The sequence below is a fragment of the Manis pentadactyla genome, chromosome 2 (assembly GCF_030020395.1).
Source record: "Manis pentadactyla isolate mManPen7 chromosome 2, mManPen7.hap1, whole genome shotgun sequence".
In the NCBI taxonomy this organism is placed as follows: domain Eukaryota; kingdom Metazoa; phylum Chordata; class Mammalia; order Pholidota; family Manidae; genus Manis; species Manis pentadactyla.
In genome coordinates, this window is record NC_080020.1 from 24,542,325 (window position 1) to 24,614,413 (window position 72,089).

Here is a 72,089-nt window from a genome sequence, read left to right on the forward strand (position 1 = left end):
CACATCAATACATTACCACAACACACAAAATAGTACACAAATCACGGAACAGATACATCACATAAACACACACAAGCATCACACACAAATTAAACATCACAACTCATAGCGCCCACAAGAACCCTGCATTAACAACCAACGCACAGGCCGACGCAACCGCTACATACCACACATAAAGCCACACACAACACACACTCAAGGAATAACCACAACAAACACAGGGAAACGCCCACAAACACAAAGATATCGAGAACACACACGAACTCAACACGCAAACGGCACAACCTATGAAGCAATGTACACCACAAACATCACAGGACATAAAGGCACCCAATTCTCACAAACCACGTTTAACCACGTACGCAACACACACCACATGAGGCACACTACGCAAGCAAAACCACATACACATAAAACACGTCTCACCTCACACACACACTCAACCACTCAAACACAACCACACGAAAATCACAATCACACACGCAAAACACACACAGCACTCCCAAACCCACAGACAAAGCACACGTAACCAACAAAGAGGACGAATGGCACACATGTCACACACTACATGCTACACACACAACCAGACACACCACACGTACGTCCTCACACAGGAGCACAACGCAGAACACCCACACAACACAGAAACACGCAACCCAATAGTACACACACCACACCCTCCAAGGCACGTAACTGCTCACAATGCAGAAGAGAAACATTGCACAGACTACGTACTGCACACACCAAGAGACATACTAAACAAGCACAACCACACACAGTCAACACATTGCACATCATGTGAATAGCTCAGCCACACGCACACACACACAAGCTCTCTAACACAATAACACACAAATCACGATCACACACGCAAAACTGTCACAACACAGACATATCCACACACAGCTGACGGAAACACATGCAACACACGTATAACGCACTACACGCAGCAACACACAACCACAGGCATACAGTACAGTACAGAGCACACACAGGCGCACACGCAGACAGCACGACCGAAAGCCTCCCACCACACACACCACAAGCACAGGCACACAGCACGTCCGACACAAGGCTAAGTCAACATCACACACAACACTCCAATTACACAGACCACCCAACATCTACCCACTATGGAGCACACAGGAAGCATATAGACAGCACTCCCACAACCCAGAGCACAGTACAGAACACAACAGACCCAAGAAAGACCAGACACATTTCACACTAAACATTAGACTGGAAGCCACACACCAAACACACGACATATACAACCGCCGACAGGTAACTCATCATAGAAGGCAAAATATACATTGCACAAAGAACCACTCAACACGCACAACACAACACACAAATACCGGCATCGCACAGATAACACGCCACACAGTGAAAAATACACAGAACAGTGTACTCAACAAGCAGTAAGGAACCTCACATATTACATTACAGAGAACACACAGCACAGACAACACGCAACACACAGAAAACAAGCGAGACCCGCAGACCGTAGACAACACAACGCAAAACGCACAAGAACACAGCACACAGAGCGGACAGCAGAGAGTACACACCGAATCACAGAAGAACACCACACATCACTCACTACCATATACCAACCACACATACAGCTAGCTCACTGCAAACACAACATACCCACAAAACACAAAAGAGGCCAAGTGTATAGCCTTGTAGCGCAATGTTTACTACGTTTTCTGTGTCACATAGGAGCGAATTGCATGCAAGGGGAAATCAGCGCAGCATTCTCTCAGGGAGGGTGTCCTCGGTGCACGGTGGATTGTTTCCCCAGCAGAGTTTGACAAAAGGCTCTTCCGCAGCACTTTCTGACACTTTACGACAAAGGCATCTTCAGGGCATTGCTTTGACTCCCCAGGACACTCCGGTTCTGTGCGTCCTCTTCTAGCACCCCAGGGAAACAAGGACGTCCCGGATGATTCCAGACCTGTGGGGAAAACAGCCAAGCACGAAAGGCTTTCTTCAGTGTGCTGGAATGCAGAAGTCTTAGGACTGCCCTTAAGCATTTGGCTTTGGAATCAGAGCAAAGGATTCTTTCTCCCAGCAGATCACAAAGGGAGAGCTGTGCTGCACATGGTTAGTTCAGGCTGATGGCGTTCTGGCCCAGAGAAGAGCTTTGTTCTGATGAAAGGATGATCAGCTGAAGGAGTCCCAACAGCATCTTCCCTTAAACCTAGCTGCAAGTCCTATTCACAGCACACGTATCTCTTGGACTTAAGGTGCATTCACAGAGGAGACAGCATGCACACCTACGTTTGGCCACCACTGCACTCTGTATGAGTGAGGAGAAAGTAACTGAAAGTGTTAGATCGTGAAGTTGGAGCTCAGTTACCCCAGAACAATTTCCGTTGCAGGTTTGAATTCAGCTTCACTAGCCATAAAAGAGGAGCTTACATGACACAGGCTCCTGGTGCTGCCTGCTTTTCACCTGTTGAACAGAACGCCCATCCGTCCTGCTTCCAATGCTGTGCAGAAAGCCACTTGCTCTGCCTCTTCCCCCGAGGCTGGGCAGAAGACCTCTTCTGTACAGTATCCTTGTGTCTGGGAGTTCAAGTATATATAAGAAGCTCGCCTTGACACAGCTGTGTTTGGCTGTCAGTCTGGATATGTCTGAGCAGCAAAGCACCTGGACTGAGACAGCCTCAGAGCCTTCTCTGCAGGACAACAGCTCTGAGGCTTTAGGGCCCAGCCGCCACCAGGCTTTGCAGAAGCTTGTGCGCACCTCTTGCTGTCATGATGCTGGGGCACTGAAAGCCAATGTGCGCTTCGCTTTCAGAGCTCAGACTGTGGCACGGGAGTCCGGCTTACGTACCCCACAGACCTACCTGGGCCTCTCTGAAGCAGCCAGGTAGTAGCAGGAAAAAAAGCGACTTTTTAAACTTCCAAGCCAAATTCAATATATGCAGGCATTTTCCTGACAGCCAGGATTCCTCAGCAAGGCCTCACGTCAATGGACACGCAAGTGAGCGTCCGCCGCTCAGCAAAAGAGAGCTCTACACGGCAGACTTCACGCAGGCGCTTAAAGTGCAGGCCCACAGGACGGACACAGAAAGCACACTGCTAGCTCAGTTTCAGCATCCACTGCAGCGACTTCGATGATTCCTTGAATGGGGCATCCTGCACTGCTTTCCTTTCACCCACGTAAGCTGAATCCAAAGCTGACAGGCCTCCACTGCTGTTATATCAAAGCATCTTGTTCTGCAACTTCCCGTGTGGCTAGTGCTAAGGCCTATTCGAAGCCCACTTACGTCTCTGAGATGGGGGGGGCGTACAGAGAAGACTGCCTTCTACCGCAATGTTCACTGTTTTCCATTATCACATAGGAGCAAACTGCATGCAAGGCGAAAGCAGCCTGGTGTTCTCTCAGGGAGGGTCTCCTCAGTGCACGGTGGATACTTTCCCCGGCAAAGCCTGGCATAAGGCTCTCCTGTGGCAGTTTCTGACACTTTGCTACCAAGGCATCCTCAGGGCATTGCTATGAAAGGGACGAGGTGGCTCTTTGCGTCCTCTTGCAGCGCCCTCGGGAAACAAGGCCCTCCCAGAGGACTACAAACCTGTGGAGAAAACGGACGGGCAGGCGAGTCTGTCTTCAGTGCACTTGAACGCAGAAGTCTCTCAACGCACAAACAGCACGTCACACTGAACATCGAACCCCCCACACACAGAACATAACTGCACACTAGACGCATGAAACACGGTTCTCAGAGTAAACACAACACACCCAGTGAGGCTCACTGACCAAGCATGACCACACACAGTACACACGTCACAAATTACACCCGTTACTCCAACAGCCAGCCACACATACAACCTGTCAGACACAACCACACACAAGTCACAGTCACACGTGCAAAACGAACACCACACATACAACACGTACAAAGCCACATGCAACACACACACACACACACACACACAGACCACAACAGAAGGAACACCGAGTTTGTGCAGCACACATTTTCGCACACTACACACATCATTCCAAACACGCATAAAACATACAGCACACAGAGCCTCACAGAATGCGCAGTGCCAGACACACAACATATACACAAAGCATGTCAGTCAGAACACACATTTAATATCTCACACAACTTGCAAAACACACAGACCACACACACAACACACACACAATGTGCAACGCACAGAGAAGAATACACTCAACACAGACACACATCACAGGACAACACATCGCACAACACGCACACGCATCACACACAGAAACTAGCATCACAACTCATAACACACACAACACCCTGCATTAAAAAGGCAACACGCACAGGACAATGCAACCACTACGTACCACACATAAAAGCCACACACAACACACACTGAAGGAACGGCCACAACACACACAAGAGCACACCCACGAACACATACGTACACAACGCACCGAACCTCTCAGCATGCACACAGCAGAACATAGAGAACGACACACACCGCAGACATCACAGGACATAAAAGCACACAATTCACACAAACCACAGTTCAGCGAGTGCACGCAACACCCACAATGAGGCACACGACACAAGCACAAGCACACACAGACAACACATCTCACATCACACACGTAACTCAACCAAACCCACACACAGCCCCTCAAACACAGCCAAACACAAATCACAATCACACACGCCAAACAGGCACGCCACGTACGAACCCACATGCAAAACACACAACCAACAAAAACCCACATTGCGCACATTTCACCCACTACACGCCACGCACACAATCACGCACAGACACCCCACACTCATATCCACGCACGGGCTGCACTACGCAAAACGCACACACCCAAATCCCAAAATGTCACAAGTCGCAAGACACACACCAGACACATCAAAGCACATAATGGCCCACAAAACACATGAACCGCATTTCACAGAGTACACACAGCACACACAATGAGGCACGCTAAACAAGCACAACCACACGCACACGACACATTTCACATCACACTCATAACAAGCAAACACCCACACAACCACTCAAACACAACCACACACAGTTCACGATCACACACACAAAACACACACCGCACACAGCACATGCAAAATGACATGCAAGAAACACACAAGCCACATCATAAAGAACACCGAAATTATGAAACACACGTTTCACACACTACGCACATCACACAAAGCACACATAAAACGTACAGCACACAGAGCCTCACAGAACACCCAATGCAGAGCACACAACATATATACAAAGCATGTCAGACACAACACACAATAATATCCCACACCACCCTTAAAGTACACAGGTGACACCACACACACACAATACGCAAAACCGATAAGAATACACTCAACACACATGCAACTGAGAACACAATACATTGCACATCACGCAACACACGTGCGGTCACATCGCACGTTAAACATGAAACAGAAAACCCTTCGCAGACCACATAACATTCCCAACCGTGAACACAACACGCTACACAAAAGACACCAAACATGCAGCACACGAAGACGCACAACCAAGCACACAACACCCAACACAGAACCACACCGGTCACACAGCACTCCACAGAGAAATACACACAGAGCGCACACTACAAACAACAAACTACCCAAACTGCACAAATCACATACGCAACAGTCACAGCACAGAAAGAACACAACACACAGGACACACACACACACACACACACACACCCGCATAAACACCGCCACACGCACTAAACCAGCAAATCACAGACTTCAAAGCAAAAAGCACACAATAACAGCATGCAAAATGTCACACAACACAGAAAGAATCCACACACAACCACGCACCACCGCAAAACACGCCCTCCCATATACACAAAAGACCAACAACGCACTTCACACATAACACAAAACCCAGCAAACACAAAACTCATCACAAAAAAGACGCACAACACTAACATCGCACACACATTAAAAGAGACACATCAATACATTACCACAACACACAAAATAGTACACAAATCACAGAACAGATACATCACATAAACACACACAAGCATCACACACAAATTAAACATCACAACTCATAGCGCCCACAAGAACCCTGCATTAACAACCAACGCACAGGCCGACGCAACCGCTACATACCACACATAAAGCCACACACAACACACACTCAAGGAATAACCACAACAAACACAGGGAAACGCCCACAAACACAAAGATATCGAGAACACACACGAACTCAACACGCAAACGGCACAACCTATGAAGCAATGTACACCACAAACATCACAGGACATAAAGGCACCCAATTCTCACAAACCACGTTTAACCACGTACGCAACACACACCACATGAGGCACACTACGCAAGCAAAACCACATACACATAAAACACGTCTCACCTCACACACACACTCAACCACTCAAACACAACCACACGAAAATCACAATCACACACGCAAAACACACACAGCACTCCCAAACCCACAGACAAAGCACACGTAACCAACAAAGAGGACGAATGGCACACATGTCACACACTACATGCTACACACACAACCAGACACACCACACGTACGTCCTCACACAGGAGCACAACGCAGAACACCCACACAACACAGAAACACGCAACCCAATAGTACACACACCACACCCTCCAAGGCACGTAACTGCTCACAATGCAGAAGAGAAACATTGCACAGACTACGTACTGCACACACCAAGAGACATACTAAACAAGCACAACCACACACAGTCAACACATTGCACATCATGTGAATAGCTCAGCCACACGCACACACACACAAGCTCTCTAACACAATAACACACAAATCACGATCACACACGCAAAACTGTCACAACACAGACATATCCACACACAGCTGACGGAAACACATGCAACACACGTATAACGCACTACACGCAGCAACACACAACCACAGGCATACAGTACAGTACAGAGCACACACAGGCGCACACGCAGACAGCACGACCGAAAGCCCCCCACCACACACACCACAAGCACAGGCACACAGCACGTCCGACACAAGGCTAAGTCAACATCACACACAACACTCCAATTACACAGACCACCCAACATCTACCCACTATGGAGCACACAGGAAGCATATAGACAGCACTCCCACAACCCAGAGCACAGTACAGAACACAACAGACCCAAGAAAGACCAGACACATTTCACACTAAACATTAGACTGGAAGCCACACACCAAACACACGACATATACAACCGCCGACAGGTAACTCATCATAGAAGGCAAAATATACATTGCACAAAGAACCACTCAACACGCACAACACAACACACAAATACCGGCATCGCACAGATAACACACCACACAGTGAAAAATACACAGAACAGTGTACTCAACAAGCAGTAAGGAACCTCACATATTACATTACAGAGAACACACAGCACAGACAACACGCAACACACAGAAAACAAGCGAGACCCGCAGACCGTAGACAACACAACGCAAAACGCACAAGAACACAGCACACAGAGCGGACAGCAGAGAGTACACACCGAATCACAGAAGAACACCACACATCACTCACTACCATATACCAACCACACATACAGCTAGCTCACTGCAAACACAACATACCCACAAAACACAAAAGAGGCCAAGTGTATAGCCTTGTAGCGCAATGTTTACTACGTTTTCTGTGTCACATAGGAGCGAATTGCATGCAAGGGGAAATCAGCGCAGCATTCTCTCAGGGAGGGTGTCCTCGGTGCACGGTGGATTGTTTCCCCAGCAGAGTTTGACAAAAGGCTCTTCCGCAGCACTTTCTGACACTTTACGACAAAGGCATCTTCAGGGCATTGCTTTGACTCCCCAGGACACTCCGGTTCTGTGCGTCCTCTTCTAGCACCCCAGGGAAACAAGGACGTCCCGGATGATTCCAGACCTGTGGGGAAAACAGCCAAGCACGAAAGGCTTTCTTCAGTGTGCTGGAATGCAGAAGTCTTAGGACTGCCCTTAAGCATTTGGCTTTGGAATCAGAGCAAAGGATTCTTTCTCCCAGCAGATCACAAAGGGAGAGCTGTGCTGCACATGGTTAGTTCAGGCTGATGGCGTTCTGGCCCAGAGAAGAGCTTTGTTCTGATGAAAGGATGATCAGCTGAAGGAGTCCCAACAGCATCTTCCCTTAAACCTAGCTGCAAGTCCTATTCACAGCACACGTATCTCTTGGACTTAAGGTGCATTCACAGAGGAGACAGCATGCACACCTACGTTTGGCCACCACTGCACTCTGTATGAGTGAGGAGAAAGTAACTGAAAGTGTTAGATCGTGAAGTTGGAGCTCAGTTACCCCAGAACAATTTCCGTTGCAGGTTTGAATTCAGCTTCACTAGCCATAAAAGAGGAGCTTACATGACACAGGCTCCTGGTGCTGCCTGCTTTTCACCTGTTGAACAGAACGCCCATCCGTCCTGCTTCCAATGCTGTGCAGAAAGCCACTTGCTCTGCCTCTTCCCCCGAGGCTGGGCAGAAGACCTCTTCTGTACAGTATCCTTGTGTCTGGGAGTTCAAGTATATATAAGAAGCTCGCCTTGACACAGCTGTGTTTGGCTGTCAGTCTGGATATGTCTGAGCAGCAAAGCACCTGGACTGAGACAGCCTCAGAGCCTTCTCTGCAGGACAACAGCTCTGAGGCTTTAGGGCCCAGCCGCCACCAGGCTTTGCAGAAGCTTGTGCGCACCTCTTGCTGTCATGATGCTGGGGCACTGAAAGACAATGTGCGCTTCGCTTTCAGAGCTCAGACTGTGGCACGGGAGTCCGGCTTACGTACCCCACAGACCTACCTGGGCCTCTCTGAAGCAGCCAGGTAGTAGCAGGAAAAAAAGCGACTTTTTAAACTTCCAAGCCAAATTCAATATATGCAGGCATTTTCCTGACAGCCAGGATTCCTCAGCAAGGCCTCACGTCAATGGACACGCAAGTGAGCGTCCGCCGCTCAGCAAAAGAGAGCTCTACACGGCAGACTTCACTCAGGCGCTTAAAGTGCAGGCCCACAGGACGGACACAGAAAGCACACTGCTAGCTCAGTTTCAGCATCCACTGCAGCGACTTCGATGATTCCTTGAATGGGGCATCCTGCACTGCTTTCCTTTCACCCACGTAAGCTGAATCCAAAGCTGACAGGCCTCCACTGCTGTTATATCAAAGCATCTTGTTCTGCAACTTCCCGTGTGGCTAGTGCTAAGGCCTATTCGAAGCCCACTTACGTCTCTGAGATGGGGGGGGGGCGTACAGAGAAGACTGCCTTCTACCGCAATGTTCACTGTTTTCCATTATCACATAGGAGCAAACTGCATACAAGGCGAAAGCAGCCTGGTGTTCTCTCAGGGAGGGTCTCCTCAGTGCACGGTGGATACTTTCCCCGGCAAAGCCTGGCATAAGGCTCTCCTGTGGCAGTTTCTGACACTTTGCTACCAAGGCATCCTCAGGGCATTGCTATGAAAGGGACGAGGTGGCTCTTTGCGTCCTCTTGCAGCGCCCTCGGGAAACAAGGCCCTCCCAGAGGACTACAAACCTGTGGAGAAAACGGACGGGCAGGCGAGTCTGTCTTCAGTGCACTTGAACGCAGAAGTCTCTCAACGCACAAACAGCACGTCACACTGAACATCGAACCCCCCACACACAGAACATAACTGCACACTAGACGCATGAAACACGGTTCTCAGAGTAAACACAACACACCCAGTGAGGCTCACTGACCAAGCATGACCACACACAGTACACACGTCACAAATTACACCCGTTACTCCAACAGCCAGCCACACATACAACCTGTCAGACACAACCACACACAAGTCACAGTCACACGTGCAAAACGAACACCACACATACAACACGTACAAAGCCACATGCAACACACACACACACACACACACACACAGACCACAACAGAAGGAACACCGAGTTTGTGCAGCACACATTTTCGCACACTACACACATCATTCCAAACACGCATAAAACATACAGCACACAGAGCCTCACAGAATGCGCAGTGCCAGACACACAACATATACACAAAGCATGTCAGTCAGAACACACATTTAATATCTCACACAACTTGCAAAACACACAGACCACACACACAACACACACACAATGTGCAACGCACAGAGAAGAATACACTCAACACAGACACACATCACAGGACAACACATCGCACAACACGCACACGCATCACACACAGAAACTAGCATCACAACTCATAACACACACAACACCCTGCATTAAAAAGGCAACACGCACAGGACAATGCAACCACTACGTACCACACATAAAAGCCACACACAACACACACTGAAGGAACGGCCACAACACACACAAGAGCACACCCACGAACACATACGTACACAACGCACCGAACCTCTCAGCATGCACACAGCAGAACATAGAGAACGACACACACCGCAGACATCACAGGACATAAAAGCACACAATTCACACAAACCACAGTTCAGCGAGTGCACGCAACACCCACAATGAGGCACACGACACAAGCACAAGCACACACAGACAACACATCTCACATCACACACGTAACTCAACCAAACCCACACACAGCCCCTCAAACACAGCCAAACACAAATCACAATCACACACGCCAAACAGGCACGCCACGTACGAACCCACATGCAAAACACACAACCAACAAAAACCCACATTGCGCACATTTCACCCACTACACGCCACGCACACAATCACGCACAGACACCCCACACTCATATCCACGCACGGGCTGCACTACGCAAAACGCACACACCCAAATCCCAAAATGTCACAAGTCGCAAGACACACACCAGACACATCAAAGCACATAATGGCCCACAAAACACATGAACCGCATTTCACAGAGTACACACAGCACACACAATGAGGCACGCTAAACAAGCACAACCACACGCACACGACACATTTCACATCACACTCATAACAAGCAAACACCCACACAACCACTCAAACACAACCACACACAGTTCACGATCACACACACAAAACACACACCGCACACAGCACATGCAAAATGACATGCAAGAAACACACAAGCCACATCATAAAGAACACCGAAATTATGAAACACACGTTTCACACACTACGCACATCACACAAAGCACACATAAAACGTACAGCACACAGAGCCTCACAGAACACCCAATGCAGAGCACACAACATATATACAAAGCATGTCAGACACAACACACAATAATATCCCACACCACCCTTAAAGTACACAGGTGACACCACACACACACAATACGCAAAACCGATAAGAATACACTCAACACACATGCAACTGAGAACACAATACATTGCACATCACGCAACACACGTGCGGTCACATCGCACGTTAAACATGAAACAGAAAACCCTTCGCAGACCACATAACATTCCCAACCGTGAACACAACACGCTACACAAAAGACACCAAACATGCAGCACACGAAGACGCACAACCAAGCACACAACACCCAACACAGAACCACACCGGTCACACAGCACTCCACAGAGAAATACACACAGAGCGCACACTACAAACAACAAACTACCCAAACTGCACAAATCACATACGCAACAGTCACAGCACAGAAAGAACACAACACACAGGACACACACACACACACACACACACACCCGCATAAACACCGCCACACGCACTAAACCAGCAAATCACAGACTTCAAAGCAAAAAGCACACAATAACAGCATGCAAAATGTCACACAACACAGAAAGAATCCACACACAACCACGCACCACCGCAAAACACGCCCTCCCATATACACAAAAGACCAACAACGCACTTCACACATAACACAAAACCCAGCAAACACAAAACTCATCACAAAAAAGACGCACAACACTAACATCGCACACACATTAAAAGAGACACATCAATACATTACCACAACACACAAAATAGTACACAAATCACAGAACAGATACATCACATAAACACACACAAGCATCACACACAAATTAAACATCACAACTCATAGCGCCCACAAGAACCCTGCATTAACAACCAACGCACAGGCCGACGCAACCGCTACATACCACACATAAAGCCACACACAACACACACTCAAGGAATAACCACAACAAACACAGGGAAACGCCCACAAACACAAAGATATCGAGAACACACACGAACTCAACACGCAAACGGCACAACCTATGAAGCAATGTACACCACAAACATCACAGGACATAAAGGCACCCAATTCTCACAAACCACGTTTAACCACGTACGCAACACACACCACATGAGGCACACTACGCAAGCAAAACCACATACACATAAAACACGTCTCACCTCACACACACACTCAACCACTCAAACACAACCACACGAAAATCACAATCACACACGCAAAACACACACAGCACTCCCAAACCCACAGACAAAGCACACGTAACCAACAAAGAGGACGAATGGCACACATGTCACACACTACATGCTACACACACAACCAGACACACCACACGTACGTCCTCACACAGGAGCACAACGCAGAACACCCACACAACACAGAAACACGCAACCCAATAGTACACACACCACACCCTCCAAGGCACGTAACTGCTCACAATGCAGAAGAGAAACATTGCACAGACTACGTACTGCACACACCAAGAGACATACTAAACAAGCACAACCACACACAGTCAACACATTGCACATCATGTGAATAGCTCAGCCACACGCACACACACACAAGCTCTCTAACACAATAACACACAAATCACGATCACACACGCAAAACTGTCACAACACAGACATATCCACACACAGCTGACGGAAACACATGCAACACACGTATAACGCACTACACGCAGCAACACACAACCACAGGCATACAGTACAGTACAGAGCACACACAGGCGCACACGCAGACAGCACGACCGAAAGCCCCCCACCACACACACCACAAGCACAGGCACACAGCACGTCCGACACAAGGCTAAGTCAACATCACACACAACACTCCAATTACACAGACCACCCAACATCTACCCACTATGGAGCACACAGGAAGCATATAGACAGCACTCCCACAACCCAGAGCACAGTACATAACACAACAGACCCAAGAAAGACCAGACACATTTCACACTAAACATTAGACTGGAAGCCACACACCAAACACACGACATATACAACCGCCGACAGGTAACTCATCATAGAAGGCAAAATATACATTGCACAAAGAACCACTCAACACGCACAACACAACACACAAATACCGGCATCGCACAGATAACACACCACACAGTGAAAAATACACAGAACAGTGTACTCAACAAGCAGTAAGGAACCTCACATATTACATTACAGAGAACACACAGCACAGACAACACGCAACACACAGAAAACAAGCGAGACCCGCAGACCGTAGACAACACAACGCAAAACGCACAAGAACACAGCACACAGAGCGGACAGCAGAGAGTACACACCGAATCACAGAAGAACACCACACATCACTCACTACCATATACCAACCACACATACAGCTAGCTCACTGCAAACACAACATACCCACAAAACACAAAAGAGGCCAAGTGTATAGCCTTGTAGCGCAATGTTTACTACGTTTTCTGTGTCACATAGGAGCGAATTGCATGCAAGGGGAAATCAGCGCAGCATTCTCTCAGGGAGGGTGTCCTCGGTGCACGGTGGATTGTTTCCCCAGCAGAGTTTGACAAAAGGCTCTTCCGCAGCACTTTCTGACACTTTACGACAAAGGCATCTTCAGGGCATTGCTTTGACTCCCCAGGACACTCCGGTTCTGTGCGTCCTCTTCTAGCACCCCAGGGAAACAAGGACGTCCCGGATGATTCCAGACCTGTGGGGAAAACAGCCAAGCACGAAAGGCTTTCTTCAGTGTGCTGGAATGCAGAAGTCTTAGGACTGCCCTTAAGCATTTGGCTTTGGAATCAGAGCAAAGGATTCTTTCTCCCAGCAGATCACAAAGGGAGAGCTGTGCTGCACATGGTTAGTTCAGGCTGATGGCGTTCTGGCCCAGAGAAGAGCTTTGTTCTGATGAAAGGATGATCAGCTGAAGGAGTCCCAACAGCATCTTCCCTTAAACCTAGCTGCAAGTCCTATTCACAGCACACGTATCTCTTGGACTTAAGGTGCATTCACAGAGGAGACAGCATGCACACCTACGTTTGGCCACCACTGCACTCTGTATGAGTGAGGAGAAAGTAACTGAAAGTGTTAGATCGTGAAGTTGGAGCTCAGTTACCCCAGAACAATTTCCGTTGCAGGTTTGAATTCAGCTTCACTAGCCATAAAAGAGGAGCTTACATGACACAGGCTCCTGGTGCTGCCTGCTTTTCACCTGTTGAACAGAACGCCCATCCGTCCTGCTTCCAATGCTGTGCAGAAAGCCACTTGCTCTGCCTCTTCCCCCGAGGCTGGGCAGAAGACCTCTTCTGTACAGTATCCTTGTGTCTGGGAGTTCAAGTATATATAAGAAGCTCGCCTTGACACAGCTGTGTTTGGCTGTCAGTCTGGATATGTCTGAGCAGCAAAGCACCTGGACTGAGACAGCCTCAGAGCCTTCTCTGCAGGACAACAGCTCTGAGGCTTTAGGGCCCAGCCGCCACCAGGCTTTGCAGAAGCTTGTGCGCACCTCTTGCTGTCATGATGCTGGGGCACTGAAAGCCAATGTGCGCTTCGCTTTCAGAGCTCAGACTGTGGCACGGGAGTCCGGCTTACGTACCCCACAGACCTACCTGGGCCTCTCTGAAGCAGCCAGGTAGTAGCAGGAAAAAAAGCGACTTTTTAAACTTCCAAGCCAAATTCAATATATGCAGGCATTTTCCTGACAGCCAGGATTCCTCAGCAAGGCCTCACGTCAATGGACACGCAAGTGAGCGTCCGCCGCTCAGCAAAAGAGAGCTCTACACGGCAGACTTCACTCAGGCGCTTAAAGTGCAGGCCCACAGGACGGACACAGAAAGCACACTGCTAGCTCAGTTTCAGCATCCACTGCAGCGACTTCGATGATTCCTTGAATGGGGCATCCTGCACTGCTTTCCTTTCACCCACGTAAGCTGAATCCAAAGCTGACAGGCCTCCACTGCTGTTATATCAAAGCATCTTGTTCTGCAACTTCCCGTGTGGCTAGTGCTAAGGCCTATTCGAAGCCCACTTACGTCTCTGAGATGGGGGGGGGCGTACAGAGAAGACTGCCTTCTACCGCAATGTTCACTGTTTTCCATTATCACATAGGAGCAAACTGCATGCAAGGCGAAAGCAGCCTGGTGTTCTCTCAGGGAGGGTCTCCTCAGTGCACGGTGGATACTTTCCCCGGCAAAGCCTGGCATAAGGCTCTCCTGTGGCAGTTTCTGACACTTTGCTACCAAGGCATCCTCAGGGCATTGCTATGAAAGGGACGAGGTGGCTCTTTGCGTCCTCTTGCAGCGCCCTCGGGAAACAAGGCCCTCCCAGAGGACTACAAACCTGTGGAGAAAACGGACGGGCAGGCGAGTCTGTCTTCAGTGCACTTGAACGCAGAAGTCTCTCAACGCACAAACAGCACGTCACACTGAACATCGAACCCCCCCCCCACAGAACATAACTGCACACTAGACGCATGAAACACGGTTCTCAGAGTAAACACAACACACCCAGTGAGGCTCACTGACCAAGCATGACCACACACAGTACACACGTCACAAATTACACCCGTTACTCCAACAGCCAGCCACACATACAACCTGTCAGACACAACCACACACAAGTCACAGTCACACGTGCAAAACGAACACCACACATACAACACGTACAAAGCCACATGCAACACACACACACACACACACACACACAGACCACAACAGAAGGAACACCGAGTTTGTGCAGCACACATTTTCGCACACTACACACATCATTCCAAACACGCATAAAACATACAGCACACAGAGCCTCACAGAATGCGCAGTGCCAGACACACAACATATACACAAAGCATGTCAGTCAGAACACACATTTAATATCTCACACAACTTGCAAAACACACAGACCACACACACAACACACACACAATGTGCAACGCACAGAGAAGAATACACTCAACACAGACACACATCACAGGACAACACATCGCACAACACGCACACGCATCACACACAGAAACTAGCATCACAACTCATAACACACACAACACCCTGCATTAAAAAGGCAACACGCACAGGACAATGCAACCACTACGTACCACACATAAAAGCCACACACAACACACACTGAAGGAACGGCCACAACACACACAAGAGCACACCCACGAACACATACGTACACAACGCACCGAACCTCTCAGCATGCACACAGCAGAACATAGAGAACGACACACACCGCAGACATCACAGGACATAAAAGCACACAATTCACACAAACCACAGTTCAGCGAGTGCACGCAACACCCACAATGAGGCACACGACACAAGCACAAGCACACACAGACAACACATCTCACATCACACACGTAACTCAACCAAACCCACACACAGCCCCTCAAACACAGCCAAACACAAATCACAATCACACACGCCAAACAGGCACGCCACGTACGAACCCACATGCAAAACACACAACCAACAAAAACCCACATTGCGCACATTTCACCCGCTACACGCCACGCACACAATCACGCACAGACACCCCACACTCATATCCACGCACGGGCTGCACTACGCAAAACGCACACACCCAAATCCCAAAATGTCACAAGTCGCAAGACACACACCAGACACATCAAAGCACATAATGGCCCACAAAACACATGAACCGCATTTCACAGAGTACACACAGCACACACAATGAGGCACGCTAAACAAGCACAACCACACGCACACGACACATTTCACATCACACTCATAACAAGCAAACACCCACACAACCACTCAAACACAACCACACACAGTTCACGATCACACACACAAAACACACACCGCACACAGCACATGCAAAATGACATGCAAGAAACACACAAGCCACATCATAAAGAACACCGAAATTATGAAACACACGTTTCACACACTACGCACATCACACAAAGCACACATAAAACGTACAGCACACAGAGCCTCACAGAACACCCAATGCAGAGCACACAACATATATACAAAGCATGTCAGACACAACACACAATAATATCCCACACCACCCTTAAAGTACACAGGTGACACCACACACACACAATACGCAAAACCGATAAGAATACACTCAACACACATGCAACTGAGAACACAATACATTGCACATCACGCAACACACGTGCGGTCACATCGCACGTTAAACATGAAACAGAAAACCCTTCGCAGACCACATAACATTCCCAACCGTGAACACAACACGCTACACAAAAGACACCAAACATGCAGCACACGAAGACGCACAACCAAGCACACAACACCCAACACAGAACCACACCGGTCACACAGCACTCCACAGAGAAATACACACAGAGCGCACACTACAAACAACAAACTACCCAAACTGCACAAATCACATACGCAACAGTCACAGCACAGAAAGAACACAACACACAGGACACACACACACACACACACACACACCCGCATAAACACCGCCACACGCACTAAACCAGCAAATCACAGACTTCAAAGCAAAAAGCACACAATAACAGCATGCAAAATGTCACACAACACAGAAAGAATCCACACACAACCACGCACCACCGCAAAACACGCCCTCCCATATACACAAAAGACCAACAACGCACTTCACACATAACACAAAACCCAGCAAACACAAAACTCATCACAAAAAAGACGCACAACACTAACATCGCACACACATTAAAAGAGACACATCAATACATTACCACAACACACAAAATAGTACACAAATCACAGAACAGATACATCACATAAACACACACAAGCATCACACACAAATTAAACATCACAACTCATAGCGCCCACAAGAACCCTGCATTAACAACCAACGCACAGGCCGACGCAACCGCTACATACCACACATAAAGCCACACACAACACACACTCAAGGAATAACCACAACAAACACAGGGAAACGCCCACAAACACAAAGATATCGAGAACACACACGAACTCAACACGCAAACGGCACAACCTATGAAGCAATGTACACCACAAACATCACAGGACATAAAGGCACCCAATTCTCACAAACCACGTTTAACCACGTACGCAACACACACCACATGAGGCACACTACGCAAGCAAAACCACATACACATAAAACACGTCTCACCTCACACACACACTCAACCACTCAAACACAACCACACGAAAATCACAATCACACACGCAAAACACACACAGCACTCCCAAACCCACAGACAAAGCACACGTAACCAACAAAGAGGACGAATGGCACACATGTCACACACTACATGCTACACACACAACCAGACACACCACACGTACGTCCTCACACAGGAGCACAACGCAGAACACCCACACAACACAGAAACACGCAACCCAATAGTACACACACCACACCCTCCAAGGCACGTAACTGCTCACAATGCAGAAGAGAAACATTGCACAGACTACGTACTGCACACACCAAGAGACATACTAAACAAGCACAACCACACACAGTCAACACATTGCACATCATGTGAATAGCTCAGCCACACGCACACACACACAAGCTCTCTAACACAATAACACACAAATCACGATCACACACGCAAAACTGTCACAACACAGACATATCCACACACAGCTGACGGAAACACATGCAACACACGTATAACGCACTACACGCAGCAACACACAACCACAGGCATACAGTACAGTACAGAGCACACACAGGCGCACACGCAGACAGCACGACCGAAAGCCCCCCACCACACACACCACAAGCACAGGCACACAGCACGTCCGACACAAGGCTAAGTCAACATCACACACAACACTCCAATTACACAGACCACCCAACATCTACCCACTATGGAGCACACAGGAAGCATATAGACAGCACTCCCACAACCCAGAGCACAGTACATAACACAACAGACCCAAGAAAGACCAGACACATTTCACACTAAACATTAGACTGGAAGCCACACACCAAACACACGACATATACAACCGCCGACAGGTAACTCATCATAGAAGGCAAAATATACATTGCACAAAGAACCACTCAACACGCACAACACAACACACAAATACCGGCATCGCACAGATAACACACCACACAGTGAAAAATACACAGAACAGTGTACTCAACAAGCAGTAAGGAACCTCACATATTACATTACAGAGAACACACAGCACAGACAACACGCAACACACAGAAAACAAGCGAGACCCGCAGACCGTAGACAACACAACGCAAAACGCACAAGAACACAGCACACAGAGCGGACAGCAGAGAGTACACACCGAATCACAGAAGAACACCACACATCACTCACTACCATATACCAACCACACATACAGCTAGCTCACTGCAAACACAACATACCCACAAAACACAAAAGAGGCCAAGTGTATAGCCTTGTAGCGCAATGTTTACTACGTTTTCTGTGTCACATAGGAGCGAATTGCATGCAAGGGGAAATCAGCGCAGCATTCTCTCAGGGAGGGTGTCCTCGGTGCACGGTGGATTGTTTCCCCAGCAGAGTTTGACAAAAGGCTCTTCCGCAGCACTTTCTGACACTTTACGACAAAGGCATCTTCAGGGCATTGCTTTGACTCCCCAGGACACTCCGGTTCTGTGCGTCCTCTTCTAGCACCCCAGGGAAACAAGGACGTCCCGGATGATTCCAGACCTGTGGGGAAAACAGCCAAGCACGAAAGGCTTTCTTCAGTGTGCTGGAATGCAGAAGTCTTAGGACTGCCCTTAAGCATTTGGCTTTGGAATCAGAGCAAAGGATTCTTTCTCCCAGCAGATCACAAAGGGAGAGCTGTGCTGCACATGGTTAGTTCAGGCTGATGGCGTTCTGGCCCAGAGAAGAGCTTTGTTCTGATGAAAGGATGATCAGCTGAAGGAGTCCCAACAGCATCTTCCCTTAAACCTAGCTGCAAGTCCTATTCACAGCACACGTATCTCTTGGACTTAAGGTGCATTCACAGAGGAGACAGCATGCACACCTACGTTTGGCCACCACTGCACTCTGTATGAGTGAGGAGAAAGTAACTGAAAGTGTTAGATCGTGAAGTTGGAGCTCAGTTACCCCAGAACAATTTCCGTTGCAGGTTTGAATTCAGCTTCACTAGCCATAAAAGAGGAGCTTACATGACACAGGCTCCTGGTGCTGCCTGCTTTTCACCTGTTGAACAGAACGCCCATCCGTCCTGCTTCCAATGCTGTGCAGAAAGCCACTTGCTCTGCCTCTTCCCCCGAGGCTGGGCAGAAGACCTCTTCTGTACAGTATCCTTGTGTCTGGGAGTTCAAGTATATATAAGAAGCTCGCCTTGACACAGCTGTGTTTGGCTGTCAGTCTGGATATGTCTGAGCAGCAAAGCACCTGGACTGAGACAGCCTCAGAGCCTTCTCTGCAGGACAACAGCTCTGAGGCTTTAGGGCCCAGCCGCCACCAGGCTTTGCAGAAGCTTGTGCGCACCTCTTGCTGTCATGATGCTGGGGCACTGAAAGCCAATGTGCGCTTCGCTTTCAGAGCTCAGACTGTGGCACGGGAGTCCGGCTTACGTACCCCACAGACCTACCTGGGCCTCTCTGAAGCAGCCAGGTAGTAGCAGGAAAAAAAGCGACTTTTTAAACTTCCAAGCCAAATTCAATATATGCAGGCATTTTCCTGACAGCCAGGATTCCTCAGCAAGGCCTCACGTCAATGGACACGCAAGTGAGCGTCCGCCGCTCAGCAAAAGAGAGCTCTACACGGCAGACTTCACTCAGGCGCTTAAAGTGCAGGCCCACAGGACGGACACAGAAAGCACACTGCTAGCTCAGTTTCAGCATCCACTGCAGCGACTTCGATGATTCCTTGAATGGGGCATCCTGCACTGCTTTCCTTTCACCCACGTAAGCTGAATCCAAAGCTGACAGGCCTCCACTGCTGTTATATCAAAGCATCTTGTTCTGCAACTTCCCGTGTGGCTAGTGCTAAGGCCTATTCGAAGCCCACTTACGTCTCTGAGATGGGGGGGGGCGTACAGAGAAGACTGCCTTCTACCGCAATGTTCACTGTTTTCCATTATCACATAGGAGCAAACTGCATGCAAGGCGAAAGCAGCCTGGTGTTCTCTCAGGGAGGGTCTCCTCAGTGCACGGTGGATACTTTCCCCGGCAAAGCCTGGCATAAGGCTCTCCTGTGGCAGTTTCTGACACTTTGCTACCAAGGCATCCTCAGGGCATTGCTATGAAAGGGACGAGGTGGCTCTTTGCGTCCTCTTGCAGCGCCCTCGGGAAACAAGGCCCTCCCAGAGGACTACAAACCTGTGGAGAAAACGGACGGGCAGGCGAGTCTGTCTTCAGTGCACTTGAACGCAGAAGTCTCTCAACGCACAAACAGCACGTCACACTGAACATCGAACCCCCCCCCCACAGAACATAACTGCACACTAGACGCATGAAACACGGTTCTCAGAGTAAACACAACACACCCAGTGAGGCTCACTGACCAAGCATGACCACACACAGTACACACGTCACAAATTACACCCGTTACTCCAACAGCCAGCCACACATACAACCTGTCAGACACAACCACACACAAGTCACAGTCACACGTGCAAAACGAACACCACACATACAACACGTACAAAGCCACATGCAACACACACACACACACACACACACACAGACCACAACAGAAGGAACACCGAGTTTGTGCAGCACACATTTTCGCACACTACACACATCATTCCAAACACGCATAAAACATACAGCACACAGAGCCTCACAGAATGCGCAGTGCCAGACACACAACATATACACAAAGCATGTCAGTCAGAACACACATTTAATATCTCACACAACTTGCAAAACACACAGACCACACACACAACACACACACAATGTGCAACGCACAGAGAAGAATACACTCAACACAGACACACATCACAGGACAACACATCGCACAACACGCACACGCATCACACACAGAAACTAGCATCACAACTCATAACACACACAACACCCTGCATTAAAAAGGCAACACGCACAGGACAATGCAACCACTACGTACCACACATAAAAGCCACACACAACACACACTGAAGGAACGGCCACAACACACACAAGAGCACACCCACGAACACATACGTACACAACGCACCGAACCTCTCAGCATGCACACAGCAGAACATAGAGAACGACACACACCGCAGACATCACAGGACATAAAAGCACACAATTCACACAAACCACAGTTCAGCGAGTGCACGCAACACCCACAATGAGGCACACGACACAAGCACAAGCACACACAGACAACACATCTCACATCACACACGTAACTCAACCAAACCCACACACAGCCCCTCAAACACAGCCAAACACAAATCACAATCACACACGCCAAACAGGCACGCCACGTACGAACCCACATGCAAAACACACAACCAACAAAAACCCACATTGCGCACATTTCACCCGCTACACGCCACGCACACAATCACGCACAGACACCCCACACTCATATCCACGCACGGGCTGCACTACGCAAAACGCACACACCCAAATCCCAAAATGTCACAAGTCGCAAGACACACACCAGACACATCAAAGCACATAATGGCCCACAAAACACATGAACCGCATTTCACAGAGTACACACAGCACACACAATGAGGCACGCTAAACAAGCACAACCACACGCACACGACACATTTCACATCACACTCATAACAAGCAAACACCCACACAACCACTCAAACACAACCACACACAGTTCACGATCACACACACAAAACACACACCGCACACAGCACATGCAAAATGACATGCAAGAAACACACAAGCCACATCATAAAGAACACCGAAATTATGAAACACACGTTTCACACACTACGCACATCACACAAAGCACACATAAAACGTACAGCACACAGAGCCTCACAGAACACCCAATGCAGAGCACACAACATATATACAAAGCATGTCAGACACAACACACAATAATATCCCACACCACCCTTAAAGTACACAGGTGACACCACACACACACAATACGCAAAACCGATAAGAATACACTCAACACACATGCAACTGAGAACACAATACATTGCACATCACGCAACACACGTGCGGTCACATCGCACGTTAAACATGAAACAGAAAACCCTTCGCAGACCACATAACATTCCCAACCGTGAACACAACACGCTACACAAAAGACACCAAACATGCAGCACACGAAGACGCACAACCAAGCACACAACACCCAACACAGAACCACACCGGTCACACAGCACTCCACAGAGAAATACACACAGAGCGCACACTACAAACAACAAACTACCCAAACTGCACAAATCACATACGCAACAGTCACAGCACAGAAAGAACACAACACACAGGACACACACACACACACACACACACCCGCATAAACACCACCACACGCACTAAACCAGCAAATCACAGACTTCAAAGCAAAAAGCACACAATAACAGCATGCAAAATGTCACACAACACAGAAAGAATCCACACACAACCACGCACCACCGCAAAACACGCCCTCCCATATACACAAAAGACCAACAACGCACTTCACACATAACACAAAACCCAGCAAACAGAAAACTCATCACAAAAAAGACGCACAAAACTAACATCGCACACACATTAAAAGAGACACATCAATACATTACCACAACACACAAAATAGTACACAAATCACGGAACAGATACATCACATAAACACACACAAGCATCACACACAAATTAAACATCACAACTCATAGCGCCCACAAGAACCCTGCATTAACAACCAACGCACAGGCCGATGCAACCGCTACATACCACACATAAAGCCACACACAACACACACTCAAGGAATAACCACAACAAACACAGGGAAACGCCCACAAACACAAAGATATCGAGAACACACACGAACTCAACACGCAAACGGCACAACCTATGAAGCAATGTACACCACAAACATCACAGGACATAAAGGCACCCAATTCTCACAAACCACGTTTAACCACGTACGCAACACACACCACATGAGGCACACTACGCAAGCAAAACCACATACACATAAAACACGTCTCACCTCACACACACACTCAACCACTCAAACACAACCACACGAAAATCACAATCACACACGCAAAACACACACAGCACTCCCAAACCCACAGACAAAGCACACGTAACCAACAAAGAGGACGAATGGCACACATGTCACACACTACATGCTACACACACAACCAGACACACCACACGTACGTCCTCACACAGGAGCACAACGCAGAACACCCACACAACACAGAAACACGCAACCCAATAGTACACACACCACACCCTCCAAGGCACGTAACTGCTCACAATGCAGAAGAGAAACATTGCACAGACTACGTACTGCACACACCAAGAGACATACTAAACAAGCACAACCACACACAGTCAACACATTGCACATCATGTGAATAGCTCAGCCACACGCACACACACACAAGCTCTCTAACACAATAACACACAAATCACGATCACACACGCAAAACTGTCACAACACAGACATATCCACACACAGCTGACGGAAACACATGCAACACACGTATAACGCACTACACGCAGCAACACACAACCACAGGCATACAGTACAGTACAGAGCACACACAGGCGCACACGCAGACAGCACGACCGAAAGCCCCCCACCACACACACCACAAGCACAGGCACACAGCACGTCCGACACAAGGCTAAGTCAACATCACACACAACACTCCAATTACACAGACCACCCAACATCTACCCACTATGGAGCACACAGGAAGCATATAGACAGCACTCCCACAACCCAGAGCACAGTACAGAACACAACAGACCCAAGAAAGACCAGACACATTTCACACTAAACATTAGACTGGAAGCCACACACCAAACACACGACATATACAACCGCCGACAGGTAACTCATCATAGAAGGCAAAATATACATTGCACAAAGAACCACTCAACACGCACAACACAACACACAAATACCGGCATCGCACAGATAACACGCCACACAGTGAAAAATACACAGAACAGTGTACTCAACAAGCAGTAAGGAACCTCACATATTACATTACAGAGAACACACAGCACAGACAACACGCAACACACAGAAAACAAGCGAGACCCGCAGACCGTAGACAACACAACGCAAAACGCACAAGAACACAGCACACAGAGCGGACAGCAGAGAGTACACACCGAATCACAGAAGAACACCACACATCACTCACTACCATATACCAACCACACATACAGCTAGCTCACTGCAAACACAACATACCCACAAAACACAAAAGAGGCCAAGTGTATAGCCTTGTAGCGCAATGTTTACTACGTTTTCTGTGTCACATAGGAGCGAATTGCATGCAAGGGGAAATCAGCGCAGCATTCTCTCAGGGAGGGTGTCCTCGGTGCACGGTGGATTGTTTCCCCAGCAGAGTTTGACAAAAGGCTCTTGCGCAGCACTTTCTGACACTTTACGACAAAGGCATCTTCAGGGCATTGCTTTGACTCCCCAGGACACTCCGGTTCTGTGCGTCCTCTTCTAGCACCCCAGGGAAACAAGGACGTCCCGGATGATTCCAGACCTGTGGGGAAAACAGCCAAGCACGAAAGGCTTTCTTCAGTGTGCTGGAATGCAGAAGTCTTAGGACTGCCCTTAAGCATTTGGCTTTGGAATCAGAGCAAAGGATTCTTTCTCCCAGCAGATCACAAAGGGAGAGCTGTGCTGCACATGGTTAGTTCAGGCTGATGGCGTTCTGGCCCAGAGAAGAGCTTTGTTCTGATGAAAGGATGATCAGCTGAAGGAGTCCCAACAGCATCTTCCCTTAAACCTAGCTGCAAGTCCTATTCACAGCACACGTATCTCTTGGACTTAAGGTGCATTCACAGAGGAGACAGCATGCACACCTACGTTTGGCCACCACTGCACTCTGTATGAGTGAGGAGAAAGTAACTGAAAGTGTTAGATCGTGAAGTTGGAGCTCAGTTACCCCAGAACAATTTCCGTTGCAGGTTTGAATTCAGCTTCACTAGCCATAAAAGAGGAGCTTACATGACACAGGCTCCTGGTGCTGCCTGCTTTTCACCTGTTGAACAGAACGCCCATCCGTCCTGCTTCCAATGCTGTGCAGAAAGCCACTTGCTCTGCCTCTTCCCCCGAGGCTGGGCAGAAGACCTCTTCTGTACAGTATCCTTGTGTCTGGGAGTTCAAGTATATATAAGAAGCTCGCCTTGACACAGCTGTGTTTGGCTGTCAGTCTGGATATGTCTGAGCAGCAAAGCACCTGGACTGAGACAGCCTCAGAGCCTTCTCTGCAGGACAACAGCTCTGAGGCTTTAGGGCCCAGCCGCCACCAGGCTTTGCAGAAGCTTGTGCGCACCTCTTGCTGTCATGATGCTGGGGCACTGAAAGCCAATGTGCGCTTCGCTTTCAGAGCTCAGACTGTGGCACGGGAGTCCGGCTTACGTACCCCACAGACCTACCTGGGCCTCTCTGAAGCAGCCAGGTAGTAGCAGGAAAAAAAGCGACTTTTTAAACTTCCAAGCCAAATTCAATATATGCAGGCATTTTCCTGACAGCCAGGATTCCTCAGCAAGGCCTCACGTCAATGGACACGCAAGTGAGCGTCCGCCGCTCAGCAAAAGAGAGCTCTACACGGCAGACTTCACTCAGGCGCTTAAAGTGCAGGCCCACAGGACGGACACAGAAAGCACACTGCTAGCTCAGTTTCAGCATCCACTGCAGCGACTTCGATGATTCCTTGAATGGGGCATCCTGCACTGCTTTCCTTTCACCCACGTAAGCTGAATCCAAAGCTGACAGGCCTCCACTGCTGTTATATCAAAGCATCTTGTTCTGCAACTTCCCGTGTGGCTAGTGCTAAGGCCTATTCGAAGCCCACTTACGTCTCTGAGATGGGGGGGGCGTACAGAGAAGACTGCCTTCTACCGCAATGTTCACTGTTTTCCATTATCACATAGGAGCAAACTGCATGCAAGGCGAAAGCAGCCTGGTGTTCTCTCAGGGAGGGTCTCCTCAGTGCACGGTGGATACTTTCCCCGGCAAAGCCTGGCATAAGGCTCTCCTGTGGCAGTTTCTGACACTTTGCTACCAAGGCATCCTCAGGGCATTGCTATGAAAGGGACGAGGTGGCTCTTTGCGTCCTCTTGCAGCGCCCTCGGGAAACAAGGCCCTCCCAGAGGACTACAAACCTGTGGAGAAAACGGACGGGCAGGCGAGTCTGTCTTCAGTGCACTTGAACGCAGAAGTCTCTCAACGCACAAACAGCACGTCACACTGAACATCGAACCCCCCACACACAGAACATAACTGCACACTAGACGCATGAAACACGGTTCTCAGAGTAAACACAACACACCCAGTGAGGCTCACTGACCAAGCATGACCACACACAGTACACACGTCACAAATTACACCCGTTACTCCAACAGCCAGCCACACATACAACCTGTCAGACACAACCACACACAAGTCACAGTCACACGTGCAAAACGAACACCACACATACAACACGTACAAAGCCACATGCAACACACACACACACACACACACACAGACCACAACAGAAGGAACACCGAGTTTGTGCAGCACACATTTTCGCACACTACACACATCATTCCAAACACGCATAAAACATACAGCACACAGAGCCTCACAGAATGCGCAGTGCCAGACACACAACATATACACAAAGCATGTCAGTCAGAACACACATTTAATATCTCACACAACTTGCAAAACACACAGACCACACACACAACACACACACAATGTGCAACGCACAGAGAAGAATACACTCAACACAGACACACATCACAGGACAACACATCGCACAACACGCACACGCATCACACACAGAAACTAGCATCACAACTCATAACACACACAACACCCTGCATTAAAAAGGCAACACGCACAGGACAATGCAACCACTACGTACCACACATAAAAGCCACACACAACACACACTGAAGGAACGGCCACAACACACACAAGAGCACACCCACGAACACATACGTACACAACGCACCGAACCTCTCAGCATGCACACAGCAGAACATAGAGAACGACACACACCGCAGACATCACAGGACATAAAAGCACACAATTCACACAAACCACAGTTCAGCGAGTGCACGCAACACCCACAATGAGGCACACGACACAAGCACAAGCACACACAGACAACACATCTCACATCACACACGTAACTCAACCAAACCCACACACAGCCCCTCAAACACAGCCAAACACAAATCACAATCACACACGCCAAACAGGCACGCCACGTACGAACCCACATGCAAAACACACAACCAACAAAAACCCACATTGCGCACATTTCACCCACTACACGCCACGCACACAATCACGCACAGACACCCCACACTCATATCCACGCACGGGCTGCACTACGCAAAACGCACACACCCAAATCCCAAAATGTCACAAGTCGCAAGACACACACCAGACACATCAAAGCACATAATGGCCCACAAAACACATGAACCGCATTTCACAGAGTACACACAGCACACACAATGAGGCACGCTAAACAAGCACAACCACACGCACACGACACATTTCACATCACACTCATAACAAGCAAACACCCACACAACCACTCAAACACAACCACACACAGTTCACGATCACACACACCGCACACAGCACATGCAAAATGACATGCAAGAAACACACAAGCCACATCATAAAGAACACCGAAATTATGAAACACACGTTTCACACACTACGCACATCACACAAAGCACACATAAAACGTACAGCACACAGAGCCTCACAGAACACCCAATGCAGAGCACACAACATATATACAAAGCATGTCAGACACAACACACAATAATATCCCACACCACCCTTAAATACACAGGTGACACCACACACACACAATACGCAAAACCGATAAGAATACACTCAACACACATGCAACTGAGAACACAATACATTGCACATCACGCAACACACGTGCGGTCACATCGCACGTTAAACATGAAACAGAAAACCCTTCGCAGACCACATAACATTCCCAACCGTGAACACAACACGCTACACAAAAGACACCAAACATGCAGCACACGAAGACGCACAACCAAGCACACAACACCCAACACAGAACCACACCGGTCACACAGCACTCCACAGAGAAATACACACAGAGCGCACACTACAAACAACAAACTACCCAAACTGCACAAATCACATACGCAACAGTCACAGCACAGAAAGAACACAACACACAGGACACACACACACACACACACACACACCCGCATAAACACCGCCACACGCACTAAACCAGCAAATCACAGACTTCAAAGCAAAAAGCACACAATAACAGCATGCAAAATGTCACACAACACAGAAAGAATCCACACACAACCACGCACCACCGCAAAACACGCCCTCCCATATACACAAAAGACCAACAACGCACTTCACACATAACACAAAACCCAGCAAACAGAAAACTCATCACAAAAAAGACGCACAACACTAACATCGCACACACATTAAAAGAGACACATCAATACATTACCACAACACACAAAATAGTACACAAATCACGGAACAGATACATCACATAAACACACACAAGCATCACACACAAATTAAACATCACAACTCATAGCGCCCACAAGAACCCTGCATTAACAACCAACGCACAGGCCGACGCAACCGCTACATACCACACATAAAGCCACACACAACACACACTCAAGGAATAACCACAACAAACACAGGGAAACGCCCACAAACACAAAGATATCGAGAACACACACGAACTCAACACGCAAACGGCACAACCTATGAAGCAATGTACACCACAAACATCACAGGACATAAAGGCACCCAATTCTCACAAACCACGTTTAACCACGTACGCAACACACACCACATGAGGCACACTACGCAAGCAAAACCACATACACATAAAACACGTCTCACCTCACACACACACTCAACCACTCAAACACAACCACACGAAAATCACAATCACACACGCAAAACACACACAGCACTCCCAAACCCACAGACAAAGCACACGTAACCAACAAAGAGGACGAATGGCACACATGTCACACACTACATGCTACACACACAACCAGACACACCACACGTACGTCCTCACACAGGAGCACAACGCAGAACACCCACACAACACAGAAACACGCAACCCAATAGTACACACACCACACCCTCCAAGGCACGTAACTGCTCACAATGCAGAAGAGAAACATTGCACAGACTACGTACTGCACACACCAAGAGACATACTAAACAAGCACAACCACACACAGTCAACACATTGCACATCATGTGAATAGCTCAGCCACACGCACACACACACAAGCTCTCTAACACAATAACACACAAATCACGATCACACACGCAAAACTGTCACAACACAGACATATCCACACACAGCTGACGGAAACACATGCAACACACGTATAACGCACTACACGCAGCAACACACAACCACAGGCATACAGTACAGTACAGAGCACACACAGGCGCACACGCAGACAGCACGACCGAAAGCCCCCCACCACACACACCACAAGCACAGGCACACAGCACGTCCGACACAAGGCTAAGTCAACATCACACACAACACTCCAATTACACAGACCACCCAACATCTACCCACTATGGAGCACACAGGAAGCATATAGACAGCACTCCCACAACCCAGAGCACAGTACAGAACACAACAGACCCAAGAAAGACCAGACACATTTCACACTAAACATTAGACTGGAAGCCACACACCAAACACACGACATATACAACCGCCGACAGGTAACTCATCATAGAAGGCAAAATATACATTGCACAAAGAACCACTCAACACGCACAACACAACACACAAATACCGGCATCGCACAGATAACACACCACACAGTGAAAAATACACAGAACAGTGTACTCAACAAGCAGTAAGGAACCTCACATATTACATTACAGAGAACACACAGCACAGACAACACGCAACACACAGAAAACAAGCGAGACCCGCAGACCGTAGACAACACAACGCAAAACGCACAAGAACACAGCACACAGAGCGGACAGCAGAGAGTACACACCGAATCACAGAAGAACACCACACATCACTCACTACCATATACCAACCACACATACAGCTAGCTCACTGCAAACACAACATACCCACAAAACACAAAAGAGGCCAAGTGTATAGCCTTGTAGCGCAATGTTTACTACGTTTTCTGTGTCACATAGGAGCGAATTGCATGCAAGGGGAAATCAGCGCAGCATTCTCTCAGGGAGGGTGTCCTCGGTGCACGGTGGATTGTTTCCCCAGCAGAGTTTGACAAAAGGCTCTTGCGCAGCACTTTCTGACACTTTACGACAAAGGCATCTTCAGGGCATTGCTTTGACTCCCCAGGACACTCCGGTTCTGTGCGTCCTCTTCTAGCACCCCAGGGAAACAAGGACGTCCCGGATGATTCCAGACCTGTGGGGAAAACAGCCAAGCACGAAAGGCTTTCTTCAGTGTGCTGGAATGCAGAAGTCTTAGGACTGCCCTTAAGCATTTGGCTTTGGAATCAGAGCAAAGGATTCTTTCTCCCAGCAGATCACAAAGGGAGAGCTGTGCTGCACATGGTTAGTTCAGGCTGATGGCGTTCTGGCCCAGAGAAGAGCTTTGTTCTGATGAAAGGATGATCAGCTGAAGGAGTCCCAACAGCATCTTCCCTTAAACCTAGCTGCAAGTCCTATTCACAGCACACGTATCTCTTGGACTTAAGGTGCATTCACAGAGGAGACAGCATGCACACCTACGTTTGGCCACCACTGCACTCTGTATGAGTGAGGAGAAAGTAACTGAAAGTGTTAGATCGTGAAGTTGGAGCTCAGTTACCCCAGAACAATTTCCGTTGCAGGTTTGAATTCAGCTTCACTAGCCATAAAAGAGGAGCTTACATGACACAGGCTCCTGGTGCTGCCTGCTTTTCACCTGTTGAACAGAACGCCCATCCGTCCTGCTTCCAATGCTGTGCAGAAAGCCACTTGCTCTGCCTCTTCCCCCGAGGCTGGGCAGAAGACCTCTTCTGTACAGTATCCTTGTGTCTGGGAGTTCAAGTATATATAAGAAGCTCGCCTTGACACAGCTGTGTTTGGCTGTCAGTCTGGATATGTCTGAGCAGCAAAGCACCTGGACTGAGACAGCCTCAGAGCCTTCTCTGCAGGACAACAGCTCTGAGGCTTTAGGGCCCAGCCGCCACCAGGCTTTGCAGAAGCTTGTGCGCACCTCTTGCTGTCATGATGCTGGGGCACTGAAAGCCAATGTGCGCTTCGCTTTCAGAGCTCAGACTGTGGCACGGGAGTCCGGCTTACGTACCCCACAGACCTACCTGGGCCTCTCTGAAGCAGCCAGGTAGTAGCAGGAAAAAAAGCGACTTTTTAAACTTCCAAGCCAAATTCAATATATGCAGGCATTTTCCTGACAGCCAGGATTCCTCAGCAAGGCCTCACGTCAATGGACACGCAAGTGAGCGTCCGCCGCTCAGCAAAAGAGAGCTCTACACGGCAGACTTCACTCAGGCGCTTAAAGTGCAGGCCCACAGGACGGACACAGAAAGCACACTGCTAGCTCAGTTTCAGCATCCACTGCAGCGACTTCGATGATTCCTTGAATGGGGCATCCTGCACTGCTTTCCTTTCACCCACGTAAGCTGAATCCAAAGCTGACAGGCCTCCACTGCTGTTATATCAAAGCATCTTGTTCTGCAACTTCCCGTGTGGCTAGTGCTAAGGCCTATTCGAAGCCCACTTACGTCTCTGAGATGGGGGGGGGCGTACAGAGAAGACTGCCTTCTACCGCAATGTTCACTGTTTTCCATTATCACATAGGAGCAAACTGCATGCAAGGCGAAAGCAGCCTGGTGTTCTCTCAGGGAGGGTCTCCTCAGTGCACGGTGGATACTTTCCCCGGCAAAGCCTGGCATAAGGCTCTCCTGTGGCAGTTTCTGACACTTTGCTACCAAGGCATCCTCAGGGCATTGCTATGAAAGGGACGAGGTGGCTCTTTGCGTCCTCTTGCAGCGCCCTCGGGAAACAAGGCCCTCCCAGAGGACTACAAACCTGTGGAGAAAACGGACGGGCAGGCGAGTCTGTCTTCAGTGCACTTGAACGCAGAAGTCTCTCAACGCACAAACAGCACGTCACACTGAACATCGAACCCCCCACACACAGAACATAACTGCACACTAGACGCATGAAACACGGTTCTCAGAGTAAACACAACACACCCAGTGAGGCTCACTGACCAAGCATGACCACACACAGTACACACGTCACAAATTACACCCGTTACTCCAACAGCCAGCCACACATACAACCTGTCAGACACAACCACACACAAGTCACAGTCACACGTGCAAAACGAACACCACACATACAACACGTACAAAGCCACATGCAACACACACACACACACACACACACAGACCACAACAGAAGGAACACCGAGTTTGTGCAGCACACATTTTCGCACACTACACACATCATTCCAAACACGCATAAAACATACAGCACACAGAGCCTCACAGAATGCGCAGTGCCAGACACACAACATATACACAAAGCATGTCAGTCAGAACACACATTTAATATCTCACACAACTTGCAAAACACACAGACCACACACACAACACACACACAATGTGCAACGCACAGAGAAGAATACACTCAACACAGACACACATCACAGGACAACACATCGCACAACACGCACACGCATCACACACAGAAACTAGCATCACAACTCATAACACACACAACACCCTGCATTAAAAAGGCAACACGCACAGGACAATGCAACCACTACGTACCACACATAAAAGCCACACACAACACACACTGAAGGAACGGCCACAACACACACAAGAGCACACCCACGAACACATACGTACACAACGCACCGAACCTCTCAGCATGCACACAGCAGAACATAGAGAACGACACACACCGCAGACATCACAGGACATAAAAGCACACAATTCACACAAACCACAGTTCAGCGAGTGCACGCAACACCCACAATGAGGCACACGACACAAGCACAAGCACACACAGACAACACATCTCACATCACACACGTAACTCAACCAAACCCACACACAGCCCCTCAAACACAGCCAAACACAAATCACAATCACACACGCCAAACAGGCACGCCACGTACGAACCCACATGCAAAACACACAACCAACAAAAACCCACATTGCGCACATTTCACCCGCTACACGCCACGCACACAATCACGCACAGACACCCCACACTCATATCCACGCACGGGCTGCACTACGCAAAACGCACACACCCAAATCCCAAAATGTCACAAGTCGCAAGACACACACCAGACACATCAAAGCACATAATGGCCCACAAAACACATGAACCGCATTTCACAGAGTACACACAGCACACACAATGAGGCACGCTAAACAAGCACAACCACACGCACACGACACATTTCACATCACACTCATAACAAGCAAACACCCACACAACCACTCAAACACAACCACACACAGTTCACGATCACACACACAAAACACACACCGCACACAGCACATGCAAAATGACATGCAAGAAACACACAAGCCACATCATAAAGAACACCGAAATTATGAAACACACGTTTCACACACTACGCACATCACACAAAGCACACATAAAACGTACAGCACACAGAGCCTCACAGAACACCCAATGCAGAGCACACAACATATATACAAAGCATGTCAGACACAACACACAATAATATCCCACACCACCCTTAAAGTACACAGGTGACACCACACACACACAATACGCAAAACCGATAAGAATACACTCAACACACATGCAACTGAGAACACAATACATTGCACATCACGCAACACACGTGCGGTCACATCGCACGTTAAACATGAAACAGAAAACCCTTCGCAGACCACATAACATTCCCAACCGTGAACACAACACGCTACACAAAAGACACCAAACATGCAGCACACGAAGACGCACAACCAAGCACACAACACCCAACACAGAACCACACCGGTCACACAGCACTCCACAGAGAAATACACACAGAGCGCACACTACAAACAACAAACTACCCAAACTGCACAAATCACATACGCAACAGTCACAGCACAGAAAGAACACAACACACAGGACACACACACACACACACACACACCCGCATAAACACCACCACACGCACTAAACCAGCAAATCACAGACTTCAAAGCAAAAAGCACACAATAACAGCATGCAAAATGTCACACAACACAGAAAGAATCCACACACAACCACGCACCACCGCAAAACACGCCCTCCCATATACACAAAAGACCAACAACGCACTTCACACATAACACAAAACCCAGCAAACAGAAAACTCATCACAAAAAAGACGCACAACACTAACATCGCACACACATTAAAAGAGACACATCAATACATTACCACAACACACAAAATAGTACACAAATCACGGAACAGATACATCACATAAACACACACAAGCATCACACACAAATTAAACATCACAACTCATAGCGCCCACAAGAACCCTGCATTAACAACCAACGCACAGGCCGACGCAACCGCTACATACCACACATAAAGCCACACACAACACACACTCAAGGAATAACCACAACAAACACAGGGAAACGCCCACAAACACAAAGATATCGAGAACACACACGAACTCAACACGCAAACGGCACAACCTATGAAGCAATGTACACCACAAACATCACAGGACATAAAGGCACCCAATTCTCACAAACCACGTTTAACCACGTACGCAACACACACCACATGAGGCACACTACGCAAGCAAAACCACATACACATAAAACACGTCTCACCTCACACACACACTCAACCACTCAAACACAACCACACGAAAATCACAATCACACACGCAAAACACACACAGCACTCCCAAACCCACAGACAAAGCACACGTAACCAACAAAGAGGACGAATGGCACACATGTCACACACTACATGCTACACACACAACCAGACACACCACACGTACGTCCTCACACAGGAGCACAACGCAGAACACCCACACAACACAGAAACACGCAACCCAATAGTACACACACCACACCCTCCAAGGCACGTAACTGCTCACAATGCAGAAGAGAAACATTGCACAGACTACGTACTGCACACACCAAGAGACATACTAAACAAGCACAACCACACACAGTCAACACATTGCACATCATGTGAATAGCTCAGCCACACGCACACACACACAAGCTCTCTAACACAATAACACACAAATCACGATCACACACGCAAAACTGTCACAACACAGACATATCCACACACAGCTGACGGAAACACATGCAACACACGTATAACGCACTACACGCAGCAACACACAACCACAGGCATACAGTACAGTACAGAGCACACACAGGCGCACACGCAGACAGCACGACCGAAAGCCCCCCACCACACACACCACAAGCACAGGCACACAGCACGTCCGACACAAGGCTAAGTCAACATCACACACAACACTCCAATTACACAGACCACCCAACATCTACCCACTATGGAGCACACAGGAAGCATATAGACAGCACTCCCACAACCCAGAGCACAGTACAGAACACAACAGACCCAAGAAAGACCAGACACATTTCACACTAAACATTAGACTGGAAGCCACACACCAAACACACGACATATACAACCGCCGACAGGTAACTCATCATAGAAGGCAAAATATACATTGCACAAAGAACCACTCAACACGCACAACACAACACACAAATACCGGCATCGCACAGATAACACGCCACACAGTGAAAAATACACAGAACAGTGTACTCAACAAGCAGTAAGGAACCTCACATATTACATTACAGAGAACACACAGCACAGACAACACGCAACACACAGAAAACAAGCGAGACCCGCAGACCGTAGACAACACAACGCAAAACGCACAAGAACACAGCACACAGAGCGGACAGCAGAGAGTACACACCGAATCACAGAAGAACACCACACATCACTCACTACCATATACCAACCACACATACAGCTAGCTCACTGCAAACACAACATACCCACAAAACACAAAAGAGGCCAAGTGTATAGCCTTGTAGCGCAATGTTTACTACGTTTTCTGTGTCACATAGGAGCGAATTGCATGCAAGGGGAAATCAGCGCAGCATTCTCTCAGGGAGGGTGTCCTCGGTGCACGGTGGATTGTTTCCCCAGCAGAGTTTGACAAAAGGCTCTTCCGCAGCACTTTCTGACACTTTACGACAAAGGCATCTTCAGGGCATTGCTTTGACTCCCCAGGACACTCCGGTTCTGTGCGTCCTCTTCTAGCACCCCAGGGAAACAAGGACGTCCCGGATGATTCCAGACCTGTGGGGAAAACAGCCAAGCACGAAAGGCTTTCTTCAGTGTGCTGGAATGCAGAAGTCTTAGGACTGCCCTTAAGCATTTGGCTTTGGAATCAGAGCAAAGGATTCTTTCTCCCAGCAGATCACAAAGGGAGAGCTGTGCTGCACATGGTTAGTTCAGGCTGATGGCGTTCTGGCCCAGAGAAGAGCTTTGTTCTGATGAAAGGATGATCAGCTGAAGGAGTCCCAACAGCATCTTCCCTTAAACCTAGCTGCAAGTCCTATTCACAGCACACGTATCTCTTGGACTTAAGGTGCATTCACAGAGGAGACAGCATGCACACCTACGTTTGGCCACCACTGCACTCTGTATGAGTGAGGAGAAAGTAACTGAAAGTGTTAGATCGTGAAGTTGGAGCTCAGTTACCCCAGAACAATTTCCGTTGCAGGTTTGAATTCAGCTTCACTAGCCATAAAAGAGGAGCTTACATGACACAGGCTCCTGGTGCTGCCTGCTTTTCACCTGTTGAACAGAACGCCCATCCGTCCTGCTTCCAATGCTGTGCAGAAAGCCACTTGCTCTGCCTCTTCCCCCGAGGCTGGGCAGAAGACCTCTTCTGTACAGTATCCTTGTGTCTGGGAGTTCAAGTATATATAAGAAGCTCGCCTTGACACAGCTGTGTTTGGCTGTCAGTCTGGATATGTCTGAGCAGCAAAGCACCTGGACTGAGACAGCCTCAGAGCCTTCTCTGCAGGACAACAGCTCTGAGGCTTTAGGGCCCAGCCGCCACCAGGCTTTGCAGAAGCTTGTGCGCACCTCTTGCTGTCATGATGCTGGGGCACTGAAAGCCAATGTGCGCTTCGCTTTCAGAGCTCAGACTGTGGCACGGGAGTCCGGCTTACGTACCCCACAGACCTACCTGGGCCTCTCTGAAGCAGGCAGGTAGTAGCAGGAAAAAAAGCGACTTTTTAAACTTCCAAGCCAAATTCAATATATGCAGGCATTTTCCTGACAGCCAGGATTCCTCAGCAAGGCCTCACGTCAATGGACACGCAAGTGAGCGTCCGCCGCTCAGCAAAAGAGAGCTCTACACGGCAGACTTCACTCAGGCGCTTAAAGTGCAGGCCCACAGGACGGACACAGAAAGCACACTGCTAGCTCAGTTTCAGCATCCACTGCAGCGACTTCGATGATTCCTTGAATGGGGCATCCTGCACTGCTTTCCTTTCACCCACGTAAGCTGAATCCAAAGCTGACAGGCCTCCACTGCTGTTATATCAAAGCATCTTGTTCTGCAACTTCCCGTGTGGCTAGTGCTAAGGCCTATTCGAAGCCCACTTACGTCTCTGAGATGGGGGGGGGCGTACAGAGAAGACTGCCTTCTACCGCAATGTTCACTGTTTTCCATTATCACATAGGAGCAAACTGCATGCAAGGCGAAAGCAGCCTGGTGTTCTCTCAGGGAGGGTCTCCTCAGTGCACGGTGGATACTTTCCCCGGCAAAGCCTGGCATAAGGCTCTCCTGTGGCAGTTTCTGACACTTTGCTACCAAGGCATCCTCAGGGCATTGCTATGAAAGGGACGAGGTGGCTCTTTGCGTCCTCTTGCAGCGCCCTCGGGAAACAAGGCCCTCCCAGAGGACTACAAACCTGTGGAGAAAACGGACGGGCAGGCGAGTCTGTCTTCAGTGCACTTGAACGCAGAAGTCTCTCAACGCACAAACAGCACGTCACACTGAACATCGAACCCCCCACACACAGAACATAACTGCACACTAGACGCATGAAACACGGTTCTCAGAGTAAACACAACACACCCAGTGAGGCTCACTGACCAAGCATGACCACACACAGTACACACGTCACAAATTACACCCGTTACTCCAACAGCCAGCCACACATACAACCTGTCAGACACAACCACACACAAGTCACAGTCACACGTGCAAAACGAACACCACACATACAACACGTACAAAGCCACATGCAACACACACACACACACACACACACACAGACCACAACAGAAGGAACACCGAGTTTGTGCAGCACACATTTTCGCACACTACACACATCATTCCAAACACGCATAAAACATACAGCACACAGAGCCTCACAGAATGCGCAGTGCCAGACACACAACATATACACAAAGCATGTCAGTCAGAACACACATTTAATATCTCACACAACTTGCAAAACACACAGACCACACACACAACACACACACAATGTGCAACGCACAGAGAAGAATACACTCAACACAGACACACATCACAGGACAACACATCGCACAACACGCACACGCATCACACACAGAAACTAGCATCACAACTCATAACACACACAACACCCTGCATTAAAAAGGCAACACGCACAGGACAATGCAACCACTACGTACCACACATAAAAGCCACACACAACACACACTGAAGGAACGGCCACAACACACACAAGAGCACACCCACGAACACATACGTACACAACGCACCGAACCTCTCAGCATGCACACAGCAGAACATAGAGAACGACACACACCGCAGACATCACAGGACATAAAAGCACACAATTCACACAAACCACAGTTCAGCGAGTGCACGCAACACCCACAATGAGGCACACGACACAAGCACAAGCACACACAGACAACACATCTCACATCACACACGTAACTCAACCAAACCCACACACAGCCCCTCAAACACAGCCAAACACAAATCACAATCACACACGCCAAACAGGCACGCCACGTACGAACCCACATGCAAAACACACAACCAACAAAAACCCACATTGCGCACATTTCACCCACTACACGCCACGCACACAATCACGCACAGACACCCCACACTCATATCCACGCACGGGCTGCACTACGCAAAACGCACACACCCAAATCCCAAAATGTCACAAGTCGCAAGACACACACCAGACACATCAAAGCACATAATGGCCCACAAAACACATGAACCGCATTTCACAGAGTATACACAGCACACACAATGAGGCACGCTAAACAAGCACAACCACACGCACACGACACATTTCACATCACACTCATAACAAGCAAACACCCACACAACCACTCAAACACAACCACACACAGTTCACGATCACACACACAAAACACACACCGCACACAGCACATGCAAAATGACATGCAAGAAACACACAAGCCACATCATAAAGAACACCGAAATTATGAAACACACGTTTCACACACTACGCACATCACACAAAGCACACATAAAACGTACAGCACACAGAGCCTCACAGAACACCCAATGCAGAGCACACAACATATATACAAAGCATGTCAGACACAACACACAATAATATCCCACACCACCCTTAAAGTACACAGGTGACACCACACACACACAATACGCAAAACCGATAAGAATACACTCAACACACATGCAACTGAGAACACAATACATTGCACATCACGCAACACACGTGCGGTCACATCGCACGTTAAACATGAAACAGAAAACCCTTCGCAGACCACATAACATTCCCAACCGTGAACACAACACGCTACACAAAAGACACCAAACATGCAGCACACGAAGACGCACAACCAAGCACACAACACCCAACACAGAACCACACCGGTCACACAGCACTCCACAGAGAAATACACACAGAGCGCACACTACAAACAACAAACTACCCAAACTGCACAAATCACATACGCAACAGTCACAGCACAGAAAGAACACAACACACAGGACACACACACACACACACACACCCGCATAAACACCGCCACACGCACTAAACCAGCAAATCACAGACTTCAAAGCAAAAAGCACACAATAACAGCATGCAAAATGTCACACAACACAGAAAGAATCCACACACAACCACGCACCACCGCAAAACACGCCCTCCCATATACACAAAAGACCAACAACGCACTTCACACATAACACAAAACCCAGCAAACAGAAAACTCATCACAAAAAAGACGCACAACACTAACATCGCACACACATTAAAAGAGACACATCAATACATTACCACAACACACAAAATAGTACACAAATCACGGAACAGATACATCACATAAACACACACAAGCATCACACACAAATTAAACATCACAACTCATAGCGCCCACAAGAACCCTGCATTAACAACCAACGCACAGGCCGACGCAACCGCTACATACCACACATAAAGCCACACACAACACACACTCAAGGAATAACCACAACAAACACAGGGAAACGCCCACAAACACAAAGATATCGAGAACACACACGAACTCAACACGCAAACGGCACAACCTATGAAGCAATGTACACCACAAACATCACAGGACATAAAGGCACCCAATTCTCACAAACCACGTTTAACCACGTACGCAACACACACCACATGAGGCACACTACGCAAGCAAAACCACATACACATAAAACACGTCTCACCTCACACACACACTCAACCACTCAAACACAACCACACGAAAATCACAATCACACACGCAAAACACACACAGCACTCCCAAACCCACAGACAAAGCACACGTAACCAACAAAGAGGACGAATGGCACACATGTCACACACTACATGCTACACACACAACCAGACACACCACACGTACGTCCTCACACAGGAGCACAACGCAGAACACCCACACAACACAGAAACACGCAACCCAATAGTACACACACCACACCCTCCAAGGCACGTAACTGCTCACAATGCAGAAGAGAAACATTGCACAGACTACGTACTGCACACACCAAGAGACATACTAAACAAGCACAACCACACACAGTCAACACATTGCACATCATGTGAATAGCTCAGCCACACGCACACACACACAAGCTCTCTAACACAATAACACACAAATCACGATCACACACGCAAAACTGTCACAACACAGACATATCCACACACAGCTGACGGAAACACATGCAACACACGTATAATGCACTATACGCAGCAACACACAACCACAGGCATACAGTTCAGTACAGAGCACACACAGGCGCACACGCAGACAGCACGACCGAAAGCCCCCCACCACACACACCACAAGCACAGGCACACAGCACGTCCGACACAAGGCTAAGTCAACATCACACACAACACTCCAATTACACAGACCACCCAACATCTACCCACTATGGAGCACACAGGAAGCATATAGACAGCACTCCCACAACCCAGAGCACAGTACATAACACAACCGACCCAAGAAAGACCAGACACATTTCACACTAAACATTAGACTGGAAGCCACACACCAAACACACGACATATACAACCGCCGACAGGTAACTCATCATAGAAGGCAAAATATACATTGCACAAAGAACCACTCAACACGCACAACACAACACACAAATACCGGCATCGCACAGATAACACGCCACACAGTGAAAAATACACAGAACAGTGTACTCAACAAGCAGTAAGGAACCTCACATATTACATTACAGAGAACACACAGCACAGACAACACGCAACACACAGAAAACAAGCGAGACCCGCAGACCGTAGACAACACAACGCAAAACGCACAAGAACACAGCACACAGAGCGGACAGCAGAGAGTACACACCGAATCACAGAAGAACACCACACATCACTCACTACCATATACCAACCACACATACAGCTAGCTCACTGCAAACACAACATACCCACAAAACACAAAAGAGGCCAAGTGTATAGCCTTGTAGCGCAATGTTTACTACGTTTTCTGTGTCACATAGGAGCGAATTGCATGCAAGGGGAAATCAGCGCAGCATTCTCTCAGGGAGGGTGTCCTCGGTGCACGGTGGATTGTTTCCCCAGCAGAGTTTGACAAAAGGCTCTTCCGCAGCACTTTCTGACACTTTACGACAAAGGCATCTTCAGGGCATTGCTTTGACTCCCCAGGACACTCCGGTTCTGTGCGTCCTCTTCTAGCACCCCAGGGAAACAAGGACGTCCCGGATGATTCCAGACCTGTGGGGAAAACAGCCAAGCACGAAAGGCTTTCTTCAGTGTGCTGGAATGCAGAAGTCTTAGGACTGCCCTTAAGCATTTGGCTTTGGAATCAGAGCAAAGGATTCTTTCTCCCAGCAGATCACAAAGGGAGAGCTGTGCTGCACATGGTTAGTTCAGGCTGATGGCGTTCTGGCCCAGAGAAGAGCTTTGTTCTGATGAAAGGATGATCAGCTGAAGGAGTCCCAACAGCATCTTCCCTTAAACCTAGCTGCAAGTCCTATTCACAGCACACGTATCTCTTGGACTTAAGGTGCATTCACAGAGGAGACAGCATGCACACCTACGTTTGGCCACCACTGCACTCTGTATGAGTGAGGAGAAAGTAACTGAAAGTGTTAGATCGTGAAGTTGGAGCTCAGTTACCCCAGAACAATTTCCGTTGCAGGTTTGAATTCAGCTTCACTAGCCATAAAAGAGGAGCTTACATGACACAGGCTCCTGGTGCTGCCTGCTTTTCACCTGTTGAACAGAACGCCCATCCGTCCTGCTTCCAATGCTGTGCAGAAAGCCACTTGCTCTGCCTCTTCCCCCGAGGCTGGGCAGAAGACCTCTTCTGTACAGTATCCTTGTGTCTGGGAGTTCAAGTATATATAAGAAGCTCGCCTTGACACAGCTGTGTTTGGCTGTCAGTCTGGATATGTCTGAGCAGCAAAGCACCTGGACTGAGACAGCCTCAGAGCCTTCTCTGCAGGACAACAGCTCTGAGGCTTTAGGGCCCAGCCGCCACCAGGCTTTGCAGAAGCTTGTGCGCACCTCTTGCTGTCATGATGCTGGGGCACTGAAAGCTAATGTGCGCTTCGCTTTCAGAGCTCAGACTGTGGCACGGGAGTCCGGCTTACGTACCCCACAGACCTACCTGGGCCTCTCTGAAGCAGCCAGGTAGTAGCAGGAAAAAAAGCGACTTTTTAAACTTCCAAGCCAAATTCAATATATGCAGGCATTTTCCTGACAGCCAGGATTCCTCAGCAAGGCCTCACGTCAATGGACACGCAAGTGAGCGTCCGCCGCTCAGCAAAAGAGAGCTCTACACGGCAGACTTCACTCAGGCGCTTAAAGTGCAGGCCCACAGGACGGACACAGAAAGCACACTGCTAGCTCAGTTTCAGCATCCACTGCAGCGACTTCGATGATTCCTTGAATGGGGCATCCTGCACTGCTTTCCTTTCACCCACGTAAGCTGAATCCAAAGCTGACAGGCCTCCACTGCTGTTATATCAAAGCATCTTGTTCTGCAACTTCCCGTGTGGCTAGTGCTAAGGCCTATTCGAAGCCCACTTACGTCTCTGAGATGGGGGGGGGCGTACAGAGAAGACTGCCTTCTACCGCAATGTTCACTGTTTTCCATTATCACATAGGAGCAAACTGCATGCAAGGCGAAAGCAGCCTGGTGTTCTCTCAGGGAGGGTCTCCTCAGTGCACGGTGGATACTTTCCCCGGCAAAGCCTGGCATAAGGCTCTCCTGTGGCAGTTTCTGACACTTTGCTACCAAGGCATCCTCAGGGCATTGCTATGAAAGGGACGAGGTGGCTCTTTGCGTCCTCTTGCAGCGCCCTCGGGAAACAAGGCCCTCCCAGAGGACTACAAACCTGTGGAGAAAACGGACGGGCAGGCGAGTCTGTCTTCAGTGCACTTGAACGCAGAAGTCTCTCAACGCACAAACAGCACGTCACACTGAACATCGAACCCCCCACACACAGAACATAACTGCACACTAGACGCATGAAACACGGTTCTCAGAGTAAACACAACACACCCAGTGAGGCTCACTGACCAAGCATGACCACACACAGTACACACGTCACAAATTACACCCGTTACTCCAACAGCCAGCCACACATACAACCTGTCAGACACAACCACACACAAGTCACAGTCACACGTGCAAAACGAACACCACACATACAACACGTACAAAGCCACATGCAACACACACACACACACACACACAGACCACAACAGAAGGAACACCGAGTTTGTGCAGCACACATTTTCGCACACTACACACATCATTCCAAACACGCATAAAACATACAGCACACAGAGCCTCACAGAATGCGCAGTGCCAGACACACAACATATACACAAAGCATGTCAGTCAGAACACACATTTAATATCTCACACAACTTGCAAAACACACAGACCACACACACAACACACACACAATGTGCAACGCACAGAGAAGAATACACTCAACACAGACACACATCACAGGACAACACATCGCACAACACGCACACGCATCACACACAGAAACTAGCATCACAACTCATAACACACACAACACCCTGCATTAAAAAGGCAACACGCACAGGACAATGCAACCACTACGTACCACACATAAAAGCCACACACAACACACACTGAAGGAACGGCCACAACACACACAAGAGCACACCCACGAACACATACGTACACAACGCACCGAACCTCTCAGCATGCACACAGCAGAACATAGAGAACGACACACACCGCAGACATCACAGGACATAAAAGCACACAATTCACACAAACCACAGTTCAGCGAGTGCACGCAACACCCACAATGAGGCACACGACACAAGCACAAGCACACACAGACAACACATCTCACATCACACACGTAACTCAACCAAACCCACACACAGCCCCTCAAACACAGCCAAACACAAATCACAATCACACACGCCAAACAGGCACGCCACGTACGAACCCACATGCAAAACACACAACCAACAAAAACCCACATTGCGCACATTTCACCCACTACACGCCACGCACACAATCACGCACAGACACCCCACACTCATATCCACGCACGGGCTGCACTACGCAAAACGCACACACCCAAATCCCAAAATGTCACAAGTCGCAAGACACACACCAGACACATCAAAGCACATAATGGCCCACAAAACACATGAACCGCATTTCACAGAGTACACACAGCACACACAATGAGGCACGCTAAACAAGCACAACCACACGCACACGACACATTTCACATCACACTCATAACAAGCAAACACCCACACAACCACTCAAACACAACCACACACAGTTCACGATCACACACACAAAACACACACCGCACACAGCACATGCAAAATGACATGCAAGAAACACACAAGCCACATCATAAAGAACACCGAAATTATGAAACACACGTTTCACACACTACGCACATCACACAAAGCACACATAAAACGTACAGCACACAGAGCCTCACAGAACACCCAATGCAGAGCACACAACATATATACAAAGCATGTCAGACACAACACACAATAATATCCCACACCACCCTTAAAGTACACAGGTGACACCACACACACACAATACGCAAAACCGATAAGAATACACTCAACACACATGCAACTGAGAACACAATACATTGCACATCACGCAACACACGTGCGGTCACATCGCACGTTAAACATGAAACAGAAAACCCTTCGCAGACCACATAACATTCCCAACCGTGAACACAACACGCTACACAAAAGACACCAAACATGCAGCACACGAAGACGCACAACCAAGCACACAACACCCAACACAGAACCACACCGGTCACACAGCACTCCACAGAGAAATACACACAGAGCGCACACTACAAACAACAAACTACCCAAACTGCACAAATCACATACGCAACAGTCACAGCACAGAAAGAACACAACACACAGGACACACACACACACACACACCCGCATAAACACCGCCACACGCACTAAACCAGCAAATCACAGACTTCAAAGCAAAAAGCACACAATAACAGCATGCAAAATGTCACACAACACAGAAAGAATCCACACACAACCACGCACCACCGCAAAACACGCCCTCCCATATACACAAAAGACCAACAACGCACTTCACACATAACACAAAACCCAGCAAACAGAAAACTCATCACAAAAAAGACGCACAACACTAACATCGCACACACATTAAAAGAGACACATCAATACATTACCACAACACACAAAATAGTACACAAATCACGGAACAGATACATCACATAAACACACACAAGCATCACACACAAATTAAACATCACAACTCATAGCGCCCACAAGAACCCTGCATTAACAACCAACGCACAGGCCGACGCAACCGCTACATACCACACATAAAGCCACACACAACACACACTCAAGGAATAACCACAACAAACACAGGGAAACGCCCACAAACACAAAGATATCGAGAACACACACGAACTCAACACGCAAACGGCACAACCTATGAAGCAATGTACACCACAAACATCACAGGACATAAAGGCACCCAATTCTCACAAACCACGTTTAACCACGTACGCAACACACACCACATGAGGCACACTACGCAAGCAAAACCACATACACATAAAACACGTCTCACCTCACACACACACTCAACCACTCAAACACAACCACACGAAAATCACAATCACACACGCAAAACACACACAGCACTCCCAAACCCACAGACAAAGCACACGTAACCAACGAAGAGGACGAATGGCACACATGTCACACACTACATGCTACACACACAACCAGACACACCACACGTACGTCCTCACACAGGAGCACAACGCAGAACACCCACACAACACAGAAACACGCAACCCAATAGTACACACACCACACCCTCCAAGGCACGTAACTGCTCACAATGCAGAAGAGAAACATTGCACAGACTACGTACTGCACACACCAAGAGACATACTAAACAAGCACAACCACACACAGTCAACACATTGCACATCATGTGAATAGCTCAGCCACACGCACACACACACAAGCTCTCTAACACAATAACACACAAATCACGATCACACACGCAAAACTGTCACAACACAGACATATCCACACACAGCTGACGGAAACACATGCAACACACGTATAACGCACTACACGCAGCAACACACAACCACAGGCATACAGTTCAGTACAGAGCACACACAGGCGCACACGCAGACAGCACGACCGAAAGCCCCCCACCACACACACCACAAGCACAGGCACACAGCACGTCCGACACAAGGCTAAGTCAACATCACACACAACACTCCAATTACACAGACCACCCAACATCTACCCACTATGGAGCACACAGGAAGCATATAGACAGCACTCCCACAACCCAGAGCACAGTACAGAACACAACAGACCCAAGAAAGACCAGACACATTTCACACTAAACATTAGACTGGAAGCCACACACCAAACACACGACATATACAACCGCCGACAGGTAACTCATCATAGAAGGCAAAATATACATTGCACAAAGAACCACTCAACACGCACAACACAACACACAAATACCGGCATCGCACAGATAACACGCCACACAGTGAAAAATACACAGAACAGTGTACTCAACAAGCAGTAAGGAACCTCACATATTACATTACAGAGAACACACAGCACAGACAACACGCAACACACAGAAAACAAGCGAGACCCGCAGACCGTAGACAACACAACGCAAAACGCACAAGAACACAGCACACAGAGCGGACAGCAGAGAGTACACACCGAATCACAGAAGAACACCACACATCACTCACTACCATATACCAACCACACATACAGCTAGCTCACTGCAAACACAACATACCCACAAAACACAAAAGAGGCCAAGTGTATAGCCTTGTAGCGCAATGTTTACTACGTTTTCTGTGTCACATAGGAGCGAATTGCATGCAAGGGGAAATCAGCGCAGCATTCTCTCAGGGAGGGTGTCCTCGGTGCACGGTGGATTGTTTCCCCAGCAGAGTTTGACAAAAGGCTCTTGCGCAGCACTTTCTGACACTTTACGACAAAGGCATCTTCAGGGCATTGCTTTGACTCCCCAGGACACTCCGGTTCTGTGCGTCCTCTTCTAGCACCCCAGGGAAACAAGGACGTCCCGGATGATTCCAGACCTGTGGGGAAAACAGCCAAGCACGAAAGGCTTTCTTCAGTGTGCTGGAATGCAGAAGTCTTAGGACTGCCCTTAAGCATTTGGCTTTGGAATCAGAGCAAAGGATTCTTTCTCCCAGCAGATCACAAAGGGAGAGCTGTGCTGCACATGGTTAGTTCAGGCTGATGGCGTTCTGGCCCAGAGAAGAGCTTTGTTCTGATGAAAGGATGATCAGCTGAAGGAGTCCCAACAGCATCTTCCCTTAAACCTAGCTGCAAGTCCTATTCACAGCACACGTATCTCTTGGACTTAAGGTGCATTCACAGAGGAGACAGCATGCACACCTACGTTTGGCCACCACTGCACTCTGTATGAGTGAGGAGAAAGTAACTGAAAGTGTTAGATCGTGAAGTTGGAGCTCAGTTACCCCAGAACAATTTCCGTTGCAGGTTTGAATTCAGCTTCACTAGCCATAAAAGAGGAGCTTACATGACACAGGCTCCTGGTGCTGCCTGCTTTTCACCTGTTGAACAGAACGCCCATCCGTCCTGCTTCCAATGCTGTGCAGAAAGCCACTTGCTCTGCCTCTTCCCCCGAGGCTGGGCAGAAGACCTCTTCTGTACAGTATCCTTGTGTCTGGGAGTTCAAGTATATATAAGAAGCTCGCCTTGACACAGCTGTGTTTGGCTGTCAGTCTGGATATGTCTGAGCAGCAAAGCACCTGGACTGAGACAGCCTCAGAGCCTTCTCTGCAGGACAACAGCTCTGAGGCTTTAGGGCCCAGCCGCCACCAGGCTTTGCAGAAGCTTGTGTGCACCTCTTGCTGTCATGATGCTGGGGCACTGAAAGCCAATGTGCGCTTCGCTTTCAGAGCTCAGACTGTGGCACGGGAGTCCGGCTTACGTACCCCACAGACCTACCTGGGCCTCTCTGAAGCAGCCAGGTAGTAGCAGGAAAAAAAGCGACTTTTTAAACTTCCAAGCCAAATTCAATATATGCAGGCATTTTCCTGACAGCCAGGATTCCTCAGCAAGGCCTCACGTCAATGGACACGCAAGTGAGCGTCCGCCGCTCAGCAAAAGAGAGCTCTACACGGCAGACTTCACTCAGGCGCTTAAAGTGCAGGCCCACAGGACGGACACAGAAAGCACACTGCTAGCTCAGTTTCAGCATCCACTGCAGCGACTTCGATGATTCCTTGAATGGGGCATCCTGCACTGCTTTCCTTTCACCCACGTAAGCTGAATCCAAAGCTGACAGGCCTCCACTGCTGTTATATCAAAGCATCTTGTTCTGCAACTTCCCGTGTGGCTAGTGCTAAGGCCTATTCGAAGCCCACTTACGTCTCTGAGATGGGGGGGGGGGCGTACAGAGAAGACTGCCTTCTACCGCAATGTTCACTGTTTTCCATTATCACATAGGAGCAAACTGCATGCAAGGCGAAAGCAGCCTGGTGTTCTCTCAGGGAGGGTCTCCTCAGTGCACGGTGGATACTTTCCCCGGCAAAGCCTGGCATAAGGCTCTCCTGTGGCAGTTTCTGACACTTTGCTACCAAGGCATCCTCAGGGCATTGCTATGAAAGGGACGAGGTGGCTCTTTGCGTCCTCTTGCAGCGCCCTTGGGAAACAAGGCCCTCCCAGAGGACTACAAACCTGTGGAGAAAACGGACGGGCAGGCGAGTCTGTCTTCAGTGCACTTGAACGCAGAAGTCTCTCAACGCACAAACAGCACGTCACACTGAACATCGAACCCCCCACACACAGAACATAACTGCACACTAGACGCATGAAACACGGTTCTCAGAGTAAACACAACACACCCAGTGAGGCTCACTGACCAAGCATGACCACACACAGTACACACGTCACAAATTACACCCGTTACTCCAACAGCCAGCCACACATACAACCTGTCAGACACAACCACACACAAGTCACAGTCACACGTGCAAAACGAACACCACACATACAACACGTACAAAGCCACATGCAACACACACACACACACACACACACAGACCACAACAGAAGGAACACCGAGTTTGTGCAGCACACATTTTCGCACACTACACACATCATTCCAAACACGCATAAAACATACAGCACACAGAGCCTCACAGAATGCGCAGTGCCAGACACACAACATATACACAAAGCATGTCAGTCAGAACACACATTTAATATCTCACACAACTTGCAAAACACACAGACCACACACACAACACACACACAATGTGCAACGCACAGAGAAGAATACACTCAACACAGACACACATCACAGGACAACACATCGCACAACACGCACACGCATCACACACAGAAACTAGCATCACAACTCATAACACACACAACACCCTGCATTAAAAAGGCAACACGCACAGGACAATGCAACCACTACGTACCACACATAAAAGCCACACACAACACACACTGAAGGAACGGCCACAACACACACAAGAGCACACCCACGAACACATACGTACACAACGCACCGAACCTCTCAGCATGCACACAGCAGAACATAGAGAACGACACACACCGCAGACATCACAGGACATAAAAGCACACAATTCACACAAACCACAGTTCAGCGAGTGCACGCAACACCCACAATGAGGCACACGACACAAGCACAAGCACACACAGACAACACATCTCACATCACACACGTAACTCAACCAAACCCACACACAGCCCCTCAAACACAGCCAAACACAAATCACAATCACACACGCCAAACAGGCACGCCACGTACGAACCCACATGCAAAACACACAACCAACAAAAACCCACATTGCGCACATTTCACCCACTACACGCCACGCACACAATCACGCACAGACACCCCACACTCATATCCACGCACGGGCTGCACTACGCAAAACGCACACACCCAAATCCCAAAATGTCACAAGTCGCAAGACACACACCAGACACATCAAAGCACATAATGGCCCACAAAACACATGAACCGCATTTCACAGAGTACACACAGCACACACAATGAGGCACGCTAAACAAGCACAACCACACGCACACGACACATTTCACATCACACTCATAACAAGCAAACACCCACACAACCACTCAAACACAACCACACACAGTTCACGATCACACACACAAAACACACACCGCACACAGCACATGCAAAATGACATGCAAGAAACACACAAGCCACATCATAAAGAACACCGAAATTATGAAACACACGTTTCACACACTACGCACATCACACAAAGCACACATAAAACGTACAGCACACAGAGCCTCACAGAACACCCAATGCAGAGCACACAACATATATACAAAGCATGTCAGACACAACACACAATAATATCCCACACCACCCTTAAAGTACACAGGTGACACCACACACACACAATACGCAAAACCGATAAGAATACACTCAACACACATGCAACTGAGAACACAATACATTGCACATCACGCAACACACGTGCGGTCACATCGCACGTTAAACATGAAACAGAAAACCCTTCGCAGACCACATAACATTCCCAACCGTGAACACAACACGCTACACAAAAGACACCAAACATGCAGCACACGAAGACGCACAACCAAGCACACAACACCCAACACAGAACCACACCGGTCACACAGCACTCCACAGAGAAATACACACAGAGCGCACACTACAAACAACAAACTACCCAAACTGCACAAATCACATACGCAACAGTCACAGCACAGAAAGAACACAACACACAGGACACACACACACACACACACCCGCATAAACACCGCCACACGCACTAAACCAGCAAATCACAGACTTCAAAGCAAAAAGCACACAATAACAGCATGCAAAATGTCACACAACACAGAAAGAATCCACACACAACCACGCACCACCGCAAAACACGCCCTCCCATATACACAAAAGACCAACAACGCACTTCACACATAACACAAAACCCAGCAAACAGAAAACTCATCACAAAAAAGACGCACAACACTAACATCGCACACACATTAAAAGAGACACATCAATACATTACCACAACACACAAAATAGTACACAAATCACGGAACAGATACATCACATAAACACACACAAGCATCACACACAAATTAAACATCACAACTCATAGCGCCCACAAGAACCCTGCATTAACAACCAACGCACAGGCCGACGCAACCGCTACATACCACACATAAAGCCACACACAACACACACTCAAGGAATAACCACAACAAACACAGGGAAACGCCCACAAACACAAAGATATCGAGAACACACACGAACTCAACACGCAAACGGCACAACCTATGAAGCAATGTACACCACAAACATCACAGGACATAAAGGCACCCAATTCTCACAAACCACGTTTAACCACGTACGCAACACACACCACATGAGGCACACTACGCAAGCAAAACCACATACACATAAAACACGTCTCACCTCACACACACACTCAACCACTCAAACACAACCACACGAAAATCACAATCACACACGCAAAACACACACAGCACTCCCAAACCCACAGACAAAGCACACGTAACCAACAAAGAGGACGAATGGCACACATGTCACACACTACATGCTACACACACAACCAGACACACCACACGTACGTCCTCACACAGGAGCACAACGCAGAACACCCACACAACACAGAAACACGCAACCCAATAGTACACACACCACACCCTCCAAGGCACGTAACTGCTCACAATGCAGAAGAGAAACATTGCACAGACTACGTACTGCACACACCAAGAGACATACTAAACAAGCACAACCACACACAGTCAACACATTGCACATCATGTGAATAGCTCAGCCACACGCACACACACACAAGCTCTCTAACACAATAACACACAAATCACGATCACACACGCAAAACTGTCACAACACAGACATATCCACACACAGCTGACGGAAACACATGCAACACACGTATAACGCACTACACGCAGCAACACACAACCACAGGCATACAGTACAGTACAGAGCACACACAGGCGCACACGCAGACAGCACGACCGAAAGCCCCCCACCACACACACCACAAGCACAGGCACACAGCACGTCCGACACAAGGCTAAGTCAACATCACACACAACACTCCAATTACACAGACCACCCAACATCTACCCACTATGGAGCACACAGGAAGCATATAGACAGCACTCCCACAACCCAGAGCACAGTACATAACACAACAGACCCAAGAAAGACCAGACACATTTCACACTAAACATTAGACTGGAAGCCACACACCAAACACACGACATATACAACCGCCGACAGGTAACTCATCATAGAAGGCAAAATATACATTGCACAAAGAACCACTCAACACGCACAACACAACACACAAATACCGGCATCGCACAGATAACACGCCACACAGTGAAAAATACACAGAACAGTGTACTCAACAAGCAGTAAGGAACCTCACATATTACATTACAGAGAACACACAGCACAGACAACACGCAACACACAGAAAACAAGCGAGACCCGCAGACCGTAGACAACACAACGCAAAACGCACAAGAACACAGCACACAGAGCGGACAGCAGAGAGTACACACCGAATCACAGAAGAACACCACACATCACTCACTACCATATACCAACCACACATACAGCTAGCTCACTGCAAACACAACATACCCACAAAACACAAAAGAGGCCAAGTGTATAGCCTTGTAGCGCAATGTTTACTACGTTTTCTGTGTCACATAGGAGCGAATTGCATGCAAGGGGAAATCAGCGCAGCATTCTCTCAGGGAGGGTGTCCTCGGTGCACGGTGGATTGTTTCCCCAGCAGAGTTTGACAAAAGGCTCTTCCGCAGCACTTTCTGACACTTTACGACAAAGGCATCTTCAGGGCATTGCTTTGACTCCCCAGGACACTCCGGTTCTGTGCGTCCTCTTCTAGCACCCCAGGGAAACAAGGACGTCCCGGATGATTCCAGACCTGTGGGGAAAACAGCCAAGCACGAAAGGCTTTCTTCAGTGTGCTGGAATGCAGAAGTCTTAGGACTGCCCTTAAGCATTTGGCTTTGGAATCAGAGCAAAGGATTCTTTCTCCCAGCAGATCACAAAGGGAGAGCTGTGCTGCACATGGTTAGTTCAGGCTGATGGCGTTCTGGCCCAGAGAAGAGCTTTGTTCTGATGAAAGGATGATCAGCTGAAGGAGTCCCAACAGCATCTTCCCTTAAACCTAGCTGCAAGTCCTATTCACAGCACACGTATCTCTTGGACTTAAGGTGCATTCACAGAGGAGACAGCATGCACACCTACGTTTGGCCACCACTGCACTCTGTATGAGTGAGGAGAAAGTAACTGAAAGTGTTAGATCGTGAAGTTGGAGCTCAGTTACCCCAGAACAATTTCCGTTGCAGGTTTGAATTCAGCTTCACTAGCCATAAAAGAGGAGCTTACATGACACAGGCTCCTGGTGCTGCCTGCTTTTCACCTGTTGAACAGAACGCCCATCCGTCCTGCTTCCAATGCTGTGCAGAAAGCCACTTGCTCTGCCTCTTCCCCCGAGGCTGGGCAGAAGACCTCTTCTGTACAGTATCCTTGTGTCTGGGAGTTCAAGTATATATAAGAAGCTCGCCTTGACACAGCTGTGTTTGGCTGTCAGTCTGGATATGTCTGAGCAGCAAAGCACCTGGACTGAGACAGCCTCAGAGCCTTCTCTGCAGGACAACAGCTCTGAGGCTTTAGGGCCCAGCCGCCACCAGGCTTTGCAGAAGCTTGTGCGCACCTCTTGCTGTCATGATGCTGGGGCACTGAAAGCCAATGTGCGCTTCGCTTTCAGAGCTCAGACTGTGGCACGGGAGTCCGGCTTACGTACCCCACAGACCTACCTGGGCCTCTCTGAAGCAGGCAGGTAGTAGCAGGAAAAAAAGCGACTTTTTAAACTTCCAAGCCAAATTCAATATATGCAGGCATTTTCCTGACAGCCAGGATTCCTCAGCAAGGCCTCACGTCAATGGACACGCAAGTGAGCGTCCGCCGCTCAGCAAAAGAGAGCTCTACACGGCAGACTTCACTCAGGCGCTTAAAGTGCAGGCCCACAGGACGGACACAGAAAGCACACTGCTAGCTCAGTTTCAGCATCCACTGCAGCGACTTCGATGATTCCTTGAATGGGGCATCCTGCACTGCTTTCCTTTCACCCACGTAAGCTGAATCCAAAGCTGACAGGCCTCCACTGCTGTTATATCAAAGCATCTTGTTCTGCAACTTCCCGTGTGGCTAGTGCTAAGGCCTATTCGAAGCCCACTTACGTCTCTGAGATGGGGGGGGCGTACAGAGAAGACTGCCTTCTACCGCAATGTTCACTGTTTTCCATTATCACATAGGAGCAAACTGCATGCAAGGCGAAAGCAGCCTGGTGTTCTCTCAGGGAGGGTCTCCTCAGTGCACGGTGGATACTTTCCCCGGCAAAGCCTGGCATAAGGCTCTCCTGTGGCAGTTTCTGACACTTTGCTACCAAGGCATCCTCAGGGCATTGCTATGAAAGGGACGAGGTGGCTCTTTGCGTCCTCTTGCAGCGCCCTCGGGAAACAAGGCCCTCCCAGAGGACTACAAACCTGTGGAGAAAACGGACGGGCAGGCGAGTCTGTCTTCAGTGCACTTGAACGCAGAAGTCTCTCAACGCACAAACAGCACGTCACACTGAACATCGAACCACCCCCCCACACAGAACATAACTGCACACTAGACGCATGAAACACGGTTCTCAGAGTAAACACAACACACCCAGTGAGGCTCACTGACCAAGCATGACCACACACAGTACACACGTCACAAATTACACCCGTTACTCCAACAGCCAGCCACACATACAACCTGTCAGACACAACCACACACAAGTCACAGTCACACGTGCAAAACGAACACCACACATACAACACGTACAAAGCCACATGCAACACACACACACACACACACACACAGACCACAACAGAAGGAACACCGAGTTTGTGCAGCACACATTTTCGCACACTACACACATCATTCCAAACACGCATAAAACATACAGCACACAGAGCCTCACAGAATGCGCAGTGCCAGACACACAACATATACACAAAGCATGTCAGTCAGAACACACATTTAATATCTCACACAACTTGCAAAACACACAGACCACACACACAACACACACACAATGTGCAACGCACAGAGAAGAATACACTCAACACAGACACACATCACAGGACAACACATCGCACAACACGCACACGCATCACACACAGAAACTAGCATCACAACTCATAACACACACAACACCCTGCATTAAAAAGGCAACACGCACAGGACAATGCAACCACTACGTACCACACATAAAAGCCACACACAACACACACTGAAGGAACGGCCACAACACACACAAGAGCACACCCACGAACACATACGTACACAACGCACCGAACCTCTCAGCATGCACACAGCAGAACATAGAGAACGACACACACCGCAGACATCACAGGACATAAAAGCACACAATTCACACAAACCACAGTTCAGCGAGTGCACGCAACACCCACAATGAGGCACACGACACAAGCACAAGCACACACAGACAACACATCTCACATCACACACGTAACTCAACCAAACCCACACACAGCCCCTCAAACACAGCCAAACACAAATCACAATCACACACGCCAAACAGGCACGCCACGTACGAACCCACATGCAAAACACACAACCAACAAAAACCCACATTGCGCACATTTCACCCACTACACGCCACGCACACAATCACGCACAGACACCCCACACTCATATCCACGCACGGGCTGCACTACGCAAAACGCACACACCCAAATCCCAAAATGTCACAAGTCGCAAGACACACACCAGACACATCAAAGCACATAATGGCCCACAAAACACATGAACCGCATTTCACAGAGTACACACAGCACACACAATGAGGCACGCTAAACAATCACAACCACACGCACACGACACATTTCACATCACACTCATAACAAGCAAACACCCACACAACCACTCAAACACAACCACACACAGTTCACGATCACACACACAAAACACACACCGCACACAGCACATGCAAAATGACATGCAAGAAACACACAAGCCACATCATAAAGAACACCGAAATTATGAAACACACGTTTCACACACTACGCACATCACACAAAGCACACATAAAACGTACAGCACACAGAGCCTCACAGAACACCCAATGCAGAGCACACAACATATATACAAAGCATGTCAGACACAACACACAATAATATCCCACACCACCCTTAAAGTACACAGGTGACACCACACACACACAATACGCAAAACCGATAAGAATACACTCAACACACATGCAACTGAGAACACAATACATTGCACATCACGCAACACACGTGCGGTCACATCGCACGTTAAACATGAAACAGAAAACCCTTCGCAGACCACATAACATTCCCAACCGTGAACACAACACGCTACACAAAAGACACCAAACATGCAGCACACGAAGACGCACAACCAAGCACACAACACCCAACACAGAACCACACCGGTCACACAGCACTCCACAGAGAAATACACACAGAGCGCACACTACAAACAACAAACTACCCAAACTGCACAAATCACATACGCAACAGTCACAGCACAGAAAGAACACAACACACAGGACACACACACACACACACACCCGCATAAACACCGCCACACGCACTAAACCAGCAAATCACAGACTTCAAAGCAAAAAGCACACAATAACAGCATGCAAAATGTCACACAACACAGAAAGAATCCACACACAACCACGCACCACCGCAAAACACGCCCTCCCATATACACAAAAGACCAACAACGCACTTCACACATAACACAAAACCCAGCAAACACAAAACTCATCACAAAAAAGACGCACAACACTAACATCGCACACACATTAAAAGAGACACATCAATACATTACCACAACACACAAAATAGTACACAAATCACGGAACAGATACATCACATAAACACACACAAGCATCACACACAAATTAAACATCACAACTCATAGCGCCCACAAGAACCCTGCATTAACAACCAACGCACAGGCCGACGCAACCGCTACATACCACACATAAAGCCACACACAACACACACTCAAGGAATAACCACAACAAACACAGGGAAACGCCCACAAACACAAAGATATCGAGAACACACACGAACTCAACACGCAAACGGCACAACCTATGAAGCAATGTACACCACAAACATCACAGGACATAAAGGCACCCAATTCTCACAAACCACGTTTAACCACGTACGCAACACACACCACATGAGGCACACTACGCAAGCAAAACCACATACACATAAAACACGTCTCACCTCACACACACACTCAACCACTCAAACACAACCACACGAAAATCACAATCACACACGCAAAACACACACAGCACTCCCAAACCCACAGACAAAGCACACGTAACCAACAAAGAGGACGAATGGCACACATGTCACACACTACATGCTACACACACAACCAGACACACCACACGTACGTCCTCACACAGGAGCACAACGCAGAACACCCACACAACACAGAAACACGCAACCCAATAGTACACACACCACACCCTCCAAGGCACGTAACTGCTCACAATGCAGAAGAGAAACATTGCACAGACTACGTACTGCACACACCAAGAGACATACTAAACAAGCACAACCACACACAGTCAACACATTGCACATCATGTGAATAGCTCAGCCACACGCACACACACACAAGCTCTCTAACACAATAACACACAAATCACGATCACACACGCAAAACTGTCACAACACAGACATATCCACACACAGCTGACGGAAACACATGCAACACACGTATAACGCACTACACGCAGCAACACACAACCACAGGCATACAGTACAGTACAGAGCACACACAGGCGCACACGCAGACAGCACGACCGAAAGCCCCCCACCACACACACCACAAGCACAGGCACACAGCACGTCCGACACAAGGCTAAGTCAACATCACACACAACACTCCAATTACACAGACCACCCAACATCTACCCACTATGGAGCACACAGGAAGCATATAGACAGCACTCCCACAACCCAGAGCACAGTACAGAACACAACAGACCCAAGAAAGACCAGACACATTTCACACTAAACATTAGACTGGAAGCCACACACCAAACACACGACATATACAACCGCCGACAGGTAACTCATCATAGAAGGCAAAATATACATTGCACAAAGAACCACTCAACACGCACAACACAACACACAAATACCGGCATCGCACAGATAACACGCCACACAGTGAAAAATACACAGAACAGTGTACTCAACAAGCAGTAAGGAACCTCACATATTACATTACAGAGAACACACAGCACAGACAACACGCAACACACAGAAAACAAGCGAGACCCGCAGACCGTAGACAACACAACGCAAAACGCACAAGAACACAGCACACAGAGCGGACAGCAGAGAGTACACACCGAATCACAGAAGAACACCACACATCACTCACTACCATATACCAACCACACATACAGCTAGCTCACTGCAAACACAACATACCCACAAAACACAAAAGAGGCCAAGTGTATAGCCTTGTAGCGCAATGTTTACTACGTTTTCTGTGTCACATAGGAGCGAATTGCATGCAAGGGGAAATCAGCGCAGCATTCTCTCAGGGAGGGTGTCCTCGGTGCACGGTGGATTGTTTCCCCAGCAGAGTTTGACAAAAGGCTCTTCCGCAGCACTTTCTGACACTTTACGACAAAGGCATCTTCAGGGCATTGCTTTGACTCCCCAGGACACTCCGGTTCTGTGCGTCCTCTTCTAGCACCCCAGGGAAACAAGGACGTCCCGGATGATTCCAGACCTGTGGGGAAAACAGCCAAGCACGAAAGGCTTTCTTCAGTGTGCTGGAATGCAGAAGTCTTAGGACTGCCCTTAAGCATTTGGCTTTGGAATCAGAGCAAAGGATTCTTTCTCCCAGCAGATCACAAAGGGAGAGCTGTGCTGCACATGGTTAGTTCAGGCTGATGGCGTTCTGGCCCAGAGAAGAGCTTTGTTCTGATGAAAGGATGATCAGCTGAAGGAGTCCCAACAGCATCTTCCCTTAAACCTAGCTGCAAGTCCTATTCACAGCACACGTATCTCTTGGACTTAAGGTGCATTCACAGAGGAGACAGCATGCACACCTACGTTTGGCCACCACTGCACTCTGTATGAGTGAGGAGAAAGTAACTGAAAGTGTTAGATCGTGAAGTTGGAGCTCAGTTACCCCAGAACAATTTCCGTTGCAGGTTTGAATTCAGCTTCACTAGCCATAAAAGAGGAGCTTACATGACACAGGCTCCTGGTGCTGCCTGCTTTTCACCTGTTGAACAGAACGCCCATCCGTCCTGCTTCCAATGCTGTGCAGAAAGCCACTTGCTCTGCCTCTTCCCCCGAGGCTGGGCAGAAGACCTCTTCTGTACAGTATCCTTGTGTCTGGGAGTTCAAGTATATATAAGAAGCTCGCCTTGACACAGCTGTGTTTGGCTGTCAGTCTGGATATGTCTGAGCAGCAAAGCACCTGGACTGAGACAGCCTCAGAGCCTTCTCTGCAGGACAACAGCTCTGAGGCTTTAGGGCCCAGCCGCCACCAGGCTTTGCAGAAGCTTGTGCGCACCTCTTGCTGTCATGATGCTGGGGCACTGAAAGCCAATGTGCGCTTCGCTTTCAGAGCTCAGACTGTGGCACGGGAGTCCGGCTTACGTACCCCACAGACCTACCTGGGCCTCTCTGAAGCAGGCAGGTAGTAGCAGGAAAAAAAGCGACTTTTTAAACTTCCAAGCCAAATTCAATATATGCAGGCATTTTCCTGACAGCCAGGATTCCTCAGCAAGGCCTCACGTCAATGGACACGCAAGTGAGCGTCCGCCGCTCAGCAAAAGAGAGCTCTACACGGCAGACTTCACTCAGGCGCTTAAAGTGCAGGCCCACAGGACGGACACAGAAAGCACACTGCTAGCTCAGTTTCAGCATCCACTGCAGCGACTTCGATGATTCCTTGAATGGGGCATCCTGCACTGCTTTCCTTTCACCCACGTAAGCTGAATCCAAAGCTGACAGGCCTCCACTGCTGTTATATCAAAGCATCTTGTTCTGCAACTTCCCGTGTGGCTAGTGCTAAGGCCTATTCGAAGCCCACTTACGTCTCTGAGATGGGGGGGGCGTACAGAGAAGACTGCCTTCTACCGCAATGTTCACTGTTTTCCATTATCACATAGGAGCAAACTGCATGCAAGGCGAAAGCAGCCTGGTGTTCTCTCAGGGAGGGTCTCCTCAGTGCACGGTGGATACTTTCCCCGGCAAAGCCTGGCATAAGGCTCTCCTGTGGCAGTTTCTGACACTTTGCTACCAAGGCATCCTCAGGGCATTGCTATGAAAGGGACGAGGTGGCTCTTTGCGTCCTCTTGCAGCGCCCTCGGGAAACAAGGCCCTCCCAGAGGACTACAAACCTGTGGAGAAAACGGACGGGCAGGCGAGTCTGTCTTCAGTGCACTTGAACGCAGAAGTCTCTCAACGCACAAACAGCACGTCACACTGAACATCGAACCCCCCACACACAGAACATAACTGCACACTAGACGCATGAAACACGGTTCTCAGAGTAAACACAACACACCCAGTGAGGCTCACTGACCAAGCATGACCACACACAGTACACACGTCACAAATTACACCCGTTACTCCAACAGCCAGCCACACATACAACCTGTCAGACACAACCACACACAAGTCACAGTCACACGTGCAAAACGAACACCACACATACAACACGTACAAAGCCACATGCAACACACACACACACACAGACCACAACAGAAGGAACACCGAGTTTGTGCAGCACACATTTTCGCACACTACACACATCATTCCAAACACGCATAAAACATACAGCACACAGAGCCTCACAGAATGCGCAGTGCCAGACACACAACATATACACAAAGCATGTCAGTCAGAACACACATTTAATATCTCACACAACTTGCAAAACACACAGACCACACACACAACACACACACAATGTGCAACGCACAGAGAAGAATACACTCAACACAGACACACATCACAGGACAACACATCGCACAACACGCACACGCATCACACACAGAAACTAGCATCACAACTCATAACACACACAACACCCTGCATTAAAAAGGCAACACGCACAGGACAATGCAACCACTACGTACCACACATAAAAGCCACACACAACACACACTGAAGGAACGGCCACAACACACACAAGAGCACACCCACGAACACATACGTACACAACGCACCGAACCTCTCAGCATGCACACAGCAGAACATAGAGAACGACACACACCGCAGACATCACAGGACATAAAAGCACACAATTCACACAAACCACAGTTCAGCGAGTGCACGCAACACCCACAATGAGGCACACGACACAAGCACAAGCACACACAGACAACACATCTCACATCACACACGTAACTCAACCAAACCCACACACAGCCCCTCAAACACAGCCAAACACAAATCACAATCACACACGCCAAACAGGCACGCCACGTACGAACCCACATGCAAAACACACAACCAACAAAAACCCACATTGCGCACATTTCACCCACTACACGCCACGCACACAATCACGCACAGACACCCCACACTCATATCCACGCACGGGCTGCACTACGCAAAACGCACACACCCAAATCCCAAAATGTCACAAGTCGCAAGACACACACCAGACACATCAAAGCACATAATGGCCCACAAAACACATGAACCGCATTTCACAGAGTACACACAGCACACACAATGAGGCACGCTAAACAAGCACAACCACACGCACACGACACATTTCACATCACACTCATAACAAGCAAACACCCACACAACCACTCAAACACAACCACACACAGTTCACGATCACACACACAAAACACACACCGCACACAGCACATGCAAAATGACATGCAAGAAACACACAAGCCACATCATAAAGAACACCGAAATTATGAAACACACGTTTCACACACTACGCACATCACACAAAGCACACATAAAACGTACAGCACACAGAGCCTCACAGAACACCCAATGCAGAGCACACAACATATATACAAAGCATGTCAGACACAACACACAATAATATCCCACACCACCCTTAAAGTACACAGGTGACACCACACACACACAATACGCAAAACCGATAAGAATACACTCAACACACATGCAACTGAGAACACAATACATTGCACATCACGCAACACACGTGCGGTCACATCGCACGTTAAACATGAAACAGAAAACCCTTCACAGACCACATAACATTCCCAACCGTGAACACAACACGCTACACAAAAGACACCAAACATGCAGCACACGAAGACGCACAACCAAGCACACAACACCCAACACAGAACCACACCGGTCACACAGCACTCCACAGAGAAATACACACAGAGCGCACACTACAAACAACAAACTACCCAAACTGCACAAATCACATACGCAACAGTCACAGCACAGAAAGAACACAACACACAGGACACACACACACACACACACCCGCATAAACACCGCCACACGCACTAAACCAGCAAATCACAGACTTCAAAGCAAAAAGCACACAATAACAGCATGCAAAATGTCACACAACACAGAAAGAATCCACACACAACCACGCACCACCGCAAAACACGCCCTCCCATATACACAAAAGACCAACAACGCACTTCACACATAACACAAAACCCAGCAAACACAAAACTCATCACAAAAAAGACGCACAACACTAACATCGCACACACATTAAAAGAGACACATCAATACATTACCACAACACACAAAATAGTACACAAATCACGGAACAGATACATCACATAAACACACACAAGCATCACACACAAATTAAACATCACAACTCATAGCGCCCACAAGAACCCTGCATTAACAACCAACGCACAGGCCGACGCAACCGCTACATACCACACATAAAGCCACACACAACACACACTCAAGGAATAACCACAACAAACACAGGGAAACGCCCACAAACACAAAGATATCGAGAACACACACGAACTCAACACGCAAACGGCACAACCTATGAAGCAATGTACACCACAAACATCACAGGACATAAAGGCACCCAATTCTCACAAACCACGTTTAACCACGTACGCAACACACACCACATGAGGCACACTACGCAAGCAAAACCACATACACATAAAACACGTCTCACCTCACACACACACTCAACCACTCAAACACAACCACACGAAAATCACAATCACACACGCAAAACACACACAGCACTCCCAAACCCACAGACAAAGCACACGTAACCAACAAAGAGGACGAATGGCACACATGTCACACACTACATGCTACACACACAACCAGACACACCACACGTACGTCCTCACACAGGAGCACAACGCAGAACACCCACACAACACAGAAACACGCAACCCAATAGTACACACACCACACCCTCCAAGGCACGTAACTGCTCACAATGCAGAAGAGAAACATTGCACAGACTACGTACTGCACACACCAAGAGACATACTAAACAAGCACAACCACACACAGTCAACACATTGCACATCATGTGAATAGCTCAGCCACACGCACACACACACAAGCTCTCTAACACAATAACACACAAATCACGATCACACACGCAAAACTGTCACAACACAGACATATCCACACACAGCTGACGGAAACACATGCAACACACGTATAACGCACTACACGCAGCAACACACAACCACAGGCATACAGTACAGTACAGAGCACACACAGGCGCACACGCAGACAGCACGACCGAAAGCCCCCCACCACACACACCACAAGCACAGGCACACAGCACGTCCGACACAAGGCTAAGTCAACATCACACACAACACTCCAATTACACAGACCACCCAACATCTACCCACTATGGAGCACACAGGAAGCATATAGACAGCACTCCCACAACCCAGAGCACAGTACAGAACACAACAGACCCAAGAAAGACCAGACACATTTCACACTAAACATTAGACTGGAAGCCACACACCAAACACACGACATATACAACCGCCGACAGGTAACTCATCATAGAAGGCAAAATATACATTGCACAAAGAACCACTCAACACGCACAACACAACACACAAATACCGGCATCGCACAGATAACACGCCACACAGTGAAAAATACACAGAACAGTGTACTCAACAAGCAGTAAGGAACCTCACATATTACATTACAGAGAACACACAGCACAGACAACACGCAACACACAGAAAACAAGCGAGACCCGCAGACCGTAGACAACACAACGCAAAACGCACAAGAACACAGCACACAGAGCGGACAGCAGAGAGTACACACCGAATCACAGAAGAACACCACACATCACTCACTACCATATACCAACCACACATACAGCTAGCTCACTGCAAACACAACATACCCACAAAACACAAAAGAGGCCAAGTGTATAGCCTTGTAGCGCAATGTTTACTACGTTTTCTGTGTCACATAGGAGCGAATTGCATGCAAGGGGAAATCAGCGCAGCATTCTCTCAGGGAGGGTGTCCTCGGTGCACGGTGGATTGTTTCCCCAGCAGAGTTTGACAAAAGGCTCTTCCGCAGCACTTTCTGACACTTTACGACAAAGGCATCTTCAGGGCATTGCTTTGACTCCCCAGGACACTCCGGTTCTGTGCGTCCTCTTCTAGCACCCCAGGGAAACAAGGACGTCCCGGATGATTCCAGACCTGTGGGGAAAACAGCCAAGCACGAAAGGCTTTCTTCAGTGTGCTGGAATGCAGAAGTCTTAGGACTGCCCTTAAGCATTTGGCTTTGGAATCAGAGCAAAGGATTCTTTCTCCCAGCAGATCACAAAGGGAGAGCTGTGCTGCACATGGTTAGTTCAGGCTGATGGCGTTCTGGCCCAGAGAAGAGCTTTGTTCTGATGAAAGGATGATCAGCTGAAGGAGTCCCAACAGCATCTTCCCTTAAACCTAGCTGCAAGTCCTATTCACAGCACACGTATCTCTTGGACTTAAGGTGCATTCACAGAGGAGACAGCATGCACACCTACGTTTGGCCACCACTGCACTCTGTATGAGTGAGGAGAAAGTAACTGAAAGTGTTAGATCGTGAAGTTGGAGCTCAGTTACCCCAGAACAATTTCCGTTGCAGGTTTGAATTCAGCTTCACTAGCCATAAAAGAGGAGCTTACATGACACAGGCTCCTGGTGCTGCCTGCTTTTCACCTGTTGAACAGAACGCCCATCCGTCCTGCTTCCAATGCTGTGCAGAAAGCCACTTGCTCTGCCTCTTCCCCCGAGGCTGGGCAGAAGACCTCTTCTGTACAGTATCCTTGTGTCTGGGAGTTCAAGTATATATAAGAAGCTCGCCTTGACACAGCTGTGTTTGGCTGTCAGTCTGGATATGTCTGAGCAGCAAAGCACCTGGACTGAGACAGCCTCAGAGCCTTCTCTGCAGGACAACAGCTCTGAGGCTTTAGGGCCCAGCCGCCACCAGGCTTTGCAGAAGCTTGTGCGCACCTCTTGCTGTCATGATGCTGGGGCACTGAAAGCCAATGTGCCCTTCGCTTTCAGAGCTCAGACTGTGGCACGGGAGTCCGGCTTACGTACCCCACAGACCTACCTGGGCCTCTCTGAAGCAGGCAGGTAGTAGCAGGAAAAAAAGCGACTTTTTAAACTTCCAAGCCAAATTCAATATATGCAGGCATTTTCCTGACAGCCAGGATTCCTCAGCAAGGCCTCACGTCAATGGACACGCAAGTGAGCGTCCGCCGCTCAGCAAAAGAGAGCTCTACACGGCAGACTTCACTCAGGCGCTTAAAGTGCAGGCCCACAGGACGGACACAGAAAGCACACTGCTAGCTCAGTTTCAGCATCCACTGCAGCGACTTCGATGATTCCTTGAATGGGGCATCCTGCACTGCTTTCCTTTCACCCACGTAAGCTGAATCCAAAGCTGACAGGCCTCCACTGCTGTTATATCAAAGCATCTTGTTCTGCAACTTCCCGTGTGGCTAGTGCTAAGGCCTATTCGAAGCCCACTTACGTCTCTGAGATGGGGGGGGCGTACAGAGAAGACTGCCTTCTACCGCAATGTTCACTGTTTTCCATTATCACATAGGAGCAAACTGCATGCAAGGCGAAAGCAGCCTGGTGTTCTCTCAGGGAGGGTCTCCTCAGTGCACGGTGGATACTTTCCCCGGCAAAGCCTGGCATAAGGCTCTCCTGTGGCAGTTTCTGACACTTTGCTACCAAGGCATCCTCAGGGCATTGCTATGAAAGGGACGAGGTGGCTCTTTGCGTCCTCTTGCAGCGCCCTCGGGAAACAAGGCCCTCCCAGAGGACTACAAACCTGTGGAGAAAACGGACGGGCAGGCGAGTCTGTCTTCAGTGCACTTGAACGCAGAAGTCTCTCAACGCACAAACAGCACGTCACACTGAACATCGAACCCCCCACACACAGAACATAACTGCACACTAGACGCATGAAACACGGTTCTCAGAGTAAACACAACACACCCAGTGAGGCTCACTGACCAAGCATGACCACACACAGTACACACGTCACAAATTACACCCGTTACTCCAACAGCCAGCCACACATACAACCTGTCAGACACAACCACACACAAGTCACAGTCACACGTGCAAAACGAACACCACACATACAACACGTACAAAGCCACATGCAACACACACACACACACACACACACAGACCACAACAGAAGGAACACCGAGTTTGTGCAGCACACATTTTCGCACACTACACACATCATTCCAAACACGCATAAAACATACAGCACACAGAGCCTCACAGAATGCGCAGTGCCAGACACACAACATATACACAAAGCATGTCAGTCAGAACACACATTTAATATCTCACACAACTTGCAAAACACACAGACCACACACACAACACACACACAATGTGCAACGCACAGAGAAGAATACACTCAACACAGACACACATCACAGGACAACACATCGCACAACACGCACACGCATCACACACAGAAACTAGCATCACAACTCATAACACACACAACACCCTGCATTAAAAAGGCAACACGCACAGGACAATGCAACCACTACGTACCACACATAAAAGCCACACACAACACACACTGAAGGAACGGCCACAACACACACAAGAGCACACCCACGAACACATACGTACACAACGCACCGAACCTCTCAGCATGCACACAGCAGAACATAGAGAACGACACACACCGCAGACATCACAGGACATAAAAGCACACAATTCACACAAACCACAGTTCAGCGAGTGCACGCAACACCCACAATGAGGCACACGACACAAGCACAAGCACACACAGACAACACATCTCACATCACACACGTAACTCAACCAAACCCACACACAGCCCCTCAAACACAGCCAAACACAAATCACAATCACACACGCCAAACAGGCACGCCACGTACGAACCCACATGCAAAACACACAACCAACAAAAACCCACATTGCGCACATTTCACCCACTACACGCCACGCACACAATCACGCACAGACACCCCACACTCATATCCACGCACGGGCTGCACTACGCAAAACGCACACACCCAAATCCCAAAATGTCACAAGTCGCAAGACACACACCAGACACATCAAAGCACATAATGGCCCACAAAACACATGAACCGCATTTCACAGAGTACACACAGCACACACAATGAGGCACGCTAAACAAGCACAACCACACGCACACGACACATTTCACATCACACTCATAACAAGCAAACACCCACACAACCACTCAAACACAACCACACACAGTTCACGATCACACACACAAAACACACACCGCACACAGCACATGCAAAATGACATGCAAGAAACACACAAGCCACATCATAAAGAACACCGAAATTATGAAACACACGTTTCACACACTACGCACATCACACAAAGCACACATAAAACGTACAGCACACAGAGCCTCACAGAACACCCAATGCAGAGCACACAACATATATACAAAGCATGTCAGACACAACACACAATAATATCCCACACCACCCTTAAAGTACACAGGTGACACCACACACACACAATACGCAAAACCGATAAGAATACACTCAACACACATGCAACTGAGAACACAATACATTGCACATCACGCAACACACGTGCGGTCACATCGCACGTTAAACATGAAACAGAAAACCCTTCGCAGACCACATAACATTCCCAACCGTGAACACAACACGCTACACAAAAGACACCAAACATGCAGCACACGAAGACGCACAACCAAGCACACAACACCCAACACAGAACCACACCGGTCACACAGCACTCCACAGAGAAATACACACAGAGCGCACACTACAAACAACAAACTACCCAAACTGCACAAATCACATACGCAACAGTCACAGCACAGAAAGAACACAACACACAGGACACACACACACACACACACCCGCATAAACACCGCCACACGCACTAAACCAGCAAATCACAGACTTCAAAGCAAAAAGCACACAATAACAGCATGCAAAATGTCACACAACACAGAAAGAATCCACACACAACCACGCACCACCGCAAAACACGCCCTCCCATATACACAAAAGACCAACAACGCACTTCACACATAACACAAAACCCAGCAAACACAAAACTCATCACAAAAAAGACGCACAACACTAACATCGCACACACATTAAAAGAGACACATCAATACATTACCACAACACACAAAATAGTACACAAATCACGGAACAGATACATCACATAAACACACACAAGCATCACACACAAATTAAACATCACAACTCATAGCGCCCACAAGAACCCTGCATTAACAACCAACGCACAGGCCGACGCAACCGCTACATACCACACATAAAGCCACACACAACACACACTCAAGGAATAACCACAACAAACACAGGGAAACGCCCACAAACACAAAGATATCGAGAACACACACGAACTCAACACGCAAACGGCACAACCTATGAAGCAATGTACACCACAAACATCACAGGACATAAAGGCACCCAATTCTCACAAACCACGTTTAACCACGTACGCAACACACACCACATGAGGCACACTACGCAAGCAAAACCACATACACATAAAACACGTCTCACCTCACACACACACTCAACCACTCAAACACAACCACACGAAAATCACAATCACACACGCAAAACACACACAGCACTCCCAAACCCACAGACAAAGCACACGTAACCAACAAAGAGGACGAATGGCACACATGTCACACACTACATGCTACACACACAACCAGACACACCACACGTACGTCCTCACACAGGAGCACAACGCAGAACACCCACACAACACAGAAACACGCAACCCAATAGTACACACACCACACCCTCCAAGGCACGTAACTGCTCACAATGCAGAAGAGAAACATTGCACAGACTACGTACTGCACA